We start from the raw sequence: 72,089 nt of genomic DNA, 5'->3' as shown, positions 1-72,089 counted from the left end.
AGGAAATGTCATGGTAGAGAGGGCTGGTAGAGCTTGCTCTGAAATACAGTGTATGGTGAAATTCAGCTGAAATATAACTTCAGTTTAGCTGAAGCTCCAAGAAAACGGGTTCGCTGTTAGTGAACCTATCGGTCTGTAAACACCAGGGAAGAGAAAACATTATTCCAGCTACAAAGCAATCTGGAGAGGGAGGAGTAGGAAAAAGAAAGAGCAAGTGGCTACAAATTAGTCATACATATATTTGCAATGCAAAGTAGGAGAAGGTCTTCAAACAACAGAGAACTGAGGCTGTGGTGCATCCTCACTGCAGGAATGAAGGAGTCAGGAAACCTAACTTATCTCAAGATGTAACTACCTAAGTTTTCAAAAGTGATTAAGTGAAGTGCAGCAGCAGGCAGGGGGACCTAAAGATCAGAAGTTCCCCTCCAGCCTTATTTCTATGTCCCTAACCAGCCAGTTTCCCTTACTCCTGTTAAATACATCGCTCAGCTATTAGCAGTCAAACAATAACAAACTCCTGCTCATTGGCATAAATCACATCACAGCCAGAAGCATACAAAAAAAAAAAAAAAAAAAAAGAAAATGTCAATAAATTGAAGCACCAAAAAGTTAAAGTTGCTGGTTAATAAGCAGTACTATGTTTGCAGCAGCTCCTATCTTCCCAGCAGCTCGGTGCTCATCTACTGAGGCAGCTAACGAAACAGGAATTGGAGCATTGCTCTTATGAGTCACTCTGTTTGGAAACCTTTACATATTTAAAAAAAAAAAAAAAAACAACCAAACCAACCATGTGTTAAAAGTATCTTAGCCAAACATGTTATTTCTCTTAAATATACAACAAAACACAACTGTCCTCAAGGTAAATATCCTCTGTTTTATTACTTTCGATCACTTTTCAGCTGCAATCATGTCATTAGGATTGCAATTCCTGGCTCCAAAAGAAGCAACTATTTAACTATAAACTTCTGGTTTCCCAGTCTATTTTGTCTGTGTCACTTTGAGGGGGACAACCAGAGTTCAGTAGGTCTGAGCCTACCACTGAAACCGATGGCAGAAGGCTTAAGTCTCCTCGTCCATGGCACGTTCAAAGGAGACTAATTTCCTTCTCAGCACTGCAGTTTCTAACGGATTCAGGCAGCTCAGATCTTTCTTATGAACTGAATTGGAGAGCTGTGTCAGGAAAAAAGTGTGGACAGTCTGTGTTACCCACTGATGTACCAGCAGCATTTGAGCTGGTACCCCCAGGGGCTTCTGTGTTTCTGGTATTTTCTTTCGTATCCTAAAAAACATTGTAGGGAGGGGGACAGGAGAATTTTGGCCTATAGGTGGAAAGGAATTTGAATAATAAATCACTAAAATCATTCTTCTACAGGTCTTCATAAGGCCACCACAGTGACTCCCAGGATCAGACTACTTCTTAGATTTTACTCTAAGATTTTGTACCTTACTGTGCAATATCCTTGAGGATAAGAGCTCAAAAAATTTGGTTTCAGCCCATTATAGCTAGTGCAGGGTTACGGTATGGGAATTCCAGTTGTTTTGTTTTCATAACTTTTTGCAATACGTTATGTTTTATTTTCAATACCTCTGGAGCCAGGAAAGTTGCATCTGTCATGAGTAACTTCTGCAAAAAATATGATAGTGGAGACCAAAGAATAACAAAAATGCTTTCACACTGAGAGGCCTCTCCCTATAATAACAGCATTCATCAATAATGGTAAGAGCAAGTGGCAGCAAGACTTAAGTGTCCTTAAACTACCTCTGTGCCCCTCTACACAGTTATATCGTCCCATCCTGCAGACAAGGTTAGGATCTCCCTCATGGTAAGGCAGCTCTGGGCCAACTATGTGCAAGCACTAGGAAGATAACGTCCCAGGTGGACCAGATGTGTGCAAAAGCCACATCAACAACTGGTAAGTAATGTGTCCATAGACGAAATGAGTGTAACATAGCCCAAAAAGATGCTCAAAGCTACTTTTCAACATGGGCACCGTGTTTCACACTGGGCTGGCCAGCCCTGACCTACCATGGATGTACAGACTAGAACTCCCACGGCCCCTAAATAATATTTATTTATTTATTTATTTTTAGGAATAAGATTGCAGCTATAAGATGATCCTTCAGAACCCTTTCTAGGTTATTTTTTAGGTCTCCATTGCATCTCTATATTTGTCGTGTTTCCTGAGGTCAAACCAGTGGCAGCTTTAATTGCACTTACAAGGAATGTTGCTAAAATGGGCACAGAGTCCTAAACTCAACATTTTCTTCATTATTTTGCAACTTTGGGAGCCTGCCAACATCGTTGCGAGATTTGGCATGCATTTACCTGGAAAGAATGAGAGACTTAATATTTCATTTCAGCTTTGCAAGGTTTCCTCCTCCCTACCTCCCCCAAAAAAAGAGCAAGCAGAGGAATTAGAAACATAGTCAAAGGGCAAAGCCGGTCTCTCTGACATTGGTAGAGATCAACAGAGCTCAACAGGCTTCTGGGGAGCTCTCCTTGAAAGCAAGAGCAGCTCCATCACAAGTGACTGCACCTTTGTGTGTAGCAGTCTCTCCGCTCTCTGTGAATTTGGGTGCACGGGGGATATTTTTACCTGCCTTTCCACCTAAGGTCAGTTTGCTACATGAGAGGTTCATCATGCTTGGACTTGGAAGTGTGAACTGTAAAGGCCAAGCTGATAACCTTATGGCAGCCTAGTGCCTTAAAGCCAGATCTAATGAAGGTCTGTGTTTAACTCCTGTTTTAGACCTTTAACACAGAAAATAATCCTCGTACAGCTGTTACTTAGTGCTTGGAGTCCATAGATGACTTTGTGTTGACACGCAAGCTTTCCAGGCAACTAACAGAATTTTGTTAGATATATATGTTAACTATTTTAATGTAAAATATTTTAACAGACTCAAAAAGGGACAGAAATAGAGGTTACCACCACCCACATCCCACCAGAGCCACTGCCTCGCTGATACCTTGGCAAGTCATGCTTCTCTTGGAGCTGCTTTTGCTCTGTGGCTGGGGCTGCTTCAACAAGGACTCGACTACACCACATAAAGTGAAAGTTTCTCTTTCGCTGGGTTAAAACAAGGGCTCTGTAGGGTTGTGTCCCCTTCAGAAAATCACGACACTGAAGCCAGGTTTCTTACTGACCGGTATGGTACTTACACAGTGAAGATGCTGCGTGAAGCAGGGCGGCTCCTGCCTGCCGTAAGGCGCGAGACCTGAGCATCCTGCCTGGGGGTGAACGGCAAGGAAAGGGATACCCACCACGGTGCCAAGTAGCAGATGCATCCTCCATCGGGATGCTTTAGCTGTTGAATAAAAGTGCTTTCCTGGCCAGATTCCTGGAGCTGTGCTTCCTGCCTCTGTAATGTCTAACTTTCTCCATAGACCCTGCAAAGACTCTCTAACTCCTATCTCAAGCTACGGTAATCTACCAGGCCTACAATTTAAGTGTAGCTATGTCAAAGCCCTTTTGCGGATCCGGTCTTCCCTCTGCAGCCGCCCCACTGAAAGGATTAAGCTATTTGGGAAATGAAGTACTGTTCGCTGTGAATAAGGATGTCAGATACCGGTCCCAAAGAAGCGATGTCTCAGTATATTTCGGTTTAATATTCTTATGTCAATGACACTGGTAGGAAATGGAAAAAGGTAAAAACTCTGTGAGGCATGTAAAACGAGCGTGGACAAGGCAATAGGAATGTGACAGTAGGAACTGGCTGTGTGTCAGCACAGGGGCCGGCACGGCTGTCACTGGGGCTGGCAGAAAACGCTCCCTACGGACCTGAAGCGCTTCCAGCACTCCTGACCCGAAGAGTTAAATTTTGCTCTTCGCCTCAGCAGTATAAATCCGTAGCATTTTGACTGAATCCCATAAAAGAAAATCAGTGTAAGTAAGCGAGGCCAGACTGTGGCCTAGCAATCCTGCAGACCAACGCTGAGAAAAAGAGGCGGCGATACCAGTTAGCAGCAGCTCCCACCACGCTGGTAGCAGAATAGCGCAGAGTCAGCCAGGGAGCAGCTGGGAGGGAGCCAGATGGGCAATGAAAGGGGCACAGCGAGCTCCTCAAAAAATAGTTTTTTGATTGTAGGAAATTTTGCAAGACATCCCTGACATAAAGTTGAATTATTTTCGGTTTTGCTCAAACAGCAAAAATGTAAATGCTGCCGTTTGCACAGAGAGGGTTTTTTTTAAGTTCTTGTTGCAAAGCTGCACTTAAAAGGGGGCTGGTATTAATCATCTCTACGTAAGGCAAGTTTAAAGTGGCATATCAACCAAGTATTTGGAGCAGCTGATGGGCAGTGGTCTATTTCGCTGGCTGGTGTTTTTTCGGAGCAGGTATCAAACGGGTCCACGTGGCATGAACAGAACATAGCTCCAGATGGGAGAGCAGTTCCCATCTTTTGCAGAGTAAATCTGCTGTTTGAGACTATATTATATGACTGAAATTTTATACATATGACTTTGTTGGAGCTGGGATCTCTTCCTTTGAAAATGTGCTACAATAATAATTGCATTTACCAGTTGCCAGTCCTTCTCGCAAAACATTTTTTTGTTCGGATTGTGAAATTAATTGTCTCTAGCTAATATAATTAAAAACAAACACTTCTGATTTCAGCAGAGGGAAAGGGGAAGGGAAAAAAAAAAAAAGCGAAGTGCAGCCCTGATTTTCTATTGACAACAAGAAAGCTCTGCCATCCCTGAACTGTTTAATTATTGAAATGAACTGTAACAGTACACTGGATTGTTGCCGAGGTCACCGAGTAGTACTGGATGTCAAGAGGAAAGCAGCAGCTCCGAGAGCCCTCCAACGCCCCAGGCTCCGTCTGAAAACCCACACACTTTTTCTCAAGCATTCAGCCTCTGATAGGTAGCCTGATAGCACGGCCGATTTGCTAGTATTACAGAGGTCCAACGGTGCTTGCTTGTTTTAAGACGAGCCAAACTATGCTCTGGTGACCACCGTGACGCTGTGATTCCCATGCCCTATCGCATTCCTCTTTCTCAGATCCCAGGCATTTTTTTTTTCCCCTACGTGCAGTCCAGGATGTAGACAAATGAATTCCAAGTGACCTATGTGGGGGTGGACTCTTTGGAAACAAACAACAAAAATAAGATATCTCCTGTCCTCACTTTTTCATTTGCTTGTTCCCTGGATACAGTTTATTCGTGGCAATGAAATACACATTGTGTCTCTGGAGCTAGATCCAGCAGCAACATCTTTACCACCCCTTAACCTTGGCTGTTGTTTTTTTTTTCCCCTTCTTTCCTTTCTTTTCTTTTCTTTTCTTTTCCCGATTTCCTATTTCAGCCTTTACAAAAGAGAACTTGTTTAAAATTATCTGCTCCTTTGGAAGTCAGGCTGCCCTTTAAAGGCTATCATATCTAAGGCTTGCTACTGATTTAAATGACGGGGTTTTTTTTTCTAGAAAAAGTTTAGGAAACTGGAAGTTTTGAAAAAAATGCTTGTACATATCTGCACTGGCAGCAGGATCTGCTGTGCAAATAATCACTGTGTATGCAGGGAAAGGGAAAAACTTCTTTTGAAACTTTCAACGTGAAAAAAATACTGTAGACACAAAAAGTGGTAAAAAAAATAAAAATGCAGTTGGGGAACAGACAATAAACATTTCAGATTGCTTTATGGCACACTATTACAGGCAACTATCTTGCTTAAGTAGGCATAACATTTTTCACAGTATATATTTAAGGTTTTATTACGGTTTGGATTAACAGCAGGAAACCATTGCTCTTGAAGGGAGGGGAGAAATAATTTCTGCCAGTCCAGTGGCCTGATAGGTAGCAAAAAATCATTTTAAAATGGCCTGAGAAATGCACTGCACGGTCAGGCACGAGCAGCCTCCAGCCTACCCTGATGCTCACGTTGTGGACTGCATACACAGCCCACGAAAAGGAAAAGCGAGAAGTGACCCTTGGGACCAGTTCTGGCCCTGCAGGCACTGGTGTGGCTGCACTGGTTTCCCAGACTTTTGCTGGGGCACCTATGGAGGATGCAGGCCTGAGATCTGGCGAGAGCAGCGCCTCGTGCAGACGGCGCTGGGAAGATGTTGTTTCTGCTGTCAGACATCTGCGCCTCTCCCACCACCGGCGCGCTCGAAGCGTCAACGAGCCAACTGGCAGCAGCCCCTTGTACTTGCTATCAGTATAAGTCTGCCTTCCTCACTGAAGTTACTGCATGATTTTAGGTCAGACATCAGACTGTTTGGGGCCACCGCAGCCTCTCCATGGACCTCAGCCGTCCTCCGGAGCGGCTCTCGAGGACAGCAAGCTATGTGGTGACATCTCTTCCCAGGCTGCCAACTCCTGCAAGCTTGAAACAATGGAACAAAGAATAACGGGAAGAGAACAGTCCACAATAATGCATCCAGCATTGTCCTGGATTCCCTTTGGCTTCGTTAAAATTACTGACGTCCTTCGGTCCTGGGTGCACCAGACCTCTCCCACTTCTGCACAAAGCAGAGCCCAGCGCCGCAGAGCCCTGCCCGGCAAACAGCTCTCGGCACTTCTCGTCCGCCCCTCGCTGACCCGATCAACTCGGCGACTCCGGCATGAGCCCCAGCCCAGCGTGGGGAAACCCCGCTGCAGCTGCCCCGTCCCTCGCCCTCTTCCCACTCCTTCTGTTGGGAGCAGGGACCCACGCCTGCAAACTTGCCACTCGCGGGACGTAATGACCTGTGGACATTTAGCTGTTCGAAGGAAATTAGAGCAACCTGATTTTTATTATTCCCCATAGTGTAACAACTTGCCCTGTTCCCCAGTTTACTTTTTCCTCCTCAGAAACATACACCATTTACCCCAGATGCTCCCACCAGCAGCCGGGCCCTCGTGGGCACGGGGGGAACAAAACCTTCCCTGGAATATGCAAAGTTTCCGCAGAGAAACAAGGAGCTAATCTCTTTGTAAATTATGTGAATTGAAGTAAGTAATTTAACAGCTTATTCCCCCAGGTAGCCAGTGACCACTGTATGTCCCTGTTATTTAATTTGACAGTTAACCTTTCGGAGGCTGGTAGTCATTTTAGATTAACCTTTGTATCTTAAAAATTAGTAAGCAATTTCCTTCTGGTTAATTTTTTTAATTGTTAGTTTTTCCACATATTTCCAGTGGTCATCTCATCTACTAAATTTGTTCATCCTTTTTAATGCATCACTTTATGAGTCAGAATTTGGGGGGGGGGGAAGGAGGAAGGGTTGCTAAGAAATTGGAAAACATTATTTAAGTAGGTAAGATTAAGTATTTGTGCCAGAGCTTACAATTATAATAAAATAAATCTAGAAACTATTTCATGTATGAGAGCATGTACATTAGAAAAAATATTTCTATAACAGATAACCATCTTCTGATCACTAGATTGTTAGTAATTTGTCAGTTTTTCTTTTAATTAAAACTGTGAATATAGTTCATGCTCTGTTTGATTCAGTGTCAACATTTTGGATGGGGGCTAAAACTGATTTCCTCATAGATCTGTTGCATTTCTCAGGACAACTGATGAAGTGTGCCTTAACATTAAGCTCTTGAACCCATGAGGTTTGCTTGTTTCAAGATCAGTAAATCACCAGATATTAGAGTAATAGCCCTGGTAAGACTCAGGACTTCTAACACTTCTGTAAATGCTCTTTTTACCAAAACTGCATCCATTTTTCCTCTCAGACAACCTGTTTTAATTCATTGCATCATTACCAAGTTGGTCCACTGTAAAATGAATTAAAATTATGCTAGTTAGAAGTTTTGTCCTAAATATTTTTCCTCAGTGCAACCTATGAAACATTTAAAGTGTTTAACCTTTTTTTTTTTTTTTTTAACAACAAAAAAATCCATCTGGTCTTTCTCTGAATCTTTTTTTTTAATCATTGCTATTTTCAATTTTCCTCTGGGAGAATACGTAAACTTGCATGAGTTAAGGGTATGTCTCCCAAAGTAAGAGTAGGTATTAACTAGGGAAGGGCTCCAGTGACACCTTTGCCAGGGCAAGTACAACTGGTTTTGGCCCTCCCTCAATAATGTCAGTCCCTCAAAATATAATCACTGTAAGAAAAGTGCTAATTTAAAGAATTTATATATAATTTAAAGTCAGCGTCCACCAAAAAGCATCTGCTGGGCTATGGTTCATGCACCGCAGGACGCTGAGGCAGTCTGTTCTCACCCCTTCCCACCAGTTTACTCTGCAGTGGGCAGGCACATGATAACCATGCATGTTACAGAGCTGGCCTCAAAATCTGCCTTTCCCACACAAAATACAAGTGGATTTACACTGGAAGTTTTTTTTTTTTCCCCCAGAAGTTTAGATAGAAGATGGTTTGTTAGGGGAGTGGTTATCATTGATTCCTAAGAGTCTCTCCAACTCAGCTTTTCTGCCAGGTAATTTTCAGCAGAAAACACTGTGGAAGTTTGTTAAGGAAGATCTGGGTGAGTCAGGAGCCCCAGCCCTCGTGCCTAACTCCAGAAACACGGTCCACCCCGGTAACATATGAAAAAGGAGCTCAAACTGGGGCTTGGTCCAGGGAGGACTGAGAAAAGATTATTTCAGCAGTCGCCAGTCCTGAGTACATTTGCTGCAATGGCTGAGGAGGAAGAGGATGCGCCGTGAAGGCAGCTGCAGTGCTAGGACCAGCTTGGGTGATCTCAGTGTAGGTGCTGAAGCAAAGGCCAATGGGTTCCTTGTGCATAAACGTGAATGCAGGAATAAATTTTTTGCTGTAAAGAGGATGACAGAATATGATATGTATTCGGTATTACAGACTGCATCCCCATGCTTTCGTGTCAGGCTCATCTCCTGCTCCCTCCCGCTCCCACTGCGAAGCTGCATTAAGCCATGCAGAGAGTGGAAATAACCATTATGTTTCTTAAAAACACTCATAACTTACCATATTTAGCTCCAAGCTTTAGTTCCTTCTACCTTGCCTATTTTAATAAATACTCATGGCACTCAGTAAAATTAAAACATCAATGGACAAAACACATCCATATGAAATTTTCCCTAGGGATTAGGAACGGAGAGGAAGCACATCTGGTACAGGAGAGTCATGTTGCTAAGTATGCTCAGCTTCTCCACTGATAGGTGAGTACAGTGATAATCTAATTTATCTGTAACGTACCTGAATGCTTCTTGGATGAAAGCCTGGGGGATGCAAAGGAAAAGACTGAAAAGTGAGAAAGTCCAGTCAAAAAAGATGGTAACTTTCAAATGTATATTTTAATCACCATGGCAGTGAGAAAGAGCTCTTACTCGATTCCCCGGGAATTACCTCAAGACAAACATCGTGAGAATTACTTTGACGAGTATGTGAGGGAAAGCACACCATGAGAAAGGAGCAGATGCATCTTTAGAGTTCAGTATTCCTCATGTCTCTAACTTCACATGCCCTTTACACAGTCTTCTACTAATTTTTCTACACTGATAATCTATAGAACCTAATTACACAAAGTTTTAAAAGAATCCTGCTATAAAATGCATAATGCCTGATATCTGAGTCACAAGCACAGTTAATGTAATCTAACACATATTGCGGGAACCTACTGCACACAGATATTACCAATTAGCACATGATTTTAACAATCAACATCCATGCAATTAATAGAACACTTCATATTCCTTCTAATTTTGAGCTCTGCATGAGCATATGTTATCATGACGGAATGTGGGATCATTTATTTATACTGGAAGCGAGGCTCCACATAGAAAGCCGAGATGCTGAAAGTTAGCCTGAAAGTGAAAAAGCCTCAGTTTTGCGTTAAGAAAAGAATACTTTTAGTCTGATTTCTAAAAGCTGAGCTGCATCCTTACCTTCTTGTTGATCCTTGCTGTTAGTGAACTTCTGGAGACGAAACTGTGGCCTGGTTACAGCTGGGGAATACAACCACCAATTAATCAACAAGCAGGTAAACGCTTCTCTCTAGAATTGAAAACTACTGCATAATCAAGACTCATAAAAAAAGAAATAACCACAGTGTCTTGCTTAGATTTTTTTACATTCAGAGGTAACAGTAGCTGCGCACCTTGTTTTCCTTAACATGTTTGTTATTATACTTTATTGTGAGTAGGGAAGAATTATTATACTTATAGGACAGATGAAGAGCTAAGGTATAGCCAAGATCCCCACAGTATTTAGCCACCCATTTACATCAAATTCCATAGGATTTAGGCATTTAATACCTTTAGGGTCCGGTCCTGTCTATTTTCCTTGCAGCAGAGGAAGCAGGGAGCTGAACGCCCGTGTCCCAGAGCCCCGGTAGTTGCCAGCCTACCTTACTTGCCTCTCTTCTTGCTCTTCGGTGCTAACATAAGTAAAAAGCAATAAAAACTTATTTTAATTACTGAAGTCATAGATGCGTTACTAGCTCATTAAGGAGATGAGATGCTTACTAAGAAGGTGGTTTTTTACACGTTAGGCTGCAAAGAATCACACTGCACTGCTGCGGTAGCTGGAGCTGCTATATTCCCCATCTATCGCCGAGAAGAATAACGCCAAAACACAGGGGCTGTGCAAGCCTTCGCTCCAGAACATCCTCACATCTTGTTACAGAGGTGTCCCACACGTGTTTTCTATGGCTGAAGACATTCCAGGAAGCCTTCACAGCCAAGCACACCCTTCAGCAGCTCCTCCTGCGAGCTTGAGTACAAAGGTGTGCCGTGCCAGCGCCCTACCATGTTGACCTTCCCTTTGGTTTAGGAAGCCACCTAGTCTAATCCTGCTCTCGATAGATTTTGGAGAACGTGACAAGAGTCGCAAGTCAGGGAGTCCTCTTCCACTTGCAAAGTGGCAGTAGAGGTGATGCAGGATGGGGCATGTGATGGCAGGAGCAACCGCTTTCCTTCGAGGTGCACTGTGGCCTTCCCACCTTCCCAATGGGTTAGCAACAGCATTAGGTTCTCTTGGGCTTTTGCTTCAGGAACTGCTCTAAGCCCCTGCGTCAAGAGGCTGTTGATGCAGGGAATTCTCCTCCAGCAGCAGGGACCGAAGCAGCTGCAAGAGCTGCAGATGTAGACTCTAAATCATCGTGTCTTTTCCTCTTTCAGGACAAGCTCCTGAGAGAATTTGGTTTACCACACATCTGACGTGTATTTATGTGTTGCAGAACAGGAGTAAAGTAGCGATTCTCTGGGTATAACTATATTTCTAAAAAACGTCAGAGGAGTATTTATGTCCCCCGTCACTGCCTCCCCCCTCGAGGGAGCCTTCACAGAAGCGTCACCTTTTGGGCTGCTGCTGTTTCAAACAAGAATAGATTATAGTACTCTATAGGTGGCTAAAGAAAAGAGAGATTTCACCTGTGACTGCACCTCTTCATACTTATCTCAAGGGCTCTTCAACCAAATCCTCTTAAACAGGGTGGTAAATGCTCTCTGAAAGTCAGTGTCTGTGTAATTTCTACACTTTGAAACAAGTATGCAGTTAAGTCAGGGCAGATTTCCATGATGATCAGGGGTGATGCACAACTAGAGACAAATAAGAGGAAAAAAGAAAGGTCTCAAACTCAGTTTGCCTGAGGTGACTTCTGCCAAGGTAATAGAGCGGCACTAGTGTCACTGACAGGGAGGTAAACTAAGTGTAATGTTTTTTTACACTGACTAAATACATTAGTAATGGCCTGCCTGCCAAAGAAAAAAAATCAAGAGATACTTTCCTCTGCCAATATCAATAGTAAATACATATTTTTCTTAAGCATTATTTTTACTGAAGGCTTTACTGCACAAAGAATCCAGGGGGAACAAAAAATCATATAATTGTGCAGGTTGGGGAATTCTCTAAAAATACGTAACCATGGCACCCTTGTCATTACCAATCAAGTAATCTTGATAAAAAGTAAAGTAATTAGCCTTTGAGAAGAGCATAAAGCTAATTAAAAATGACAACTTAGTCATCTCAACAAACAACAGCACAGAACCAGTCAGTAGTTCTAACTATAGCACAATGCGATAACCTGACCTGCCAAAATGGCTTGCCTTCAGGCCCTTTAAAAGAAACCACAGTTCATGAGAGTGAAACTTTGATAACCTTTTCCTTTGTTTTAAAATTTAGATTTGCTTCATCTGCATTCCAATATTCCTGCTTGCTCTCTGTGTTTCATCATCTTTTACGAAGATTTTGCCCACCTATTGGTAATTTTTATAAACGAAATGACGGGAAGTCCTGTAGTCTCCTAAAAGGAGACTATAAAATGCAAAGTATGAACATATGCATTGTCGAAAAAATTTACAAGTTGCAAATAATAAGTTTAGTCTCGTAACAAAGTTGCTTGTTCAGAGTTTATAAATAATAACCAGAAACAAAAAGAAACCACTGGTCTCTCATTTACATAGCAGTTTGGGGTTCTGTCCTCCCATAGATGTTAATGGCAAGGCTTTAGTTAATTTCTATGGGAACAAGAGTGAATACTTCTTCTTTTCTTGCCGTCAAAAAATCCTTCAAGGGGACACATTTTCAGAAAATTATCATAATTACCAACACTTTCCTTAGCAGATGTATTTACTCAGGTTGCAGGTACTGAAGAAAACAAATTACTATTGTTTCAAACCACAAACTTCAACTAAATACTTCCTAACATAAATATACATATGTATTATATATATAATTACATATATGAGTTACAGCCAGTAGTCCATGGTACTATATTCCTTAAAGCTGAGAGCTCATTTGCTTTAAGAATTAAAGTATCCTGATCTAAGGTGTGTGCACACAACTTAGTCTCCGTGATGCTTCGATGTAACTCCTGAGCTCATACTCACAGGCTCAGATTTAAAAAGGACGAATCAGTACTGTCATGGGCCAAGCCCAAACGTTGGTATCTTCAACAGATCCAGCTGAGTGCTGCTGACATTTAATCACGCTAATATACCTTCTTCAAGCACACAGAGGAAATACGGGTTTGTTCCGCAGAATAGGGATTGACTGGAATAGGAAAAGAGGTAGAAAAGATTATGATTAGGTTTTGCCTAGCCCATGCTAATCTTTGACTATAGTTTTGGTTCCTTCTTGCTAGAAAAGAACAGAATAATGATTTAGAGAAGCCCTTAGGCTGCTGAAACACAATGCATAGGAAGCAACCTGAAAAACAGAATGATTATAACTCAGTGCAAGAAGTGAAAACTTAAGCCCCTTTGACTTACAGTATATATGAATACATGAGTTGGTAAAATAGTTACAGATGTGTATCTAGACCAAATAAAAAGACCTTGTAGCCATGCAGAAAATATGTATCTGCTTGTGCTGCACTATTTCCACTCTTAGGAAAGCTTGAAGCAGAAATAAAATGTTTGCTTATATTTTGAACAAATGTTGGATGAAACAAAATTCTGAGCAACCGTGAACTAGATAAAGACCTTGATCCTGCTCTGTAATGCATCGTAAGACACAGTTCACGAAGGCCAGCTCTGGCTTAGGAAAGCGAGTCTCCCTAAGCTTTCTCCGCAGTCGGTGGAGAGAGGGATCATCCATCCCCAGCTATTGTAAATAGGCATCGTTCCATTCGAATCTATGGAAGCAGACCAACATATACAGGCAGAATATCTTAGGCTGTGATCCTAAATCTACAGAGCTGCACCTCTTAATAATTCTCCATACGCCAAACCTAATGACATTGGACAACCTTTCCGAGCTTTGATTTGCAAGCTTTTCATTGAAAGCATTTTCAGTGTCAAATAGTCCTCCAGCTGAATTCCGTATCACAAAGTTGGAGCAATTTTGGGTGATCCCAGGGCGCTTTTTCAATTCTTTAAAGTGTTTGCTCAAATTTAGTGTAAAGTTTTGGTTTTGTTTTAAAAGAAGCTTTCTCTAAAAAAGTTTTTAAAGGTCTTCAAGGAAACACAGTCTCTTTTCATAAGGCTACTGGACAAGCAGGTGGCTTGGTCTCAGGCTCTTACTCTTTGTTGTTATAGGACATCAGGGAAGATAAGAGAAGTCCTGCTTTTCTGTTCCTTTTTTGCTTTCCCCAAGCAAAAATTAAATTTTTACAGGGATGAGGTAGTAATCTACAACACCTGCAAAGAGAAAGTATCTACTTGATCTTTTGACATGCCATTTCCTTATGTAGGGAAGGCAGAGATGAAAATGAGATATTTGTCTAGTAAGGAAAGGAGAAAAGAGTAAAATCACCGCTTGCTCTTGTACCTCTCATCAGACCTACAGACTCTTAAACTTAATTCCAAGTTTAACCTGGACAAAGAAATGGAAAAAATACACTGTAGGGAACAAGACTGCATTGGCAGTGGAGTGGATTCAATGACCTAATAGTTCTTTTTCCATCTCTGATTTCTTTGATACTATTTATAAAAAGGAAACAAAAATGATGGGCCACTCCAAACAAATTGTTACCATAAACCAATAGCAAACATCGAAATTGGCAAATGCTCCTTTAAGGCTTGCACGGCTCATGGAGCCAGGGAGAAGACTAATAATGTACCTCTCTGAAGGTCCTGGGCTATGTTTATTTCCTATATTTATTTAAAAGAAAATCAAAATACTTTTAAGCAAGTCGGCTGGTTCCAAATTTAGGAACAATTGAACAAAGAGGAATCTGCTAATTCCAGATGGAGTGCATATAGTCCCTTGGCACTTATTACTTACCAAATGTTTCGGAAAGCAAACGCATGACCTAAAAAAATTTGTGAGTGTGGGGTCTTCAAAAAGCTCTTACCAAGTCGTGTATTTCTAACCATATTTACTTTACCCACACACAAAAACACACTTTGTTTTCCTTTCTTTTTTTTAAAGCAGACAATGCTCTCTTTAAAGACTATTTATGTACGACTCGGTTATCCCATAAGGTTGGGGGCTCTAAAGGTGTCTCCTTTGAAAGGCTTCAGCTGTAGAGCATCTGCTCCCTGTGCGAGGGCCACCTTCCCCGGGGCACCACGGCTGGCGCGGGTGTTTTGCTAACGTGGGGTCCTCCCACCCAGTGACGCAGGAAATGGGCACCCACAGGTGGTTTCTCATCTCAGAGATGCAACATCATTTTTTGTTGGGGTTTTTTGGGGGGGTTGTGGTTATTTTTTTAAGTCTGGTCCTTTGCACATACCCAAGTTGTCCACCAACATCCTGCACACGGGTGCCAAGCCACCCTCAAAACACACCTGTAGGCAAATTAATAAAGCATTCCGTGCATGAATTTCATATTCGTTACTGAGATGTTTTATATTAATTTCATAAGAAAACGAATCTGATGAATGCAACTAGGAATTTTTTAGTAAGTATGATATTCCATTATTATAATAGTTTCCTCCCCAAATTAAATACTTGGGGGGAAGGGTAAAGTAGAAAATCTTCATTTTGAGGCAGTTTGATCAAAGTCAGTCATTTTCCAGTAGCTCTCCAACCCCAAGAGCACAGCACCTTGCAGAAGTGGCAGTGACCTCAGCTCCTGTGCCTTTCCCAAGCTGCCGTAGCTGGTGCACAGCAGCACATGTAGGACCATGTAGGCAACGAGCCTGACCTGTATGGGAGTGAGTGCTGCTTTGGGAGATCTTCACTAAACCCCTTCAGTCTGAGGAGGTGGAAAGGTTTCATTTCTATTCCACTGCACAAACAGAAATATCTTGGTGACAATTTTCATAACAGAGAATCTTGAAGCAAAAACTTCAAGATTTGGTTCTCTTCTGCTGGTGGGACAAGCCCAGTCCTGCCAAAGGGGCAGAATCAAAGAGAGCAGGCTATGGAAAAATGTTTAATAAACATCAGGCTTAATTATCAATTGGGATTTTTTTTTTTCTATCATTACTTTCAACATCCTAATAACATGTTTTTTTCTTAAAAAGCAACCCCCTTCCACTCTTCTCAAAGGGAAAAAAAAAACCCAAAAAACGTTAAAGACAGTGAGTTGTGACAAAAAGGAGGCCTAAAAGAGAAAGAACTTTTCATGACAGTATAAACAGCTAAGTATAATTTAGTCTTGAGTTTTACATGAGTGATATCTCTTCCCTTTAAGCTTTTTAATCTTCTTTTTCCCTCTAACTCCGTCCCTTATTTTAAGAACCTCACCTTCAGTTATGCTGTAATCCTTTCATTTGGACTTGAATGGATGTCATTTTTTCATAGCCACAGACTCAGACCAGAAAGAAACTGAGGGCAAATGTTATTATTTCAATTCAGGTATCTACAAAGTGAAATTTATCTGCTGACAAAGACGTACACCCACTCTCCTTGTTCAGTAACTCTTCTCTAACTGTGTGCAGCGTGGTAGTCCCTAAAGTTTTACTACTGACGGCATTTCTCTGCAAATCCTTAAGCTGCACCAGCTAACTCAACTGAACACGTTATTTTACATTTTTAACTGAAATGCCTTTTGTTTTTATTTTAATGAATCCCCTAACTCCAAGTTTAATTAAACTCATGTTTTTTAATTAATTACCAACAAATGCAAATAAGGCAAACTACACAAACATGTATTCTCCGTTCACTGATAGATACATGGGGGGGTGTTAATCCTGAAGTGTCAGGATTTTAAAATCTTAAAGTCTTGAGGGTTACAACCCAAAAATTATTTTCACTTGGGACTTTATGAGAATATTTTACTAGTGTATGACAGAGAGCTCAGTCGTTTAAAGGAACAGAAACCAAACTGCACGTTCTTCAGCTTTACCCAAGTCATTCTTGCTAAACAACAGTAAAACTCAGCAGAATTAGGCCTTTGCATACACTATTATAAGAGAAAAGTAGAATACTAGAATTTCTCCATCATAGTTATGTTTAACTGCCCTAAATGTTGACAAATACAGATACGGACTCATTAAGTGCTCTCTCTGGTTATTTAAGTTCAGCTACAATAGAAATCCTAAAAGGAAGAAATAAGAGTTCGAGCAACAAACTCCAAAGCTCTGAAACCCAGGAAACCTGATTTTAAGAAATGTAATACACTCATGCTTAAAACTTAGAAACTGTCTCCTGGTACTTGCATGTGGTAACCATTGTCAGCGCCTGAGGACAATACACAGTTGAATTACCTTCTTTACTATATAAGTATGATTCTTTTCAGGAGAAAATATTTCAAAATCTCATGAAATATTACTCTAAAGAGTTGCTCAGAAATGTCTTAGCTTCTCTGGTGACTTTTTCAACTTAAAACACTGTAAAAGCAGCCTGTGCTTTTTCCAGAGCTAATACGTGGGATTATTTAAATCATTAAAGCAAGGAGCCAGGAATATTTGTTTCTGTTCTCTTCCTAGAGCTGACATGGATGGATTTGGCTATGTCCACACGTCTAGTTCAGCTCACTCTCAAAGTCCCAGAATGACTCGAATCCACACACAGAGGTCTCGAGCTTGCTTAAAGCCTAAGCCTGGTGCTTGAGCTCTGGCCCTCCTGGATCACTGCCCGGAGCTCAGCCCAGCGTCCTGGCCCTCTGCACCGCGGACACGAAGCAAAGCCAGCACTGGAGTGCTCAGCAAGACAGTCCCCTGGACGCTGTATTTTCCCCTAAAGTCAGCAGGTGAGAGCTGTTTTTCCTACATGGCAAAGGAATTTCTTATGTGCAGCAGAAGTACACACCTATGGAAAACATATTCTGCAAGTGTTGCAAGCCTTCATGTTTCCATTTCTTTTTATAGTTATTTTTAAATTATGTTTGGACCTATATATATATATATACAGACACCTCTATCTGCATACGTATATCACCGCTTCTACTTCTCTCTCCCCCAAAATATCAAGCAGATTTCTCCAACATTTACCATGGGTGGAAGGAGCAGGTCAAAGGGCTGACACTAGACTATCTTTTCCTCCATAAAGGGGTTTACTGCCCCATAAGATGCAAGATGTGAATGCACAATTTTGTGGTGCTTCTTTCCCCACCAAGAGGAGAAATAAATAACTTAGAGGGGAAATTAATAGCCTAGAGACCTGCTTATGGGCTAGTGGGAATTTTTCCAGTTGTCTGTCCCTCCATATCCCTAGATGAAAAATCGGAATAAGTTACCCTTAATGATCTTATGCAAAAATTTAATTATGTTTATATTATCTATTGATGTATTTTGAGGAAGTTAGATAAAAGATGTCATATGTGCAAAGTTATTTGTTGTGTTTAAAGATATTTGTGCTCCCATCCTTGGGAAAATTCTTCACGTTCCCTGTTCTGCTGCACTTAGAAATGATCCTATCTTGATTGCGTTCCAGTTACCGCGTGTCAAAAATAATCAGGAATAGCAAAGATAAAGCGCGAGAGTGTTCTGTGGAAGGCTGCAATTCCAGTGAATCCTCCTTCCCCTACTTGTCCAGCCTAAACATATGCAATCCTTTGGAAAAAAAAAATAAAATAAAAAATAGCAAAGCAGTGTCCACCCGTCTCCTGAGCAGTTCCTGCAGTACGATAGTCCGTAGGCAGCCGCGTAAGATTTATAATCAGAATGTCATAGCTTGAGAAAGTCCTTAAAATATCCCACGTCCCCCAGCCAATTCTTTAAAAAACGAGGAAACAAAGATATTCCCTCCTTCGCTTTTTCACAGTTTCCTTTCAGCCCAATCGTCGGCGAGAGGCGCGGAGGACGCCCGCACGCCGCGCTCCCTCGCGCGGGGCGCCCAGAGGTGCACGGGAACGCAGGCTCCCACCCAGACGGCCCCCGTCAAAACGCGCTTCGGCAAGAAGGGGTTTTCCTTCCTTAAGAAATATTGCAAACAGAAGATTCCCATGTTTGAAAGGTCAGAGGAAAAAATATAATGCACTCATGAAGAGACAACCTCATTAATCCTGTTGTTCTTGGCCCAGTCAATAGAAGAAACATAAATGCTGTCAACACCGCGCTGCTAGATAAAGGATAAAAAGTGGGAATGAAATGTTTTACTGCAAGGACTGTTCTTATGGTTTGAGAACATTTCTGGAAATAACCTGAGCTGAGAAAATGTTCCCTAGGAGGAATACATGCTGTGGGAAACTGTGTGGAAGATAAAGTTTGGTCAGTGACCTTCTCACTATCCTCTAATTACGCAGCACACACTGCTCTAAAGAGAAGAAAGAAAAAGGGATACTGTGCAGCCAGAGACACTTTACCTTCCCTACATTACATGAACTGAAGTGGAAAACACAAGAGTATCATAAATCTCTATTTCATGTTTTCAGATACTGTAGTGAAATAATAATCTACTGTAACTCGCAGGGAAAAAAATGTGACTTTTGGTTTAGGGCACTTTCATAGCACAAAATGCAATACACCTTCAGTGAGCATAAAAACAAATGACTGGAAGTTGCTAAAAGGGGAGCATGCCTTTTCGTCTGCGCAACATTAGAAACGGAGAAAGATCATCACATTTCTCATCCAAAAGCAGGAATGACAGAGAGGAGGAAGACGCAAGGCTACCTCTCCAGTGCCGGCGCTTCCCGGGGATGATACATCGCAGAAAAAGTCAGTTTCAATACTTGCACGCTAATGCATCAGCAGCATTCAGATATTGTATCCGTACAGAGCGAGTAAATATTAGCATATGTGGTTACTCCTGGGAAGATTAGGGAGTCATCAAATATGGATGTCCCTAGCACGCCGCATGCAGTGAGGGTACTGGAAAACTCCCACCTTTAGATATTTGTAGGGCATATCACTTTTTTCCTTTTCCTTTAAAACCAGAATTACTGTAATTACTGTCTCTAAAAGGTTGTTATTTGAGGACTGGTGTTACACGCACAGAAATGCCAAAGCTTTTTCGGTTTCTGTAGCACGAATCTCAGAAATACAGTGTGATCTTCCTGAAATGGCATCACTGGGGCAATGCCACAGCACAGAAGTTGGGTAAATATTTTCCTTGTACTCATCAGTTACTGGCTGTTGACAAATACACTACCTAGAGTGGTAAAGCAGGGTAATGATGTCATTACTGGGGGATAAACAATGCAGCTGCAGTGCATGGCTATAGTCCTTGAAAATAGAGGGCTGGGGGTGAATTAGTTTGCGCATCCCAGATCTTTCAAATAGTTCACCAATCCTCATAGAAATAATTGCAAAAGTGACTGGTGAGCTAATTCAGACAAAATACAGGCTAACTGAACTGCTCAAATTAGAGATAACCCTTTTTTTGAAGAGTCCTTAAAAATAAAGGGAAGGGACTGGACAGAACAAGATTTCTTTCTGTCTTCTTCACTTGCCGGTTTCAAATCGGACATGAAACAGAAAGGGTGTAATAAGCTATACTCCTATTTTTCTTCCATCCATCTGGAAACAAGAACTACCAGAAGTCTGACAAGAAAGCCTGATCTCCAGCCAGATTTCTAGAAATGTTAATAAGAGTTCCTTATTCAAAAAGCACCTTCGAAACTTCTTAACTATCAGGAAGAGAACCTCAGATGTCTCATCGTCTACCACAATTATTCCTGGAAAAAGACCAAGAAGTGCCCTACAGAATTCTCCTGCTACCGTATGTAACAATACCTACCTACATAAAAATACAGAGATATGTCATACATATACATGATAATGCTGGTGACTACAGATGAGATTAGGAATAAAACCTTTTAGAAAACCTTCAAGAGATGGACAGTGGGGAACAGCAACATAAGAAATTTTCTCTTGTGGGCTTTGCTCAAAATAAATTTATGGGGGGAGAGTATTCCTTTTGCTTAGGTGTCAGCTCAGAGCTTTCTGCAAACCGGAGACATCTCAGAGACTCCCTGATGATGGAGGAGCATCTCCAGCGCTTCAGTCGGGTACACTTCAGCTGCAAAATGAGCTCAGGACCGCGCAGGACCTGCTGAGGGGTGGCACATTGCAATAGCGGAGAGTCACCAGCAGAATTTCCCTGCTCCATTTTGTGCAGTGCAACTTAATGGCACGATCGACATCTTCTGTGATATACATCCTGTGATCAGTGCAATTACTGCATGTCATCACCACTGTAAATTTACCCAGCCTGAAACCATTTTAAACTTAAACTGCATACTTAAGAACTACTATCCACCTCCTCTTTGTAAATTAGCTATATGATTTATCTGTGGGAACCATTTCAAAAAGTATACATTCAGAAATACATATACCACATGATGTCTTTTCCATATGGCATCTCATAATTATTTTGCTGTGTGTGAACATGATGAAAACAGTTTCATAATTCTCTAAGGGTTAGGGTAAATTATTTCAATTAGACATATTTCAGAGCAAACATTACCTTAGGGTTTATTAATAATAGTACCTGAGAAGGAACAGCTGCCTTTTAAGCAGCGAGAGCTGTCAGATTCTCACTGCCCCCCCTGTAGCACCCCTTTTGTGACTCTAAAAAAATGGCAGATTTTCTCATGCTTTACCTAAACAGAGAACTTGGCAGCAGAGACCTGGTTGTAATCCTCAGCAAGGGAGCTGGTGGGTGGATTTTTTCTCTATAAACTCTTGTATAAACCACACCAGTCTCCTGGTATTTATTTTGTGTAATGTTGGAAATCATACACAGATCCAACAGGCCACGTAAAGGAGTTTTGTAACTTCCTGAAACCCTTTCAGGCAAAATCTTTTCTCCAACAGCGGTCCCAGGTCGTCAGGATATTATCACCATTTTTTAAGGGCAAAGTTCCTCGACCATTTGTAACAGTATAGCTTTGAAAAGATGAAATGAAAATCTAAATTAGATCAGCTAATTATTAGGAATTATCAGAATTATTAAAAAGAAAATTAGCTCCACTGTCCAAGTATACGGCCCGTTTTGTAAGCACAGGGCTTACAAACACCTTGCCTTGCAGTTTTGTGTGCTGTATTCCTCATCTAGCTGTTTTTACATATTAATACTGTCGTATGACATGCACGGATTCTGAACTACCGATTCTGTGACGATACCCCTCTGCACAATGCAGCCCATCTGCTTTGATGCACCACATCACTCCACAAGTTCATCTGCCTCTCTGCAAGGAATACTCGTATTTTTACACACGAATGCCTAAGGAGCACCTAGGTTCGTACGAGTCCCTAAAATCCTGAAGTGGAAGTGTGCTGAGAGCCAGTCGGTGAACAGGCATGGAAAATCCCTGCCGCTCCTCGCCCTACACAACTTGCAGAGAGGTGAGTGAATTGACCCTGAATACACAGGCACTAAAGCTGGGTTGAAAAAAGGGACAGACTTACATGCGTTGGCTAATAAATAATGCAGGTACAATCACAAGGAGGGCTGCTGTGACCGACTACTTGTTACAACCTGTAGGCTGGAAGAAAATTGTTGTGGAGCTGTAGCTCTCAGTCTGAGAGTGGGAGGTGATGGGGCGTGAGCCCTCCCATCAATCCTGCTCATGCATGGAGGAGGGCTGAAGGCACCCAGTATGGAAAACATAAAAAATTAAACTGAAATACATCTAATAGTATCTATTAAAGAGTTTTAAAATTAGTATGCTGAGAAATCAGCTCTCACCTGGACTGTCAGTCTTTGAATCCAGCAGTCCCTGTGTGCCTATGAAGAACGGGCTTCTAATTCATTTAGCATACCACTGCAATCATGAATATATATATACACACATACACAAATAGCACAAAAAACACGAAAGAGGATGTACTTACATGCATAACTGTTGGTATAACACACATGTACAAACCCATGTTTGCTTGAAAGCCAATACCAGGATTTCTAAAACGCTTAGTTATCATCTGGCCAAACATGACTGTTCCACTACATCGTTATCATACTTTAATCTTTTCATCTAAGCTACAAGAGGAAAAAAGCGTTTCCAAAGAGAAAAATTGATTGGTAAAAGGCATTCAAGATATAAAATATTTCCTTTTGGTTCAGGTCCTAGTATTTTTGCCTGGCTCAAGTTCAGGAAGCTCTGTAACTTTGCTGAATGATTTGCAAAGGCCTCTTGCCTGTATCTTTGTGCAAGAACACTCACATTTAGCCTTGAAATTGCCACTTAAAAGACAAGAGAAACCATTTGCTTCTCTATCATCTACAGCGTAATGAAGCGTGTGGATTTCTACAGAGCTGTTTGCCTGTGACTTCTCCAGGAGGAGCTTAGCCTGGTCCCAGCCCCACAAAGACCTTCAGCACTGGGTGCCGCAGACCCAAAGGTCCCGGGGCAGACTTTCGTTCCCGCTTGCATGTCCTGCTCCAGTGTGTAAAAACCCATAGGAAGTGAACGAATGAGAACCCCAAGCCTCAGATCTCTTTAATAAATTGAATAAACAAGCTTTTGTCTAATGCTTGGACTTTGAAACTACTATCTCATTTTGGGAAGACTATATTCTTAATCATGGAAACTTCTAACCTCTTTCTCCATGTCATCCAAGGAGGGGACTGACCTCTGACTTTTGCTTTCCTCTCTACTTAATCCCATTATTTATTCTCTTTCTCTCCATAACTGGACAATCTTTGTTACAGTTCATATGCTTTTATACTTTTCAAAATCCCACACTTTTCTGAGTTCGATTTTTTGGACAACTCTCCTGAAGAAATAAAGCTTACATGTTGGCCCTGTCTGCCAGACCTTTTCTTCCTTAACCATTTGCAAATTCATTGGCTTATTTCAATCCACTTCAATAGAGAGGTAGAAACCCTGAAGATAATTAAATTCCTGTAAGTTCTGCAAACATTGGCATCTGGAGACAGGTAGGGGATTGAAAGGAGTGCCTCTGCTGTAGGAAAACCTGCAACATGAGGCTCTGCAGTACCATTTCTGCTGTCTTGGCCTTGGCCAAGAGACACGTGCGTGGGTCTGTAGAGCTCCCAGTCTCTTGTGCAAGCAACAGCTCAGGGGAAACTGAGGCACGGTCTTGTAGGCTGTATGGAGAGTGACTGGAGGCAGTGGAAGAAGGTGAAGACATTAGTAGCTGGAGGGGGGAGTAACTAAATAAAGGACTCAAATCCATAGGAAATGAAGCTTCAGTAATTCTGCATCTCACAGTACAATGTTTATATTGCTGTCCTCATTTCCACAAGTGCTGATTCTCAAATCCTTGTTTCACCCAATTTCTACAGAGGAATATAAGAACTAGCAAACTGACATGACTGCCTCATACCCAGAGAGGAGAATTTTGTACCAAATTCTACACCCATGCATAAAATCTTGCTATCTGCCTGTAGCTTTTGAACCTGAAAGCTAATAACAGCAATGCAGCAAATGCTTCTATCGGTATTTGCCTTTACAGCAATTTCTGGCATACAGCAGGGCTCACGGTACTCTCATACCTGTCCACAATAACGTCGCATGAGTGACTTGGGTATATACTTGTGCTCAACAATTACGCAATATTCTATGTTGGCAATGGGACTAGGCTGGGAGTCGAGAGACAGACTTCCATCTGTTAGTAAAACATTGTGGGACTATAGAAAGTTTTCTTTTTTTTTTTCCCCCTCTGTCCTTCTTTTTTCCTCTCCCACACTTTGCCTTTTTTATTAGTTTGAGCTAAAAGTCCTTGGGCGGAAAGGCCTTTTTTTCACCAGATGTTTGCATGAGCCTAACACATTGGGAGCCCTTTCTCAGTTGAAGTCCAGATGGCCTACTGCAAAGCAGATAATAACAAGACTCTAGCAAATACTGATGTTCTTATATCTATATGGCAACATCACCTTTGAAATGGGAATACTTGTCTGCATATAAGAATACATTGTTACTTGTGTATTTAACTGTAATAGCCCCACTAAAATACAAACATAAGATCTTAAAAGTATCTCCATCAAAATTAATGGACAGTTTGACAGAGATCAAATCTGTTTTCTGCAAAGGGATTAATAATCTTAAGGCATCTGAGATTTTGCCATGCCTGTCTTGTTTCTGTTCTACTGTGTTATGCTGCGCTGCAGGCTGTACCCAGTCTGTTAAAACGTTATCTCTTCCCTTGCTCAAAGAGAAAAGCTGGACCTCTTGTGAATGTTGCCTACCGCCCATGAGTCTGGCTCAAGACCCATCTATAAATTTCATTTGCCTTTTGAAGAGAAGAAATTTTCCTTGACGAAGGTGATTATCAGGTATTAAAGGCTAATCTTATAATAAATTTGTGAATTAGTAAGCTTATTTCTTAACTAGTCAAAAGCAAATCCCTCTTGCTCATACCTTGTTATGCTAGCATTGCATGCTATCGTATCACTGGCATTTAATCGTTTGTCAGGGAAAAAAAAATTCTCAGGCAGAGATATTCACTCACTAAAATGAACCGGGGTGGCTAGGTTACTCACCATAATGTGTTTTTCAGACTTTTTTTTATTTAATCCCAAAGGGCTTTTATTTTGTGTCAATTTGTACAATAAAGTTCTCTTTTATGAGACTGACTTTGCTCATATGTTGCTAGTGCACTTAATTAAACTCAGAAATTCTTAATTCTTCCTAGGGCCCTAATTCTATTCTGAAATACAAACAGTGTTATGTGCCCTCAACGAGAGAAAGTCAGTGTAATTTGACACAAATTTCAAAGACCTCCCCGAAGTGTTTCTTTCTGTGTTGTGCAAAAGAGGAAGGAGGGAAATGGTTGAATATTGGCTTTTGAATTGTCCCCATTTTGAAGGTCAGGACAATCTGAAACACTTGGACGCGTTTCTAATACCCCTGTAGTCTGGATGCACGGCTTGATTCAGGTCCATCTGTATCAAAAAGCGGGAATAAATTATGCATGTGAGGGGCTGCAGCAGCCTTCGCATTAAATATTGATCTGCTGGTCCTCTGCCACTCTGCAGGACCGTGCATCTCCAGATCCACCTGTCTGCACCACGGTGACGGCAGCTCCCCGAGGAGGGACTTTAACGTTGCACACAAAGCCTATCGTCCAAAATAGGTGGATCTAGAACAAATTTCTTGAGCGTAATTTATTCCACACCCTTGCTAGCATAACAAGTGTTCCTGAGCCTCTGTGGATATGTATTCAAGAGGAAGCTGTCTGTCTACATTTGATTTTACATTTCCTTCAGCTAGTTCAGAGATCCATAAGCAAAATCAGGCACCTGGGGACATGTGAGAGGACTGTGAATTCATAAACAATAAATGGTTTACAATCACCCATACCTTAACATTTTAATCTCTGGCAGATAGGGTTTGGATAACCGCTTTTGGCCAGCAGGCAGACTCTGCGTAATACAGGTTTATTCACCTATACTGCATATTTTACTTGACCGTTTCTGAGCAGAAGTATTACATGAGAGTGAGGAAACAAAAACCTCTCTAAAGGGTGTCCATGTGCTGAATGCAGGGAGAGATCTCCACCTACACTCTCCCATTGCTGGTCTGGCAGGCAGAGCTACCTTTCAGCGAGATGGAGCACATGCGGTACCCTTTTCAAAGGAGCCACTCAGGCACGCGATCCAACGAGACTAATGAAAAACTCTTTCTAATCCTACTGCAGCACTTCTCGACCTCAGCCTCCTGCACCAGGGACCATACTTTGCAAACGCGCTGTGGCTTAAGAGAGATCACGCCAGAGCAAACCCTCCTTCCCACACCTTTCCCCCAAACCCTAACAACATAAAACGGCCAGGTTTTGATCCAGAGGAAATTCTGGAGCCACACAACACTTCTGATGTCTACTGGATTGTACCCATATTGCAAAGACAGCAGAACTGCTGCCCCAAGAGGTGGGCAAACCCCCACGAGTTCGAGGCTTGACTGTCCCATTTGCTCTCCAATACAACCCAAGTTGTGGGCACCAAAGAAATATCCTTTCTGAGATCCCCCTCCCACTCTGTAGCAGTTCTACCTCCAGACATAGGTCCTCGGGGTACATCAGAAGACTGGAAACAGATGCCTTCTCCAGCCCACTTGCTTGTCTAATCCACTTGTCAGTGCATTTGTGGGTAAAGGTGCTGACATTTGTTTGAGGCGTCAAAAGCTGTAAGGCTGAATCAGACCTGTGAAGTATACAAATAACTATGAGTGTTAAGTAATTTCTCTTACAAGAAATAACTGTAAGCAATTTTCCCAGTATTCCTTTGTTACGTCCAGATTTCTAAGTTGCAGTGAGCCATTAAAAACATTCCAAATTATTTTCTTATTAGACACTCCAGACATATTCGAACAAGCACCTCGAATACTGTGTTCAGTTTTGGGCCCCTCACTACAAGAAGGACGTTGAGGTGCTGGAGCGTGTCCAGAGAAGGGCAACGAGGCTGGTGAGGGGTCTGGAGAACAAGTCTTATGAGGAGCGGCTGAGGGAACTGGGGTTGTTTAGCCTGGAGAAAAGGAGGCTGAGGGGAGACCTCATCGCTCTCTACAACTCCCTGAAAGGAGGTTGTAGCGAGGTGGGGGTCGGTCTCTTCTCCCAAGTAACAAGCGATAGGACGAGAGGAAATGGCCTCAAGTTGCGGCAGGGGAGGTTTAGATTGGATGTAAGGAAAAATTTCTTTACTGAAAGAGTGGTGAAACATTGGAAGAGGCTGCCCAGGGAAGTGGTTGAGTCACCATCCCTGGAGGTATTTAAAAGACGTGTAGATGAGGCACTTAGGGACATGGTTTAGTGGGCATGGTGGTGTTGGGTTGACGGTTGGACTCGATGATCTTGGAGGTCTTTTCCAACCTCAATGATTCTATGATTCTATGATTCTAAGTATCTGAGTAGCCTGGCCGTGTAAGAAAGACTGGAAGGGTGGTATGGTCAGGACTGAGATCTAATAGCCCACTTTAGCTAAACCTTTCCAGGCTGTCACATATTGAAGTTTTTCCACACCTAAAACCATAGAATATTCCTGGAAATTACTTAGTAAGGGTTTAAGTGTGGTGTGCCTGTTGACTTGGTATTCCAACCGGATTGAAAACTCTTACAAGCTCAGCCTTTACTATTATATTTTCTTTTTTTTCTAATTACAACAAAGCCAAGAAAGCACAAGGTTGGAGAAGACAATGCAATAAAACTGTAGGAGAATCATCCCCTTTTCTTATTTTCACAAAGAAAGATTTGATTTTAGCTTTTGGGAGGAGATTCAGCTCAGCTGACATTTCAGCATAACCAGTACATCCTTTCCTATCTCCTGCACCGAGCCTAGTTCAAAATAGCTGAATAGAAATAACTAGCGGGCCAGTTGTGGATCTGACATTCAGAATTAAGCAGATGGCAAGCACAAAAATACAGTCTGGGTTAAATACTGACCACATTTGCCAGAAGCACAGACATAGAAACCCTAGCCACATCCAGATCATAGGCAGAGCACATACAGATCTACCAAAACAGTAAGAGCAGAATTCAGTATAAATTATTCTGTGTTAAGAGTACATGGACATCTGACAGTATTTTTCTTTTTGCACTTTTTTTTCTTCAAAAGGATGTAATTTCACTCTGTACTGGACACTTTGGCCAAGAGCTTTTTCCCAAATGGATGCAATCCCCTTTCTGATCTGAGTGCCTAACACCAGTCTCCGACCATTTCATCCAGACACGCTGCCCCCGCTGCGCTGACGGGTAGGAGGTGATATTTAAAGCAATGCCAATTGAACACAACAGGGGATAGGCATAGCAGAAGCAACAGAAGGAGGATTTTGCAAGAGCTCGCTAGGTCACGTTAAACTCCTTCTCCAGCCACAACCAGTGTCCAGCCCGTATGTCTGAAGATCTTGCTGTAAGCCTTTGTTATTTATTTGGAAATTTACTGTGGCTGTGGTTTAACTCTGTATTGCGGGGCCATTCTTTAACTGATATAGTGCACTTCATCCTTCATAAACAATAATCAGAGATGCCGGTGCCTTGGAGGACAGGAAGGTAGATGATCAATACTAGTGGATGACCTGGTCTCTAAAGGAATGTTACTTATACATCAAAATTTGTACAGAAGAAGAGAAAGCAAGTGTGTAAGAGCTGTATTTATTAGGTTAAGAGACTCATACCTTTGGCTAAGCATCAGTAAAAGCCTCATAGACAAACTTCTTTGTTTCTGGCAGAAATAAATATTTATTATTGCACTGGGAAAAAATACCCTCACAAAGCCTAACTATTTTAATAAAAAATTTAATATGTTTTTTTCTTCCGGACAGGAGATAAAAAGCTGTCAGAAAAATAATGGTTTAAATTACAGTGAGATGTTTTCTTTACTTAATCTTTCTTTTTCTTCTTTCCCAAAAATCTATGTGGTATGCTCAGAATTTTTATTTTTAGTAAGAAATGTCAAGGAAACACTTTATGGTAAGTGGCTGCTCACTATTAATTCTTTTGTTATTAAACATTGGAACATTAATTACCATTAATCGTTTTGGCTCTAATATAGATTTCCCACAATAAAATCTTTACACACATATACAGACCCTATAATCTAATCAAGCAATTTTCTCCTACCTACTTGGAAGGGAGAGAAGGAGCAAGATTGTTATTGTTATTTCTATTTTTTTTAATTTGGAGGAGGAGGAGAAGGAGAAACTGGTAATGGGACCTATATATAAAGAACAGAGAAAAATAATAACTATTCCTACCGCCAGTGTATGTGCTACTCAATCAGTAACCATACTTGATAAAAGATAAAGTACCTTTATAAACGGTAAAGAAATTCAGTAAGATAGATGTATGTAGCTCTCAGTCACCAAGCAAACGCATTGCTCTGCAAAAGCAGTGATAATAATAATACTTTATTTTTCCTCAAGAAAAAAAGTAACATCTAAAATAATTTAGAAGCGATTAGCGCAGTGCTTCCTAGTGTAGCTCTGATACAGCCCAAATTTCCAGTGCAGTCAATGAAAGTTCACAGTTAGTGACATAGTGACGTATGTCACACATAGTGACACAAACATAATACAAGTTTATCGAGATAAATCGAGTTACAAGTGCTGGTTGTTGTGGACAAGGTAGTCATGGGAGCGTGTGCTGCAAACTCCGTTGTTTTACATAGGATAAAACTGGGCTGCTGAACTCTTTTTAAACATGCCATCATCAGATTTACTGATTTTCATATTGGCAGGTACATTCTTTAAACCGCTGCAGACAATTTCGCAGAATAAGGTTGTCATTACTTCTCAGGTGGCCTAATTTGAATAAACATGATGAATGAATATGCTGTATTTCTTAGAACAAACAAGCTGCAAGCTCCATCTTAAGCACAGAAGCTACAGTGTGACTGATTAAGTATGTATGCTGCTTGCCAAATCTCTGCAGATCAACACAGGACTTAAATCTCACTTTCACTTTTAGACTTATAATTATTCTCAGAATGAAGTTTCCATAATGAACAGTTAAAACCATTTATTTCAAATAATGATTTACAACTGGAGGCCTTACATTCATACGTGTCTTAGTCACTTTGGGCCTTTGCTGCTCATCAAGGTCTGTGCAGGCAGAGGAGAAAAACTACACGATGATACCCTTCACTGGTGCATGGTCCACAGATTGCACTTTGAAGTCCAAAGTCATTCATCCAAAATCCAGCAGCAAAAACAATACAGCCAAATTCCAGCAGCTCCTTAAGTCTTTTCCTCTCACTTCCTGTTAGATTTAATCTCTTTAGTCCATCCTTGCAAAACTTGAACAAATTAGGTTTTAATCTCTCCACTCATGCCTTTTCCCATGCCTTCCCAGTCCAGATAGCTGCCACCATTCCTGTCTCTGAGCTTCAGCTCCTCTGCAGCCTCCGAGCTCCTCCACAAATGTCCTTTTCCTCCCGAGGACTCTGGTGTCTTTTCACTCTTCTTTCAAATCATTCCAGAAACACATTTGTTTAATATAAAATTCAGTCTTCTAAGAAAAAATAGTTAAACACTACTTTTTTTCTTCCCCCCCCCCCCCCCCAAAATCACTGAACTGAACGATACTTCACAGCTTGGTCAATTCCTATACCATATCCTATTTCCCACCCTAAATCTAACTGTTGCCTTTACAGATTGCCAACCACTTCTTTCAGCAGGCAGCTCAAAACTATTTTAAAGTAACCTGCAGCACAGGCAGCTGCTGAGATGCTGCAGAGGTTCTAGACCATCTACGTGCAATGGTGCACGGATGGACTCCGTTCACACACTTTCCTTAATGAAATCCTTTAAGGGGCAGAAATAACGAGACACGAGGTCATCGCAGGTCATACCAATTCCTTGCTGATGGAAATATTTCAAGAAGAATAGTTATTCCAGTATTTAAGCAGTTCTCATAGATGCACAGGAACTCTGTGGAGAACATCAGCTTAGATGCAGCGTACAATCATTTTGATCTGCCAAAAGCATTGCTGGAAGAACCTCTTTTCCCATCTGCTCGGTAGATAAACCACACCAAGTTCCCTCCAATAACGTGCTAGAGCATGGATCTAAAAAGGCAGCAGTATGAAAACATCCCTTTTCATTCCCCTCCATCCACCAGCAGAACTGAGGGTAACCTACTTTCTCTCCAGGACTCCCTATGTTTCAAATGAGCATAATCATACCAGCAGCTCTCCAGCACAATGACACAGAATACACAGTGCTAACTCACATACATTATTCGATAACGTTTTAGCACCAAACTGCTTTTTCCACCCAGCAGCCCACGGTTTTTCCTCCCCCCAGGATGTCACGGAGTTATTGACATTGACAGAACCAGGTTAACAGAGACTAAAGGAACACTACAAATTCCTGCCCCTAGCATGAGTGATTGAATAATTGCTTTTTCCTTTCTTCCTTTCTTTTTTTTTTTTTTTTTGGTCCCCTGATGTAAAAGTTTGCAAGCTCTGGACAACAACAGGTTGCAATACGGGATATTGCAAACCACGCTGCAACTGTGCGTACCTTTTTGCACCCTGACTGAGGCCGCTCTGGACCCCTCTGGAAATGACTTTGCAGAGGGGCAAAGTCTGCTAAGTGATTTTCTTCAGCTACATAAAAATCGTGCTGTTAGAAAAGGTAAGCCGAGATTACATGTAATACAAAAAAAAAAAATTCCAAATTTTGAAAACAATGCAGTTTTCTCAATTTTTATGCCAGAACTAGTGAGAGCTACCCTTATCTCAATATTAGTCAAACACATCCTGAAAAAAAACAAGAAACTGTCATAATTTCCAATACTGCATTTTAGTATTTTGGAGCAATTCAAATGTGGTTCCGTAGCTTATGGTAACCTTCTGGCAAAAAAATTAAAAAAAAAAATAAATCTGAACGTTTTCAACTTCTACTACAGAAGAGACAAAACGCCTATGACTTAGAGAACATGTCACAAGTTATAAGCACAAATACCACAATTTTATGTCTTCGGGAATAACTTCAAATGCGCAGAACAGCCCCTGGTTTTAATCTTTTTTTTTCCCTTAATTATTGACCTACATAAGCAACCAAATCCTTGGTACATTTTAGTGGCATAATTTAAATTTCTCTTACGTGTACTGTAGAGTTGTCACTGAAGTCCCTAACCAATCATTACAGAAGACTGAGGACTGGAGCGATGCTTTAGTTGCTGCAGTATTTAGGAAAAAAAAAAAAAAAGACAGAAGGAAAAAAAAAAACCCTCAAGAAATGAACAACCTGGTGGAGATTTCAATCCATTAGCAGCATTGAGCTTGCCAGTTCTTTACTGCAGCATTTGACAAGGCTCTGAGCCAGAGATTAAGGCACGTCTCCTGAGGAAGGAAAAGAACAGGAGCTTCCACACTTCATTAAGGATATGTTTTATTTGCAAACTGCCAACCCACAGAGTGGCACTGACTTTTGGGTCATGGAAAAGGTTGCAGTTGTGCACTTGAACTGTGCCAAGCTGAGTTAGATAATACCCTTAAAAAAGCAAATCAAAGGAAAATGATAAGAAAAATAGGGAAATCCATGATTGCAAACCATCTAAAATAGGACTTGAAATGTAGCTTGTGCTCCAGTCAGGTTTTTCCTCCTCAAAAATCGTACTAAAGCAGGACAAGTGCCCAAAACAACAGGGAGCAGTTAGCTACAAAATGCATATTCATGCTGTATTTTTTCATAATTTAAACATACATTCTCAGATTTATTTCACATTGATTGCTTTAAAAATGTTAATATCCCTATAGAGTTGAGCCTTATCATTACTTGATCCTTCGCCAAAGACTGTACTAGCATTCCACGACTGTATACATTTTTTACTAAGCTATTGTTGCCTTTTCCTGGCTTGTTTTTCAAAATCCAAATAGAAATACATAGCTTATATAGTTTAAAGTATAAGTCATAAATCACTCATGAGAAAGGGCCAATTCTTGGAGTCTTTATTTGGTATTTGCACTGGCAATTTCCCAATCATTTTCAAATAGAGTTGTATTTGAGTAAAGACATGGATGCCAGTAAAGGTAAATTTTCTCCGTTCCAGGAAAAAGAGCTTTAACAATAATGTTCTGTGTTAGGTCCCAGATCCTCTTTACGCTAACATCAACAGGATAGTTCGCAGTGAAGGGTATTCAATGGATAAAGGTAAGGGAAAAAAGTGCCCATGCGACCGTTACTGAGAAACTTGCCTAAGAATAGGTAAGTTGTACTGTTGCAATATTCATGACCTATTTTTCTTGGTTTTGAACATACATATATGGGCTAATAGTGATCATCAATAGAGCTTTGAGTTGCTGAGCCTGTGCACCCAGTTGGTATGGTTGCAACCACCATTACAGCTATTGCCCCCCACCCCGTGTCATCTCTTGCAAGAGTTTTCCACATGCTCAGAAGCTATAGGAAGAAAGAATAAAAAATTACAATGTCTTTTTATTGCTTTGGCACATCCCTTCCTTTCGTAAGGATGCTGATGCTGGCAGGAGTTAGATCTGAAAGAGTCTGGATTTGAACAGCTCACAAATACTAATATCCAGTACCTACCCCTTGCCCCAGTGGCTTCGATGGCAGAGCTGGAGGTCTACAGTGGACGCTGATCTTAATCTACAACTCTCCCAGCACCATTCGCCCCACCTGGCAGACCCCCCGTGCACCCCGCTGCAGGGATGGGGGTCTCTGGGCACGGCCTTTCCTTCCAGCAGAGCCTCTCTGCAGCCCCTTCGTGTGGGCCAAGAGCAGCAAGCGATGCTGGCAGACGTAAAGGTGTAGAGTCGCTGAGATCTAAGCTTATGGCTATATATCATCTTCAATACCTAAAGAAAAGAAAAGCAATTACAATTCATTTTTTAATCTGTAGCTGAACTAAAACCATTTATGGATAGAACAGGCTCCTGCTGTGTCCTCTGCTTTTCTTCATTACCTACAAAAATATGAACTTGATAAACTACTGATACACAAAGAAGCAAGAATTTTTAAAGTACCGCAAGCTTAATCACTTCAGTAGAATTTCTCTCTTTCTTTTTTTTTTTTTTTAAATGCATACAGATCTCATAATATTCAGTTTTATTTCATATGTCCATGCATGGGTCTATCGACCATGGCTGAGTGGTAGTTCTTCCCCTTCCTGATCTTCTCCATTTCACAACCCCTAATGAGAATTTCAAATAGGACAGGTACTTTCAGTATAACCCAAAATGGCAAGATATCATGACAACTGTAATTGGCAGCAAAAGTAGCACCCCATCTCAGACTAGGCAAAGGCTTTGGTAAGCATCTTTAATGAGAACAATGGAAGATTTGCTTTGCTCTGTTCCCAGAACCGCTCTGCCTCTCCTCTGTTACAGTCATGCAGAGAAGAGAAAGTCAACAGCTGGAAAGATATTGGTCTTTTTTGTCTTCTCCATTCAGGATAACCAAATTTCTGACCTTTGGAGGAACAGTCAAACTATTTGTAAAGCTGAGATGAAGGCTTAGTTATGATTCAAGCTTCATGTATAAAATTACCAGCCAAAATATAGCGTTCATCTAGAAGAGAAGTACAACATCTCCTCTTAGTCTTATGAGTTGAGAGAGAATCAGCAATTGGGAAAAATATCAAAAACTTACAAGAGAACACTTTTGAACTGTTAGCCAACTTTGCTTTGCTCCTATAAATTTTCTTCACTTGCCATGTTCTTTTTGCAAGAAAAAGAAACCTACAAGAAAAAAACCCAGACCTATAACCATTAGTTAGCTTTGTGGTGAGGTGTTTGTCTGCCAACCTGAGGTTAGAAGCAGAGCTGGGATCCCAAGAGCTAGGCTTTGTATTATAGTATTGTATTTTTGATGCGGTAGTTAAGAGTCAATTACTGTTTCCATTATAAACCCTGTTTTCCAAGGGTTTATACCTCAACCATTTTCATTTCCATCATGCTGAACTTGGCATACAAGCCGTATGGATACACAATTTTTAAATAGACTAAATGAGGTTGGCCCATTTTTAGATACAGAGTAGTCAGAAACTGTTTGTCAGTTGGTTTTGATTTTTATTCTTTGAATTTCACAAACTAAACTATAGTTTCACTTAGAAACTAGATTACTTCAGAGAATTAGTCCCTGTGGTTGGGTCTGATACCTCTTATCACTTTTAAGGAAAAATTAATTACATTTTTTTAAAAATATGAAAGCCTGTTGACAAAATTCTCCCTTTAAGAACTGATTTTCTAAGTGTAATTTCAGATGCTGAGGCTCCCAAGCCATATATCCCAACAGAGACTGGTGCATATCAAACCACTTATGGTTCAAAAGTGGATTTTATCCAAGTAACTTACCTCATTTTGGGAAACTGGGGGCAATGCATCAATTCAGAGGTCAACGTCTTCAGTAATAATCCTTCCAATGCCTCCAGAAAGCTTTAGACCTGACAGACTCAGAGCAATTGTCTCACTGTTTTCCCCACCAATGACTCAAGGTTGACTGTGCAGCGTGGGGCCGAGGGAAGGCTGTCTCACAAGCCAGGTGAAACCCAGAACAGCGCGTACCCTTGATAAAGACCAAAATCCGGATGGCCACTGGCTGTTGGAGCCCTCCATCTGGGGCTGCGTGTCACTCGGTAATTGCACACAGCAGACGCTAATTTCTTAAAAGCTACTTCAGCTTAGAAAACTCACTTTGCCAAGGCCACAATGAATATTTTTCTTTTACTTCAATTTCCATGCATTCCTTCCACCTGAATTTCCTGCATTTTTTTTCTATTAATTGAAGATAGCTGGCATCACAGAGCAATGACACAAAAGTTTCACAATTTGGCTTTACCACTGTTGGACTGACTCACATTCAGTTCATCCCTGTGAACGCCTGCTTCTAGAGAAAAGGTTTGTTTCCTCTGAAGTACAAAGAACTCAAAGTTAATTTTTACTAGAAAGGTTTTTGATATTTTTCCCCAACAGAACTGCTCTATAGTCCAAAAGAAAGCAGAACCCTACATTTTAGGGTGACCAATAACACCCTGAACTTCTAAAAACACTGTCCCACTGGCATCTCAAACTTTTTTTACAAATCATTCTTAGAGTACTCCAGTAAGATATGCAGGTTTGATTGTACTAGTTTTACTCTTCAGGAAATGAATCACAACAAAGCTGTGACTCACCCAAAATCGCACAGAGGATCAGGGTCAGAGATAGGAAGAGAACATCCCAATTCCCACTGCCATGTTTCAGGCTTTCAGCAGGTTGCTTTCCAACGCAGAAACTGAGCAGAAAACTATTAGGTTCTAATCCAAACTTTGCTGATGGTGATAGATTTCGATAAGCTTGAGGTCAAAACCGTATTTCTCATTTATTCTGGAGTGAGAGAGACGTGAATCTAGTCCAATGTATGTAACATCACCCAACATTGCCACCTCTCTGCACATCCCGCATGGCAGCAAGGTGAGATACCAAACTGGTAGGCGTAACACCAGCCTTCATTGCCACTAGTGTTTGCATCGTACTGTTAGGTCGATGCAGTTTTTCTCATGCATAATAGGTAGGGCACATTACAGGGGTGAAATGCCCAGTATTAGGTTACCGTCTTCCCTTTCACTGTCTACGTACGATCACCATAGGCTGTATGCTCTGAGAGTGCACGCTCAGATCATGTTTTTGTGAACTCTGACAAGAACAACTTTCTTGAAAGCTATCAAAGCCATCCTCATTATCCTTTATGGGCTGTGTAGAAAATGTCTCTACTATTAGACATTTAACTGGAGTGCAGCAGAATGGTTTTGCTGGCCCCCTCCAGTTCTTCGGGTAAAAGCTCTGTTCATAATCAGTTTCTGCTTTTTTTAATGACCCTCAAGAGGTCCCTTCTGGTACACTTCAGTTCCCTTTCTAGTGTCCCATTGATTTTACAGACTTTAGGAACTTGCTCTTAACCTTCTGCTTTTTTCCTGGATCACTGCTGAATGATTAGGCACTATACAGCCTTTTGTTACCCAGTACACTGAGAGTGATATCTGAAGAATTAAAACACCAGTTACAATAACATTTGCTAGAGAAAGAGACAGCTCTTCTCTCAGGGCTATTCACCCTATTTATGTGCATGATTTTCTCAGAGAACAAGAATGACTTCAGACTCATAGGAGAAAAATACAGGACTATGCTTGAGTACGAGATTGAAATTCACTCAAAAGCCTACGTCTGTACCATGAATTTTAGCAACAGAAGTGGAAGCATTTAGTGTTGGGAAGGGTGGGTCAGAGCCTGGAAGGTGGTGGGCAGCATGTAAGAATAAAAAATAGAGGATAAAAAAAAAAAAAAAGATTTAAAAGGATTTTTCAACTAAAGTGTTTCCAGTTATCCAATTTGATTCCCATGGAGCCACACCAGTGCCAAAAATGCTTGTTTGTTGGGGTTTTTTTCGAAGTTAGAGAAGTTTGAGAAATACCTCTTAATACATGCCAGGTAAATTCAGACAGAAGGATGCTTGGTGCAAGGACATCCTCCTAACCACAGCGTAGCAGTGGCACAGACTGTGATGAAATGTGCCGTTCCTCCCAACGGCTCTGATCTTTCTCAGATGCTCTCATTTCACCAGGATCCTGCTGCAGGAAGGAACGATCTTCCCTCTGCGATTTTGGGACCGTTTCCTTCGCTATGTCCTCCCCAACTAATTTATCAAAACTTTTTAAAGGTAGATTAGTTCCTTGAAAAAGATAAAGGACAGAGCTCCGGCACCATCCTGCAACACCCCTCCCCAATTTTCCCAGAAGTTCAGGCAACTCCGTTTGCATCAACAGGTTTGAAGCAGCGTGTGGAGGCGGTTGCAGCCCAATTACCGCCCGCCGCCCACTCTCTGCTCCTGCTGCCTAGCTGAAAGATGCTGGCAGGGGGAAAAAAAAACCAAAAACAACCAACACCTTAAAACCAGAAAAAGAAATTGCGTCGTCGTTGTTGTTGAGACGCCAGCTGAAAAGGAAACATTATAAAGAGGTTGATAATTTCAGGGGGGAGACAGAGGACTCACCCGAATGATCCCAGTTAAGGGCCTTAACAGAGAGACGGCTTAGCGTCTCTTTGAAACGCGTGAGTCTCCCTGCTTGGCTGAGTTTGAATTGTGTGTTACTGCAGTAACATTTCACAAGTAGGGATACCCCTCCTTTTAAAAACTGTTCGCTCCCAAAATAGCAACACAATTCAGCAATATTTTGTATCAAGACAATTACATTGTAGCATTATTGTAGTCTTAGTACCTCATTAAAACAAAAAAATGTTAAATCCTTGTTTTGTTGAACACAAGAGATGAATAGTAAATATTGATTTAGAATGAATGCAAACATTTCCCTAGGAGTGGATAATTACAGCCTTTCTATGCAAAACACTTATATTTGAAGAAGCACTTCACTTACTTTGCCATGTGGTATACATTCTTTAGTACATTTTAAATTATACGTTGTCCTGGACAGTGTCTGCTCTATAATTTCTTGTGTCTCTACACCAGAGTTAGTATGTAATTTTAAACTGCAAACTTTCTGCCAACTAGAAGGGGAGAACAGGCTTAACTCTTTCCCTTAGCTGGGCTCAGAAATCAATTCAGACTGCACACATAGTCATAAGACCAGTGAGCTCAGTGCTCGAGCAGCGAGGAACGAGTTTGGTCTAGCTGGAATTTAACAAAGATGCTGCTCCCAGCAGTCCTCGTTTTCACACGGCATTTTCTGATTACGTACGAGGCTTGATGTGCTCTAATTTCTAGCCAGATCACAAGGAGTCCAAAAGTTTGAACAAAAACCTTACTTCCAGAGAACTCACAAATGAACTGAACATTTGAAAGAGAGTGTCTAGGTTGAGAGCATTCGAACGCATATTTGAAGCAAATAATTTATTCTACTTATTTTGGCATTAAGATGTGTAGTTTATTCACAGACTGACATGGGACGTGCTCGGCTCTTTCCAAGGAGGGTCAAGCATGCGTATGGTGCTTCATGAAAGGAGGGGACGGAATTTATGCTCCAAACCCTATAGCCCTTGTCATTTTAAACTGTGTAGGTTTATTAGGTTGCAAGACTGGGACATAAATTCATACACAACTTAGTCAGGCTACATGAATGCGAAGACAATAAGCCCCTGTAGTAACTTGAGAGATTAATCCAAATGACTTGTGAATTTTGTTATCTTATACAACCACAAGCACCCCTATTGCACATATTTCATCGGCTGAGTTTTCCAAACCTGGGACCTTGCACCTGACTTACTTTATTTTCATAAATATTCACATTCTCGTCTCTCCATCCCCAAAACAGAGAAAAGCCTAAATGGATATTTAAACTCATCCTAGTTTAAGCAGCATTTAAAGATGCACTTATGGCCCCTTGACACATCATACAAGGAGAGGCTTATATGTTTTGCTGGATACAGGAACTTTAGGCCCCACGGAAGATGACTGACTACGGTTAATTCGTTGCAGTAATGAGCATCGCAATGGTACTCAAAGGAAGAGCAAACAGGAGCTGAATATGATTCCAGATATGGACCACAAATTGCATCGACTGACCCAGCACCAGCACACTGAATAAAAGCGCAGTGCTGGTAGGAAGCTGTTTCACGTGCCATATACTCTGATGATCTTCAATGTTTTTTCTGTAAAACTTACAAAGCAGTCTGTAGCTACAGGTCTTACACCCACACGCAGGCACCGGCACACTCGTGTTTGCTCACAAAGCAGACCCCAGTGTTATTCCTGCTGGATTTTTAGCCTGGGAATCCACTGAGTATCTACTGCTGTACACTAGAGTTAAGCATAGTTTTAAGGAACCTATTAGGGCAGAGGTGGAGGGGGGAAAGAAACTACATACATTTGAAAGAAAATGGAATTTACAGTTTCAAGATAATTTCCTGGCCAAGGAAAAAAGGGAGAGGAAAAAAGAAGAAACGTACCAAAATATAGCAAGTGCTAACCAAACCAGCAAAAGATTGCTGGGAGAAACGATGAAGTGCTGATGCCCCATATTTTCTCCAAGATATTTCTCACGAGCCCCACCCTTCACCCACCGCCAAACCCTTTCCACGCCGAGGTTTTATTCGGCGGCTGATTGTATGGAGATACATTTCCCTAACGTGTGTTTCCTAAGACACAGCTTTGTACTACCAGAGAAGCTTAGCAGAACATTAAGGCAAGAGACTTCAATCCTGTGGGCAAAGTTATGTGTCTACAAGGAAAATATTCAACCTTCCCACTTGGCACCTACCCCTGTGCTATTTGGAGGTAGCCACATCTCTACAGCAGCACCCAGGATAGTCCTGCTCAGAGCGACTGAAGAAACCTTCCACTGGAATTTACTTGCTTTAAAATTAGCTCTTCCCCTTGCCCCCTATTCTGAGGATTTGCATAACCATAGGGGAAAAGACGACATGAGATAAAAATAAATTTGGCCGCTGCAGATCCAAAATCAAGGGGAAAGTGTCAGGGCAGTGTTTTGCTTTGGTTTTTAGTGGAGACAACATAATTGAGACTACTAGGAAAGATAACGTATGACTAAGAAAATTCCCTGAGCAATCAGAGGATGTGTTTTCAGCTTTTTTACATTTTAGTTTTATTTTCTCACAGCAATGAACTAGGATGAGATTGGAGTCCCATGACCAAGCTGGCGCAATCTGCGCACCCTACCTGGATAATCACGGATTGTAAATCATCATTTTATAAGAATTTAACTTTTCCGCTTCCAACATAATCAAACGTGGTGGTGAGGGGGCCACTAATCATGACAAAAAATATACTTCAGATACTTTCTTGAAGTGCCAACTCCAATAAGTTTTCTGAGTGAAATTAAATGCACGCTCTTATTCCAAACCACAGTTTCCCCCTGGGATGGACGAATCTCAAGTGGGGGCTGAAAGTTGTACCACAGCCCAGGGTTACACCCATTTTTGCAGGTTTTTTAAACTACTGCATGTAGTATAAATTGTATTCCAGCCCACTCAGTGACTGTGCTTTCCAGCGTTGGTAATAAAAAAAGATGTCTTCATAGTTTCCACATTCCAGCACTAACGAGTGGGCCAGTCCATATCTTCCCTCTGTTTCTCACAGTTTCATGTTTGTTTGCTTTAAAGGCTTCTCCGCGAAGCTAAGGGCAGAAAAGAAAGAAAGATCTGGTGTGTGGCGTAAGTGACGGTTGGCACCGAGTCTGAGAACAGTAACAAAGAGTCATTTTAGAGTAGAAATTAAAGTGGAAAAGACCTATTAGTCCGCACACTTCATCTCCCTGCCAACATGAGGTTGCTCCACGGAGGGATGCTTTTTCGCAGGCTCAGCGCTGAGCTTTCTGCTCCTGCCACCAAGAACACTCCCACCCCAAAATCATGCCATTTGAGTGCAAAACACAGCCCTCAACATCCCAGCACCGCAAATCCTCGAGGAGAGTGCTTCACCTCCTGAAGCCACCCGGGGACCAGGGACCGAGCATCTCCAGTCCACGTGCTGCCGGGTGCCGGGAGGACCCTGCCCCGACCCGTCCTCTGGTGAAGGAGCCGGCTGCAGTACCGGCATGCCAGCCGCTGCCCCGCTGCCGCACCGGCCAAAGCAAACATCACACCATGCAAATTTATAACAAAAAGCGGAACAGAGGCCAAACACAATGCCCTCCTGGTGGGAGCAAGTGTGGAGACAAGACTTTTTTCTTTTTGTTTTCTTTTTTTTTTTTCCTTTTTTTAAACCTTCCTCCCCCTTCTTCTTGGAAGGGAAGACAAAGGTTTCATGGCTCCTCACCGTGAAATATAGCACTGGCAAGGGAGAGGGAGAAAAATCTAAGCACTGGCTTCAGGAGATATCGATCTCTGTGCACACTGAAGTGGATAGTGACCTTTGGCAACCTCGCCCCCAGCCAGAGAACGGGATCAGGGAGGACTGTCTGAGATGGAAAGAGCCATTTTAGTCACTTCTTAGCCTTGCCGTCCCTCACAGTGTATGAAATCCTGGAGAAATGTACACGTTCTGGCAACACAGGAGAGCGAGTGAAAGGTGAGCAAGTGCTGCAGCAGGGTGGGCAAACTGGAAGGAAGGGGTGGAGTGGGGTCAGGTTTTCCCATCCTGGTTCTCAGATCATCTCCAGAAAGCTGATGGCATAGAAGGGAGCTAGAAAGGGTGAAGTTCTTTGCCTGTGGCATGAGTCAGATGTAGAGGCAGAAGAAAACAGTGGAAGCGCAAATGGGCTCACACTATTTGAGGGGCAGGGGGGGGGAAGACTAATTTCGTGCTTTAACAATACTGGCACTCAGGAAAGATGCCTTTTTTGAAAGCTGTCGTGTGTTTAGGACTCCAGTATTCCCCTCCAGACACATCCATCCTCCATTCACAGGACTGATGGCCAACGCATTCACGGCTAACCCGGTGCATTCCTGATCTCTGGGACCCGCTCTGCATGTGCAGAAGGACATTTCACAATGCAGGCAGTTGATCTGCACACACTGCGGGCTTTGTCCAGGACTTCTCGATGTCAGGCATCCAAACTGGAGCTGCTGAAGTCCGGAAACAGCCCAGACAAATAGCCAAAACACTATTTCTCTGTATGCAGAATATTTTCAAGCAGAATAAGTGCACTTGGGTTATCCCGGCTGCGTAGGGGAGCAACCTTACAAATCCACGATGAGAGTGTAGGGACCCAGCAGACAGGCCAGCTAGGAAACAAGTCTCTGTATCAAATGATAATCATGGGTAGGAGAAACAAATCTGAATTTCCCAAGCGCAGAGAACGCTCGCGGGGCTGGTGGAGACCGTACTTCCCATACGAAAGTGTTAACAAGCAGTGAAAGAACTGAAGCGCATCTAATTAAAAATGCATACCAATGCATAAAGACAGAGTATAAGAGTAAACAAATGGCAGAGACCAGATTTGTTTGCAATAAATGAAGAGGAAAACACCACACAATGCAAACTCATCCAGCACGGAGGATACAGAGGGAAGCGAGCAGGCAAAGGCACCGTGCTGCAAAACCTCCCAAAACAAAGTACAAGGCAAGCGAAAAGCATGCGGCGTGCCCGAGCACAGACGAGCAGGACAAAGGAGTGGAAGCGGTGCAGAGACATGGTCCTTGGTAGGAACATTTGCCGTTTCAAAACAGGTACCGCATTGCAATATGGTTAGACCAAAAGAGGCTGCCAAGCAGAGCTCCAGCTCAGCATATGAACAGGCCATCACGGGACACAAAACAAAACAAAGCCTTCTGGAAAAAAGTACATTTCAATATTTCTGCTGTAAAATATCTAGGGAGAGGCAGAAAGATACTGAGGTGGGCTGGGAGGTTTGGGTTGTCCCCCCTGGGCACCTTAAAGAGCCGCCTCTGTTTTACCAGCTGGATGCGTGGAGCCCATGACTATTGCCATGAGTGACACCGCCTTATTTGCATTGGGTTTTCAGAAATAAAAAGAAGGTGTACCATTAGAAGAGCTCTCGCAGCCAGGAAATACTGACACGCACCACCGCTAGTGTGTTAATCATTCCTGATTCTGAACAACGCCGGAAAATAAAGTCCAGCTGCTCTGCTAAGACTTGTGCGTGTCACACCTTTACCGCAAGAAAACCGTGGGCTCTCTGGAGCCGGCAGGGACGCAGGACCATTGGCAGCAGCTTGTCCCGTCTTCCCTCGCCCCAGTCACGAGGCCACCTTCCTTTCTTCAATAATTATCTTTTTTTTTTTTTTAGGTCCTGCAGCACTGAACAATAGTGATCACACTATTTCTCGGAAGCAGCGTTTGCTTGATTACTGCAGAGTACTGTCATCTGTTTGTTTTTTCAACACACGATAGGCCACTGTGTTCATCCCCTTGGGACTCCCAGCCAAGCGCAGTTCCCATCCAAATGCGGATAAAAGTTCAATTTTATTTCACGGTTTTGTCTTCCTTACAACAAATCTTTTCTGACAGTGTTTTCTGACTGCTAAACTGATCCGTTTTGAGCGATTGATCTAAAACATCTGTCTGTGAGATTAAAAGCAACGTTGAAGGGATACTACGACTCTAATCCGAAGGTGTGGAAGATTTCGAACACAAAACTAGTAAGCAACAGGAGGAAACTTTTAGGCAAATGCGTGCACGGCACCGCATGGATTTTGAGGCGTGCATCTTTCCCCTGAAAGTTTTGCCAACTGCCACATAATACAGGAAGTCATGCTTCAAAATATTTAAGGTTGCATTTCTCACCATTTCCTTCTTATCTTTCATAAGACTTACATTTTAAAATGTCAACTTACATATGGGACTGTTTAATCTCAAGGATGCTGATCCATCAGGAAACTTTTAAAATCTTCTCCAAAAGTTGTTGGATTTTTTTCCTCCCCTCCCCTTCCCTCTTCTCTTAATGGATTGCTTCTGTTTAGGTTGTACCTGCTTTTTCAGCTGACACCACCCCCCAGCCTCGAGCTGTTCTCCCCTTAAAGCAGAGGGAGCGGTGAAAGGACTTACATACACCTTTTGTAATGTGACTGGGGGGGAATATATCCCAACATTTTCATTTTCCAAGAAATACGATAAGATGATAAAAGAGCAAATTTCATTCAGAACAGATTTAAACCATGAAAGTTTGTGTGCAATGGGTGCACAGAGTGTTAGTTCTGTAATAAGTCTGAATACCATTCCCAATGCTTGGCATTACATTTTTGTTTAAATTCCATTGCTTACTCTTTTGCCACGTTACTATATTTATTTTTAGTATATGTGTTCCTTACTGCCAATGTAAATTCATTTAATGTTAGGCATACAACAGTTTTTCAATACCTTTCTGCTATTTGGCTGTGTAATTAGCTTCCTAAAATATGATTTATTTCAGCTGAGTTTAGTTTTGGCAAGGAAGCAGGGGGCATGAGGGGTTCTTCAGTGCACTCACAAAGTTACTACTGGCAGCACTGCTATGAATGGCATGGAGACCAGCATCAGAAATCCATCTTTTTCACAGAAAGGCCAAATCTACTCGGGATTAAGTGTAGCCCCTCTCCACCCTCCCCCTTCCCCATCCCCCTTGGCTGCCCTCCAACACTTACCAGCTCAGGGATGGGACTGGGACTTATTGCTTAGTTCAGAAAAAGGGGCTGTTACGGAGTAACACCAGTTCCGAGTGCGCTGGATTGTATCCAGGCAAAATTTGTTCGTTTCTTAATAATAACGTCACATCTTCCTAGGTCATTAATAAATAAAGGGTTTGGAGGGGTGTAAAAGGGTTTTTCTTTTTTCTCTACTAAATGAAACTATTACTATAAAGGCCCTACATAATGTGCAGTAACCTGCGGTATCATAATAAACTGTGTTCTTTGGCCCCCAGCTCATAGAGTGCTTAAGAATATCCTTAATTTTGAGAGTGAATGTGACTCTCATTTCAATAGGAAAATGTTTCCCTGCCTTTCGAGAGGAACATATGTGCCAATGTCCGTAGATATTTAGACACCTGTGCCCCTTGACTCCTGGAAATAACCACAGTGAGGTCAGTGGCAATGAAACACATCGGATTCTGCATACTGTAGAAGTTATTTTATGCACAGTTATGTTATGCAAAGCTATTTTTCTTCTTCAGAAACCTGCTAATCACATCAGGAATAAACTAGGTACGTCTTCCCCCATAATGCCAGCAGACCAAAAGCAGCAGACAGAGTAGCCATCTTTAACAAGTCAAGTGTTTTAGATTCCCACCTTCAAGCTAAAGGACCCGTCTGTGTGGGTGTGGGCAGTCCTGGACACCAAACAAAAAGCCAACCTCACAAAAAATCCATCAGCAACTCCAAAAGCTATAATGAAATATATGTTATTTGCTTAATGAAACTAAAAGATGATATAATGGTAGATACCTAGTCTGGGCATAGATAGGCACCTATTCCAAATATCAGTGCTTTATCGAGGCTTGTTTCTACTACAGATCTAAGAGAGCCTATTAGAGTAGATTTTTTTCTGTGAATATTTTTCCATTTTTTCTGATTGTATTTACATCATACTGTGTGATGTACTAAAATGCTTTAACAGCCTCTTTGGGACAGCAAACAACAGAAAGAATACGTATCTAAACCCCACACGACTCCACTGCCACCCCTTTTCCACTCTTCGCCTTAACATCAACATTAAATAGGGAAAATATACACAATCTTGAAACTGTGGTGTCTGGGCAGCCTGAGGATATGGCAGACACGATGTGGATCTCGGGGTGCATGCCTTTCCCTCTGTTTCCTCCTGTGATGAAGCACTAACGAACGTAACCCCGTATCTTTTGGATTATTAATCTACATGCCAGAACGCAGTCCTGCGGTCCTGGCACCCCCAAAACAAGTCAGCACTCTCATTTTAAGATTCAATATGACCCTACTGAAGCCTTCCCTGCATTCAGCTCATCAGACCCTTCAGAAACAGATGAGGTTTCACGGTGCCAGGGTGGCCCAGGACTGGGGTCGGTTGCATCCTCTCCCAGGCTCACCTTTCCCACGTGAAAAACAGGGTGTCACTCAGTGATGGCAGGGGAAACCCCGTCTCATGCCTTTCCCCCAGTCAGGCTGAGAAATGGGGACACTGCACATCCTCTTACACCGCTCAGCTATGAAACTGGTGCGGGGCTTTGAATAATTAACAGGAACGACTAGCCTCGCCTGCTTACAGGAGCCATCAAAAGAGATTAGCTAGAAGCAAGTACTGATGCTCTTAAACTTCTTTTGTCTACAGCTGGCCTTGTTCCCCCCCCCCCATTTCATTTAGCACCAAATCCTCCAGGTGCTTACAGGGCAGAGCTGACATGAGCCGTAACGGGGGCTCACCCCCGCTGCCACCGGGGAGCCAGGTCGTGCTCGGGTGCTGCCCCACTGCAGAACTGCTCCCCAAGTTGACAGTAACCCCCACCTTGATGGTATCGAGCTCAAGTTCCCTCAGCTTTGCTTGTCGTGTCATAAAAAGGGCATGTGAGCTGCAGTCCATCATGTTAAATCATTTTAGCACCTCCGTTACCCTACATGGACTTACAGCGCTGAGAGCACATTTGTATTTTTCTCCTGCTACTTTGGATTTATACAAAAAATGCCCCAATTTCCATTTATTTGCGACAGAATATTGCCTGTCTTCATGTTTTATCATTTCAGCTTAAGAAAAATAACATAGGACATGATCGCCACTAACGAGATGGCACATTCTATATAACATTTCCAACTGTGTTGGTTTATTTACCAGCTTTCAAATCCCTAACCTTTGTCTCTCCAACCTCCTTTTAAATGAAAGGATCCTCTTGTCTCTGTGAAGTTCCTATCATCTACGCTGGTTTGCATGTTAAAGTTTCAGCATCCATTTAGGCAGTGACGGTTATTCTGCTTAATGACTCCTATACCCCTGTTAATACTGTTTTATCTGGCTCTAATATTTTAAGATCTTGTCTAATATTAATGCTAAATGCTAATATTAAAGATTTGTTACTAATATTTTAAGCTCTAGCTGCTAGTGTACCAATGTTTGGGGAGGTGCTTGGGAGTTCATTGTATTGGAAGGACTGCCGGGTAAGTTTTAATGTCCTTTATGACTATTGCATAGAAATCTAGACAAAATAAACAGAATATGGGGGCAGATTTTAGCAATTTATTTATGGACTATCCCGCCATTAATGAGCTCAGAATCAGGTTGAATATGCATACGTGTGTGGACATGTGAGTGTATGTCTTTCTGCATCTCTCCAATAAACCAGAGAGAAAAAATAGCCACGGCGTGAGGCAGAGGTGGGGGACACGTGCAGCCTCTCCCCCATCGGGTTAGAGCGAGTGCTGCCACTCTGGGTGATGCTACAGGGACAGGGAAAGGAGGCAGCTGCCATCCCCCAGGAATCCCGGCCCTGAGTTACAATTCCTCCAGTATTGCTATTTGACCATTTAGAGTATACACCTACAAACAGCCACATTTATCTCATGGCAATATAACAGCCGAAAAATTTACAGGGGAGTAGAAAATTAAAAAAAAAAAACAAAACAAAAAAATCCAAAAAAACCCCAAAAAACCCAAACCCCTATTTTAATATCAGTTTATTAACACAAACTTCTGCCACATGCAAAGGGAGAATAGAACCACTCCTCCACTGAAGAACAACCTCTCCACTAAAAATAAAATACAGTGCAGCATTTATTTCACCACGGTTTAAGAGTTAATGAAAGATTTGCACCTGTACAGCTGTTGCAGACTGAAACTAGCTTGTGGAGCGAATGTGTTTTCTGGTTGAGACAGTTGTAAATGCCTTGAGTAAAAACACTGAGGACTGCTAATGGATAGGTTTATTTTAAAGCATGCCATCTGCTATCAATCATAGAGAAGTATAGGAAGCAAGTTTGGCTGTGCTCCCTCCTTGTGAGCCTGATAAAGATAGGGCTGTGGTACTCTGGAACATTTAGTACTCAAGAGAATAAAACATCAAACCTACTCAGCAGCTCCACTAACAATAATAAAAATGCCTCTGCCTAAAGGTGACATTCTGAATTTACGATTATTTGTGTCTATAAAGTGTATTCTTTGGCTCCTGACTCATTCTGACTGTCTCACTACAAGAACAATACATTAAGCCTGCCTGAAGTAAATGGAAATCCTATCCTTTTATTAAACCAGCAGCCAGTACCTGAGATGTTCTAATGCCCTGTAGGACCCAAAGAAGGTTTTCTGCTCTAAGTGTTAATTCTTTTGGTAAGATTAAAGTCAACTGCAGAGAAAATGCTTATTTTGTGCACTCGGAACTAAGCCCTTCTTCAGGTAAATGTTGTTTTAAGAGAAGAAGAATAAAACCAAGAAAACCCAAGGCAGATTCTGAATATGCAAATGATCCCAAAACGAAGGCTACAAAAATTGTAATTCACCCCGATAGCTCATATTTTATGCTACTTAGCATTTGATACTAGAAAAGCTTACTTTGTAGGAACCTGCCCAGGAAAACCACGCACAAAATGCCCAGAAGGTGTGTGCCAATCTTCCTTCTTAGCGGTGAGCTTCACATGTGCTGAGATTCTCCAGAAGTGAATCCAGGGATTTTTTTTTTTCTCTCCCCCCCCCCCCCCCCCCCCCCTTTTTTTCCTACACTGCGTTTTCCTCAGAAAAGGCAGTTGGAAGATGCAGAGCTACTTCCCCGAGATGCACAAGCATTTGGTTACCTTCAGAGGTATGAATCATTCCCCTGGCTAACGCCACGTCCCTCTTCTCTCATTTGTCCTCTGGTACCCCGCCGGTCAGGGGCTCTTGAGCCTGCCTGCTTAAAAATAATTAAATATACAATGCTTCCTGGCAAATTCACCAGATATAAAAAACACTTAGCAATGAAGCACTCTGTATCCGATAACATTAGGCTCCTAACTCCTATCTGCGGCTTAACAAAATTCCCTTGCAAGTCTGCTGCTGATGGAAAGCATTGCTGTGGAAGGTTGGGGAAAACCCACCTGGTGATCAAGCTCATGAGCCTAATTAAAGTTAATAGAGAAATTAATAGCGGGCAAAAACTGGAATGGCAGCGTGGAGAAAAAAAAAAAAAGGCAAGCACTAGGAATAGAGGAAAGATAAAGCGCAATGTGAAAAGTGAGCTTTCCTTTGAAGTCTGCTCTGGAAAGTGACGGTGATTTCTTTCAATGCCCCCCACACCCTAAATGCTTTACACAGTGAGCCATAGGTCCAAACAGAAAAACAGAAAGCGGAGGATTAGGCTTATTAGGTTCACAATATTAAACCAAGGCTGCTTCTGTTCTGTATTCACCGTTTTGGTCCTCCTGAGCTTCACTGTCTCTAAAGTCCCTGGTCAAATGACCACTGATTTCAAAGTATAAGTTCAGTCCCCTTGTCTGGGGACAAAAAGAATTGAGAAATAAGTCCCTGAGTAAGGATCAAAAATAGTGGATGCTTGAAATGAGTAAGAAAAAAGATTACAAAAAAGTTAGGAGACTATAGAGACAAAGGTAGAGAAGGTTGTTCCATGGGGAGATGGATCAGCTCTCAGCAAGATGGGAGCAGACTGCATGGTCACTTGGCTGCAGAAACACCGAAATACTGGAAACAATGCAGGAATATATGAAGAGAAAATTTAAGTAAAAAGAAAACCTGAACAAAAGCAGTTATCAAGACTTCCATGCTCAGAAACACTGGCGGAATAGCTCCCTGGAGGTACTCCTCACCTCTAGGTGGGGATTTCCAAATAACGCCCTTTTGCTCAAGAGCAACGCCCCATCTCATAAGGAAAGAAACATCAATGACCGTCTCTCGTTACTGAGCCCTGTACCAAAACCGCTCAGTTACGTGCTTCAAGAAGAGGAACGGTAAGTCACATAAGGGCACATCGTAACACGGAGGTCTCAGACCAGTCATGAGCATTAGAACCCCCAGCAAAAAAAAAAAAGTTCAACAAAACTCTATTTATCAAAAAAATTATAATAGCATTGAATCTTTCACAAAGAGGTATCTGTTTCTCCAGAAGTGTCATTGGCAGGGCTTATTTTTTTAAGTCTGGGATGAGGCTTTTGGATAGCAGGAGGGAAGAGAGAGGAAGTCGATCCAGACTCACCCATAGCCTGATAGTCACACCTGGGACTGGCGGGAGGTCCAGGTTCAAATCCCAGCTCTGAACTGCCCACAGTGAAGACAGCATCCATCAGGGAAGATGCTCTCCAGAGCCTTTCTCCATAACATTTTGTATGCAAAAAATAATTCCCGAGGTTTTATCTTCTCTCTCCTGAGAAACAGAAACAAATCAAAAGGCTTGAAAATTTTTCATGACACAGACTTCTTGTCCATGGCCAGCCCTAACCACCACGCTGCCCAGAGGTTCAAGGGCACGCTGTTCCTACCAGAGCTGAGATTGTGAACTCTCTAACTTTTGCATGAACTTAACGTGTTCTTTTTAGGCTTGTTCTTTAATAACACAGTACATTTTCATATGAAAGCTTGCAAGCTCAGAGCAGCTTGCTCACCAGAGTTCAAGTCCCTGGCACACAGTTCATTGCAGCTCTAATGAAAAAGCACAATGATTGGGCCTGCGTCGCTAAGATTAGACATTAGTGGCTGTATCAAGAAGAGAAATACCTGCAGATTAGCACAGCAATTTGCTGCTCTAAATCTGAACCTTCTAATCTCTTTTTTTTTAAAGTAAGTAGCAGCCCATGAATATGGGGAAAGAATTAAAACTACATTTACTAAGTGATTTCTAAAATACTTCAGCATGTGTTTTAGAAAACTGACAAGTCATTAAAATATAGTTAATAAACATTATTCAGAACTCATTGCCTTAGATTAACACTACTTTAAAATCACAGACATTCATTGCTTCAGTCAATGCACTGCTGCAAGAGTAACTCCGACTGCTGTTCATGCCCTGTTTAATAAAGTACATGATGGGCAACTCAGAATTTACCTTGTATTTGTATTTTCTAACTGCAAAAATATTTCAGCAATATTTGCACGAGGCTTGAAAACTTTGCATCCTGGCAAGTGAGACCATGCCGAGAAATTGCTGCGCAGTGGCATATGGGAGGAGGGAGAGCCATGCTTCCACCAGCAGATTACTGAGAAGCATCTCCTCCCGTATGGGGCAGCTTGCTAAAACCAGACACAGCACAGCCTACAGAAGTGACAGCTGTATTCAGATGTATTGAGCGTGCATTGCAGTTTGGTTGGGCCTTAATATGCTCTCAGCAGCAAAGGCACCGGATCCAGCTGAACGTCCAATTTTTCCTAGCGCTTACCCCCAAGTCTAACAAATGTGCATCCTGTACTGACTGATGCTACCCCGCCAAGGGCATCCTAAACCTGAGTTAAAATAAGAGTTTGCAATATCAACCTTGCTGGTAGAATAAACTATATCTTTGAGATGTGTTGGCATGTGCCAAGTAAAACTGATTGACATGTTATGAAAGGCTGAAGTTAGAAAATAACGAGAGTAAATGCTGGGGACCGCAGTCAGAGTGCTTGGCTCGAGTGATTACGGAACACCCCAGAGCAGCGGGGCTCCTACTGAGCCACCCCCCCGCCCCAGTGGGAGACTGGAAACGTAGATGCAAAACACGGAAAGATGTAAGCGAAAGCAAGGGGTAGCGGCAAAAAAAAAAAAAAAAAGGAAAAAAGGTAGCGCTATTTATCAGTGACTGATTCCAAAGCACCTGAAATCACGAGTCGCTTTTAATCAAACCAAGGAGAGAACCATCGTGCATGACTTTCCCTGATGAGAACTTTTTAAAATGTATTATGCTATCAAGAAATTTCCCCTTTTAGAAGCTCTGCCCTGAGCCAACTGGAGCTGACTGCTTTTCCTAAACATACTTTATGCAACCACGATCAGCTCAGATACTGCGGGTGAAGCAAACTCGTGCAAAGCTCCTGACTCTGAACGACTGCCGCTGCCCAGCAGCCATCAGGTGAGCCCGTCCTCCCTGCTGCAGAGGGCGGCAAGCTGTTCTTGCTGCTGTTTCGATGTTGGGGAAGGATTCGGTTGAGAGTATTGCTGTTTTGAGAAGGTGCTGATCAGACTCTCCTTTGTATTAGAACGCTTCAACCTTCTGGGTTTTTTCTATCCTAGTATGTACGCTGCAGTTCAAAATATGCCAGGAGAGGCCTGAAACTGAGAAGGGAATCAACCTATTTTAAAAATGAAAGCATTACTATTCGTAGCTGACTTAGTAATGTAGTTAAAAGAAAAAAAATCATGGCCTAATCGAAATTGCGTCCATCTAACTTAAGCTACGATAAACATTTGCAAATGCTCTTAATGACCATTTTTAACCACTTGCAGGATTTAATGGGCAGCTTTCTTCTGTTTTTGTTTTATTTTTTTATTTTCTTAATTATAAACTATTTGATATTCAGAGATGTCTGTAACCTGATGGATGGCTTTGATTTACGACATCTCTCAGACATCAGAATTCTGGATTTTAAAGCTGCACCATGAGGGAGATCCAGATCCTCCAACTGGTTTTATTTTTCAGTCTTTTAAAGTGATTTGGAGTTGAAAGTCTTTCACCCATTCTCCTTTTACACCGCTACTTATATAGGAGCAAGAATAACACTTTGCACTGAACTAAGATCATTTGAATGATACCAGCAAATTTATGCTGGAAGGTTCTTATGAGACAGGTACGATTAAACCCATTTTTACCTACGCTGAGCCAAGATGCCACATTTTGGTGCCGCAGGTGTGCCAAGCTCCGAGAAACACCAGAAACCTGCCCATCTTTTCCTTGCGGGACAGCAGTCACCACCACCACGCCTTGGGCATGTTTGCTCCACAGGGCTGAGCGGAGCGGAGCGGAGCAAAGCAAAGCGTGCTGCCTGCTCCTGTGCAATGCACCCTGTTAAAAGTAGCAATTGGACAACGCTGACACGAGGTGAAACTGTAGATGAGCATATGCAACGAGAAAGTGCAACGAGCAGGTTCCCCCGTTCCCGGGGCAAGCGCTGCCAACGTCAGCGGAGCAGCCCCGGGAAGGGGAGCGGAGCAGGGAACGGACCCGCAAGTGGGGAGCGGCCTCCGCACCTCCCTGGCAGCCACTCAAGTCAGAGATGCTTTAGCAGAAGGAGAGTCTGAGATACGTGATACGCACATGAGGATACTGGGGTTGGTCAGGGCCTCCCTGGAGCGAGGCAGCCTGGTGAGGGGCAAGTCCTCCGGTGGCACATCTTGAAGCAGCAGGGACATTTCAAGGCTGCGAGCAACTGAAGGCTGCAAGGAAAATAACCTGTTTAAAAAGACAAAAAAAAAGAAAAAAAAAAATCTTTAAGAAACTCGGTAGTGTGGATCAAGGTCTTGTTTTCCCTAGCCCAGTGGTGAAAGAAAACTGTTGTCAGAAACACGAGTATTTAAACAGTCTATGACGGCAAGGAGGCAAATGACTACTTTTGCCGGTGACCGAGGAGAGCTCAGCTGCTCGCTGCAAGCCAGAGGGATTTGCATCCAGCCCAGAGCTGGAAACACTCTCTGGAGCAGAAATCCCTCTCCTCAGCCTCCCCAGCGCCTGTGACATCAGGCATGGACCAAACCTCAAAGCTCCTGATCAGAGGAGTCTGTTCCCATCTGGATCTCTGCCGCCCGGTCCCACGCGGCGGGTGGCAGGAGGAGGACCCGCTCGGCATGGGGCTGAGCCACCATCTTCTGCGCCACCGCTTCCAGCAGATGAAAACAAGCCATCGGTGCATAAATATGTGAAAATATTTATCGCCCACTCCTAGCCATGTTGAAAAGAAACCTGTTGTGGTTAAATGACTCGGTCAGTTCTTTAGGGATTTTCCGAAGTTTCCTATAAAAAGAACTCTGTGGGAAATGAATGATTGCATAATCACTAACACATGCCAATTCATATAAGCCTATTATCTTTTATGGCATTTTGTACTCTATTGTCCTTACTCTGGTGAATTGCTATCTTACAATTCTTTTCCCTATTAAATTATTTACACATTTTGCTCTCTCCAACCCTTTTGCATCACTAAGATACTTAGCATCCACATTAGGAAAGAAGGCAAAGACAAAGGGTCCCTTCTCCTTTCCCCACGTCATGTTTTTCCCACCTTCACAGCAATATCCAAACAACAGTCTCCTTGAGAATGGGAAGGACCTTTTCAAGTGAGAAGAGGCAATAATATTAGCTGTGTCTTGAAGCCACAGAAGATATTTTTTTTCTTAAGGAATATGAATTCTTACAGAGGCTTGCTAAGGTCCCTGATAGAAATGGCCAGCATTCATAGTTTTAAAATTACGTAGTCCCTTGAAAATGCTGCAAGTTGCCTACAGGTCATCTAAGTGATTCTTAGAAATAAACCCCAAGTGTCTCAGAAGTCTTAATTACACTGTATTTCAATTGGATTTAGGTCGCTAAAACACAGATTTTAATAAGAATTTCAGACCTTTAAAAACCTTTCGGTTTTGGCTTTTAGGAGCCTGACATTGCCTGAAAGCCAACCACGATTTCGCCTTTAGAGTTAACATTTAATTATGTTTTCAGTGGGTTTTTTCAGTTTTACACTCTTCCCAGGAACAATTCATTAACAAATGTATGAATCATGGCCAAATAGCCACCTTTCCAAAAGGTGGGGCCTCCGGCATCGCTGCATTTTCAAATGAGTAAGGGAAAAGTAGAGAAGACTTGTGTGACTGAGGAGCTACCACTCTTTTTTTCTAAAACGACCTAGATACTGAGAGCAGTTATCATTAACTGCTACTAATCACAGAGCTTTAGGACCAGAGCAGAGCCCAAATTAGCTGCAACAATCTTTAGATTAAACTAAGAGGTAACACCCTGTAAACTTAATATGTGAGAGAGGACATTGCACAGCAAAAATGAGTCCTAGGGATTTGCACGCAGAGAATAAATGAGCTATAGGTTCACCGAGCAAAGCTGCTAGTCCTCATTATGTGGTAGGATAGCCATCCTTTGGCTATACCACTCTTACTTCTGCGTTGCAGATGAGTCCAGTTCTTCAGAGCAGATTTATGTGACTTCTCCCCAGAAATGCTGCAGGAAAGCAGAAGGGCTGGGGAGAAACCTTGTGTCTCCCGAACATCGCAATACTCTTTCTCCCACGTACTGCCCATACCGAGGGGTTCAGACCCTTCAGCAGTGCAGGGCAATTCCATCTCTGGAAAAGTAGCAGATTTGAAAGGGTAGCCTAGAGGTAAGTTTGGAGGTCAACGGGGATCAGACCTGGTGATGCTGAAAGACAAGGAAGCAGGCAAGCAGTGATCAATTACTGAATGACAGTGTGGACAGGAGAAGTTTCTGTTGTTACACAACATCCTCCCAAACATGCAAACCCTCGGTATTCATGCAGCGACTCAAACAATTGCAACAAAAATGGACTGCAGCTTTGTCCTCTCTTTTGCCATTCTTGAGATATTAATGTCTTAGACTCCATTTCCCCCTGAAAAGGGAAGCGATGGCCAGCAGCTCCCCATTTTATCTGACATATTTAAGAAGGCCTGCCAACCCCACCAAGTCAACACGAACTTTTCTTCATTTACCTCTGATTCCCAGCAAGCGAGAGCAGAAAAGCTCTGTATCAAGAGCAAAAACATGCCAGGCCAGCAAACAAGTCCCTGTAAACCACGTCATCTTTTCCAGAAAAACATTCTTTCCATTGCCTACATGAGCTGGCTTTTACAAAGATACCCACTTCAGTCCTCCTTTTAGGAATTTTTCCTAATTCCATTTATTTTAGGTGTTTTCTTTAACAGACACATTTCTGAACGGAGATTGCATTTTCTTTTAATTAGAAATAAATTGTAAAACTATTTGCCAGCATTCACACCCTGAAAACATTTGGTTGCTGTCAAGGGCTCCTGAGGACCTCCAGCACCTGTTATCCTCTGCCAACATCAACCTTTTCATATGGGCAGGGATCCAGAAAAGATTATGGACAGTTGTAAAATACACCCATCTTAAATCATTATTTCTTTGATATGCGTCAGGGGTTCAGAGAGGAGGGTCCATTCACTTTCGTTCCTCCTCCAACCCCTGTATCTTCCTTTCTTGATTCTCCCTTCAAAAATAGATTTATTCGTATTTCTATAGGTCTTGTAAGATCTACTTTGGTTCTACCTCTCCCCATTAGCTAGAATACCAAACTATTCAGTCCACTGGTAACATTTTAAAGCATTTTATCAGCCGATATAATTTTGTAATTGTTTTGTTATTTTCACTAAAAAAAAAAAATGTAACTGGTCAGACACCTAATGCTACTTAAGTGCACATAGATTTTTTTGTGGTTGAATAATAACATCTGTTTTGATTTTCCAGCCACAAAAGTGCGTTTAATCTGGCCTTCCTTTATTTGAACTTTTCACATCTGCTCAGGCCTGCTTCCCATAAACTAAATACCAGATCCTTTCACAATGTAGGAAATTTACCTGCACCAGTTGTTGTCCCAGCTCCAAAGGCTTCTTTATAGGAGCCAGATAAAAATGTCAAAAGACTAATAAATATAGTCTTAGTGCACTGTATATTTATTAAACATCACTATTTATTTTCTCAGTCCCAAATGGTTGGTATTCACCGGCCTAATCCCACAAAACTTATTTTCATGAATGAACTCATTTACTTTTATTGAATAAAGTATGTTTACTTTACCATCCTATGATGGTGCCTCATATTCCACACAAAATTTAGGGATAAACTTGTACACAATACACTACAACATCAGCTACAAATTCAATCAATCAGAAATCATAGGGATGGTCAGATGCACTGTGCTTTCAGCAAGGAAAAGAAGTCATAAGGGGGATTTCATACGCCACTTTCAGGGTTATGTCCAAAGACTTGGTAGTGGATTATGAAGTTTGACTTACTCTGATCTCTTCAGAGGTGAGCAAAATCGTGAAGGAAAACAACCTTAATCAGAAACATTTTGCCTTTTTTTTTTTTTTTAAATTAGGCATTTAGTTTCTAATTGTAGCTTAGGTCCCAAAACTTAGATACGTTTAGTTTTAAAAAAAAAAAAAAAAAAGAAAGAAAGAAAATTAAAGTGAGGGGTATTAAACTTCAGCTGAAGTGAAACGGGCTGAGGGGTTTTGCCACTGATATCACCAGGATGGGAAATGCATCCCAGGTATCAGGCAAATGTTCAGGATCATTCTTTAAACTCAGAGCTAAACTACAGAAGAATTTTGCTCTGCTGATGTGACCAGGAAGATATGCAAAAAACCCACCCTCTCATCAGCCTCTTCATAATATCTTCATTTATTCAGCATTTCTTTCCACTATTAGAAAGATATATCTGGAGAACTCCTACATCCCTGGGCCCCATGCAGCTGAGGCTGTGTCTGCAGCAAAACTGCAATATTAGGCCACTTTTCTCAGACAGATAACTCGGCAGATAGCTCTTCAAAGCGAAGGAGAGAGCACTGTTTGCAAAGTAGCTGAGAATCCAAGGTTTTCCTTGTCTCAGGATACCAGGAGCACCTCTTCTCTTCAAAGTCTCCTACCTCTGTTGTAGTGAGGTAAACAAGGTTTCATTCTTTTACGTTGTTTTGAATCTTTAACAAAACTTAGGCTCTATGATTTGGCAATCTCGTTAAATATAACTTTATCAAGCCAAAACACCCACCAGCACCCGTGTCTTAAATAGACATGAGATCGGAAAGTACAACGAGGACCACAGTGGCTTTGGGAACAGTTGGAGAGGAAAGGCAATATCTTTGCGCTGCCCTTGATTTACACCTTGATTTTTTCCTTCTGCACAAAGGATTGAAACTGCGTCATGATGGAACAGTTGTGAGAATCACAAAGAACTTAACAAGTCAGAAATGGATTAAAAAGCACTTTATGGCTTGTTAAAGAAATCCCCCTGTTCCTCAGAAGCATTTTTAGCATCTTATTAGTGGTATTTGATCTGACTAACATATTGACTAGTCATTTGAATAGGAGATGAATCCTTTTTGATGGACCACAAAGGGAGTATAAATTCAAATGAGGCACTTCTCCAAATTTTTATTTTAGTGTAACCCCAAAGAGCCAATAACATCTGTAAAGGTTTTTTCTGTGCCCCACAAAAGACTATCCTAATGATCTTTTAAATCAGGCATCTTTTTCTTCCTTAAAAGTAATCGTTGCATTTGTATTTAACTCAAATAATAGTGAGTTGGAAGTTCTCTTTTACCTGCTTTCTGAAATGCCCGGTACATATTTGACCCAAGAAAATACTCTAAGCCAATACCTTCTTCAACATTTTTTCTTCAACCGTCTGTCATGGAACCAGTAATTTACCACCAGTTGAATTCACCATCAATGTCTCTGTTGTAAGAAGTACTTCAGAATTTGACAAATGAAAAATGAGGGAGGCATATCAGAGAAATATGCAAAAAGCCTCAGTTCTTTCAATCGATCTCTGATCCAAACTGCTTTCGATCTATTCAATCTGTAATGTTTAGGACTAGTTTCAGTGTCACCAATACGGACACTGCTATGGAGTTAGTGGGCAGATCCACAATCGTCTTCCATTCGGCAAAAGCCAGAAAACTTGCTTCTCGTCATTTTTGAACAGTTTTATGTTATCTAAGATTTTGCACTTAGGAATAAGTTGGAGACCTCCAGCTCATTTTGAAAACAGTAATTTATAGCTACACAGACATTATGATTTTACAGTGTTTTGATAGTTACGCCTTCACTATCCACATGGAACATTTAAAAACGGATTAGAAGCCATTAATCTCGGAAATATGAGGGATTCGCAGCCTAAAGAGGAACTCGGAGCATTTGCAATCGAAGTCTCTTTCTGCATCTAGGTGTACAGTTTTATTAATGTATTATATCCTATTCTAGGAACAGGTCAAGAATTATACTTAGACAACCATATTGTGGTAAAAGTACTGGATTATAAATCAGGGATCTGAGTTCTTTGTCATACGTACACTTACTGACCTTGGACAAGTATTTAGGTTGGAAACTGTTTTAGGCAGTTCCTGTCTCTTGTTATAATCTCCCACAGCACTTAGGGCATTGGATCCCCATACGCAATTTCATCCTTCAGGCACAATAATAATCACAGCCTCCCACTTCATTAAAAGTCTTTCGTTTTAAAATTTAAATACCTTAAAGTTAGAGACCAGGTCAAATCAAATCCTTATATTTTCCACACCTATGCCCTGAAATATGGGGGAGATTGACTCAATCCAGACCTTTGCAGTAGGCTGTTAATTCCACCAGAGCCTGACCTCAGACGCTAGGTTCAAATATACCTACGCTCTGATGAATGTCAGGTCCAAACGCAAATCTGGATCCCAAACTTGTGGTATGGGCCCATCTGTACTTGAAAGCAACGTTTTAAAGAAAGAGGAAAGCTAAGATCATGAAAAATCTCTATTTGAATACTGCATACAACTGATTTATGAAACTAAGCAACTACATTTTTTCCTGTGTAAAATCAAAACTACCACAGGATTTCCAGTCCATATATACCATATGCTTTTTCCAACTTTGTTTAAAATTCCTAGTGTCCCAATATTCTGAAACTTCCGAGCATCTACTGGTTTTCTGCAAGCTTTATCTACTCTGCAAACTAGGCTATAGTCAAAATTAATTTTTGTATAGGAAAAGTGATTCTATCTATTTACTTTTGCAATATGGTTATGACTGGTGAAAGCATCGTACACAATGAAACCCTTGGGTAACAGCCTGAAATATGATTAATTCTCTTAAATGACAAGCATGTTTATTTCAGTGTATTTGACTGTATACATTGGGTCAAGACGCATGCAAAACCAAGTCTTGCAAACTGCCAGCGCACGCCTTGCAGGATCTTCTGAGTGCAATCTTCATTTAGAGAACAGTCAGAAGCATGTCAAGTAAAACACCACCACCACTAAAGGAAACTTATATATGTTTGCAAATTCATTTTATGGATTAATGACCCTACATATAAGAATTGACATTTCCAGGACAAATCAATCCTTTATCCTACAAATATTTCAGCAGTTTTTGCTTACACCAGAGGCAAATTTTTCCTTCTTCAGATCAAACGAGACCTAAAATCTGGGAAGATTTAACAGTAAAATAAAAACAATGGGGAATGTAAATGTTAACCATCTGCAATTGTCATTACTGCTATTTCTTATTATGTGATATCTCTATCAATGGCATATTTTTACTTTTGTTATCTCTCGCAACTTTTCAATCTATTATGGTTAATCATTGATAAACAAACACTTTAACTGACTTAAAAAGTGGCAATCATCTCATCTAAATTTAACTGTGTAAAAGTCAAACACCTACTCTAAGCTACTCGTGAAGACTCCTTCTATAGATAGTGGTGACAGATTGGCATTTTCGGAGAGAGACTTATCCTACCTGTCTTACACACTTGTTTTAAGATGGGATTAATCATCCTCTGGACGTACTTTCTTCTTTTTCTTTCCTTGGGCTGACTTCAGTAAAAAGCAACACACCTGTTTTGTCAAAAAAAAAGAAAAGAAAAAAAACCCAAGAGATTATTTCAGCCCTTGATCTTGAATCCACAAAGGTATTTACCCCCAAAAGTACAGTTCCTTTAGGATGCTGAAAGTCTCTTCCTAAAGGCAGATGGGAAGAAGGAAGGTGGAGGGAGACAGGAGCACAGTCAGTCTTCATAATTACGCTTGTCACCTGCCCCAGCTCTCCGCCTTTAGGGCTGGTGAGAAGCAATGCTAAGGAGAACCAACAAGGCACAAGGGATTATCAGACTTTTTTACCCTGTGTTGCTTTATCCACAGAAACCATGGGGATTGTCATAGTTTCACTCTCAGTGGAATTCCAGTGACAGAACTCTTTTCCAGGCTTTGGCAGGAGAAGGGGACTGGCCAATAGCTATTCTCCTTCAGCAGGAGCAAAGCAAAACCAGCGTCTCCCTTTTTCATATGAGATCAGCTCCAGCTCAACACAGAGAAGGACCACACACCAACCATTGCTTCAGGACATGAGCCTTAGGAGGCAATTCAACGGAAACTTCTAATACCCTTAAAATCATTCAAATGAAAAGATGCTGATGAGGGAAGAAACATTCTTCTTGGCGTCTCTCCATTTTAAATTCTGCTATAGTGACAGTATCTGGATTAGACTCCAGGACAGTATTTCTGAAACAGCAGGAACCCTGCTTACTGCATCAGTTTTAAATTATAAGCCTTCCAAAGATGTCAACACCACTTTCCTGGAGACTTTCTTGACATTAAAACACTGAGCTTTTCCCCTGAGCCTTTACAGAGTCATATGGATCCATCGCCCAGTGCCACCATTCGTATTATGATTCGCCTATGTTGGGTCACTGCTACTTCTTCGTTTCTGCTCTATAGTCAGCCTCGCTCTTTGATGTTACTCAGTCACTATTTCCTTTCCCTTTACTTTTATCTCTGTCCTGGCATTCTTCCTTTAAGCATCCTCTCTACCAGATGGTCTCCATCTCTCCTTCAGAAGTGCCCAAAATATTCCTACTGCCTCCTCTTGATCTTCCCCCAGCAGCAAACCTCTTCATCCTACAGAGCTCAAATACCAATGGATTTCTCCTCATTGCTGCTCTGCGTCTTTCTCACACTTTGAAAAGGAATTCACTAGAAGCAGCTAACCTCCAATCCTCATTATGCACGATGCACTCATTTATAAGTGTTTACCCAGGAGAAAAATTCAGACGGGATATACGCTGGTACAATTGCGTTTTTTCAAGTGGAAGCGCATCTGATGTCTGCATGACGAACCGGAGCTCTAGTTTTTAAACAGGAGCTGTAACTTTTTCATTTGGAAATCCATATGGATCCTTTAATCTGAAGGTCAAAACAGCTTTCATGAAAGATACTGAAAACAATGATACTTTATATTCACCAGCATAATTATATAAAGATGATTCAATATTGTAGTATCATCAGAGGATTCAACAAAGTCTCTGTATTATGTATTTTTAAGATGGGGTTTAAAGACTGTAGGATGAGGCTTCAGAAGTTTACAGAGGGAAAAAAAATCTTGTCACAATTTATATCTTCCTAATAGGTCACTGAAACTCTAAGGATAACAATTGCTTTTACTTGCAGTTGGCAGTGCACTATAATCAAGAATAAAGCTCTAGATATTTTTGTGGAAGTACAAGCACTTACTACATGCAGCAGCATAATAATGTATTATATATTATACAAATACAGCAAGGTGGGATTTGTGTTTGTCTCTCTGCAAGAGAAGAAAGAACTCTGAAATGACCTTCTGTTCATAACTTTCTTTGAAAAAGGCTTGGCCTGAAACCACTTCACTACTATTGATATAGTCTGGTTTTGTACATAAATCTTAAATGTAAGCATTGCTTCAAAAATAACTAAGCAATCACAAAGCTTGACTTTTCAGATTCAATTGCCTTCAAATCCTTTACTGAAGTCCCCTTGGCACTGTCACTTCAAAATCAGGATAGTGCCGTATAGTGTTTCTCAGCTTCAGTAAAACAAAAGCCTTATTGAATAAATATGTGTGAAAACGCTGCAAACAAAACCATCTCGGCAGTCACCACCTGACCGGCTCGTGGTGACCCTCGCCGGTGACCCGCGTGGGCTCGGCGCTCAACTTCTTGGCATATCACAGCACTGTTCAGTTCCACGGTCTTTGTCCTTAAAACTGTAGCAAAACACACGTTTTCCTTGCAGAAACTTAATAGCAGGCTTTAGACATCAAGGAACAGCAAGGTGACCTAGGATTTCCATATGCAGGAAGCTGCTGATCAAATAGTATATCCTTTTATAGTCTGCCTCTTGTATCGTGAATATACAGAAAACCTTATGGTTCTGATAATCCCTTAACTCTGGGTTTTGCAAGGAGAGCTCACAATGCCACCCCGTCACGGAAACGTGAAGGCAGAATAAAAAAAATCTAGTATTTACCATCTCGTGCCTCGTGCTGCTCTGAAAAAGGATGACTCGGGAATGTTTTTCTTTTTTCCACGCGTCATCTTCCAGCATATCCTACACTTCCCCGTAGTTAAAATGTTAGCTCAGCCCCATAGATCCCATTACTGCAGTAAGACAGCAGCACGTGCCAACATCCCAGTGGTCAGGTTTCCTTCACCTCTCAGGGTCGTGGTCTCTGGTGTCCAAGTCGCTGAAACTGGAGTCACGCTGCAATTAGTTGCTGACTTTCAGGCACTCGCTCTTGGCAAGAGGTACATGGCTAGTGCTGGTTCACAGCTGACTGCACCAAAAAACTACCAAGCAGGACAAGGTCCACTGAAGTAGATTTGATTTTGCTTTCAGAAAGGTTATGAATTTGCTGCAACCTTGTATTTCACTTTGCTATCAAAGAGCCTCAATAATCTTCAGAAGCACAAAGAATGTCATAAGAAAATGTATTTTTGTATAAGAAAATGTATTTTTGTAAGCAGGTGAGGTAACAGGGATTTTCAGTTGTGAAAGGTTCATTTCAATATGTTTGCAGTAAAAGGCAGGACTCGTCAATTCTATTTCTGACTCAATAAGTCCATTTAAAAAAAATGTACCAAGTAATTACTAAAAAACAACTTCATAAGCTACAGAATAAGGAAAACAAATGGGCTGTTTATAACAAATATGAAGGACTGTGAACCTGTAGTTCAAGTACCAAAAATGAGAGGGACACCAAGTACCCAGAAAAGACACTGTTTTCCTCTGAAGACTAGAAATTCCCCGCAGGGATGACAGTACAAACGGATAGTCAGGCTGAGGTAATGCAATTTTAGCTCACCTGAACACGAGGTGGTCCCAGCTCTGCCCGACACCTTGGCATCCCTGTATCTATGAAGCCAATGCTGGTTTTTTCCCCTCAGTCGTGCATTTCTAAGCCCTTCATTTCCATAAACCCAGCCAGCAATGGCTAGTGCCCAAATCGGGTGCACAGAGCCGGGGGAGGTGGCCTTGACACGGGCAGGGCGAGGAGGGCAGCCTTCACTTAATGGTGGGACAGCTACGAGCGCCTGATGCTCCACACTTTACATCATGATGTGCAGCAGATGTCCAACTCCTCACTGTTAGAAAGGGCAGATAAAAAAAAGTGAATAAGTGCTACAAATTGAGGTAGGGTCAGCTCTGCAATATAGGAGATCAGACTAGACAGAGGCAGAAATAGTTTGCTCGCAGATTAGAAGCAGATAAATAAGTGAGAGGGAGAAGGAAGGAAAACACGCAAAACAGAAAGGAAGATAAGAAAGAAGCTGTTCGTCTTATGTATGGGAACCAACTGCTGCGTATGTATTTCCTATACAGTTTTAGTAACTATCCCCAAGTTGTTAATCTGAAACACTTTGCAGGAAGTGGACCATCTATTTAATTTAAAATATTGTTTGGAACAGCACAGGATTTTCAGATAATTCAGTTAACACACTGGACACTCAATCTGCACAGCAGAAGGGTTACGGCCAGGATTTCCACACGTTGATGTAGATGTCTCACTTAGGAAAAAAAAAACATCTAAGCATTCAAGTTCAATCATTTGTATTTGCACGTCTACACATTCTTGTAAGATAACTGTTTACTGGCAATATCAAACATAAAATTTCATCCCAGTTACATATGTGTTACTGTCGACATACAGTAATCCACCACAGTTAGCGAAGGTGAGCACATACTAAGCCCAAAAATAAAGGCTATTTCCAATGTATTTAATATAAAAACAAATAACCTGTAAACTAAGGTGACTGCTTGTTCATAAATTAGCACAGAATAGCCTGGTGGGAATGCAACGTGCACAGTTTTCACACATGGCAAAAGTTTGCAAGTGGTTGTGTCCATTACAAGGTGAAGGCTATGTTACCAACAAGCACGTTTTCATCTGGCCTTAGACTTAGAAATAACAGTAAAAATCAAACACAAACAGTTATTTTCTTTCTTTTGGGATGTGGCATATGTGCTATAACAGACATAGATGGAAACTTCTAAAATAAATTAAGGAATGTACTTGTCAGTTTATTAATCAAAGTTTACCTGCTTCACATTACACAGAGACAAATTAAACAAGCTACCATGGTACTCGGAAAACATCTGCTAACAAAGTCAGAAGTAATGATAAACAAACTTGAGTTCCCTTTGTGGTTGATTTCCATCCAGCTGCATTTAATTATAAAAGAGCTATCAAAGAAAGCTCCCCATTAGCAGCTAATTCAGAATGACTTCAGAAGAAAATCCCAGAGCCTCCAGTGATATCTCTCCAACAACTTTCTCATCTCTGCAAGTGATTGAGAAGAGTTGAATTAGGCCAGTTTAGTGATCAGTCCTCCTGCTAACCGCCAGAGTACAACAAAGATGATATATCTTTTCAGTACCTGTGACTGCCTGTTTTCAAAGCACTCTTATTGGTAGGACCTATAAGATCTAGCAGACTCTCTCTTGCAAGTAATCTCTGCCAAAAGCATCAGTGCCAATGAGCAATACAAAGATAACTCTGACAATTTCTGTATGCGTTTTCTAAAGCAGAGCATCTGCTGATATTACTGAGAAAGTGAGACAATTTGTTGCTACAAGTTTTTTAACAAAGACTCTTTGACTTTGGTATTTTTCACAATGAAATTGAAGATATAGTCATTTATAAATCTAATTCTGGTTTACATCAATCAGGAATTTTTGCGTTGATGTAGCAAGAGATGTGTATAGCCCCAGCCTGATGCTCTGAACCAGCATGACCACACCTGAACATTATTAAAATATAGCAGCCACTCTTAAAAAAAAAAAAAAGAAAAAGAAAAAAAACCCAAATACATCAGGGTTCCCCTGGAACTCCCTAAATTGAGAAATGTTGGTAATTCTATGGATAGGCAACCTATCCGTCAAACCAAAAAAGTGAAAGTTTTTCAATGCACCCAGAACCCCTAGCAATTTTTATAAAAATCCATAAAGTCAGCAATAATCATGAACCCCCAAAAGGGCTCTGCGTACACAGCTCAGTAAAGCACAAGCAACTTGCACGTATATTCCCATTGGAATCTTTGGATAATGACAAGGAGGCAAGTATGATAAAACACTGAATGATTTTTTTTTTTTCCTTCTCTCTTATTCTTTTTCTTTAAGACAGTGATGGGTGATTCTTCCCTGAAACCTAGCTGCTATCTGGCCAGCAAGCAAATATGAAATCAAAAACCCAGTGTGCCAGATATGCACAGCTGTATTTGTGCTTCTGCGGCTCCCAGAGGAAAGCACACCACATGTCGGTTACTTGACTTAGGGTGGGTTGGTGAGGTGTAAGTTAAAAGGGCAGCTGTACACGCTGGGAAATTTTCCAGATTCATTTTCTACCAATTGCTTTAACAATGCCACAAGCAGCGGTGAAGAGGTAGGGATGCTGGGTAACACAGGTAGAAAATAGGAAAACTTTTCCTACAGCTTATTTCTTATTTGGTCCCCAGGCTCCCTTGAAAAATCTGTAGGCACTTTATAGAGGATTTTTTCCCTGCAAGAATAAAGGGGTTGGCTCTGACTGCTGCTATTCTAAGAGGTTAAGGGAAGAAAAGACATTATTATATATCCACATGGTAATCAACCAGGGTCTCATGTAACTGTTGCTGTTGATGTGGTTCTTCCTGGCTCTTCTAGAAAACTGTTTATTGGTGTACCTGGCCTAGAAGTTTGAGAGCCGAGGGAAGAAAATGATAACATGGTTTAACAGACCCTTTGTTTACGTAAACATCCATCCACAATCTGTGTCTGATGGGGTGAACATACGGCTTTAATTTTACCCTTGGCACATGGATCAAACAATGTTGCCAATATCTATTGTTCTCCTCATAACAATATGCCTGGTGGTTTCAACATATCCTCTCCATTAGCTGGCTTCAGATCAAGCATTACTGTGTATGTGCTTGTGTCTTCATAAAACTGGAATATGGATTTTTTAGTTTTTTTTTTTTCTTTGTACCAAATGTGTAAGAAGGAACACAGTTGAGAATGGTGGTCAACCGTCCCTGTGAGTCATGAGAACAGCTCGCTTCGGATCGCGTGGCGGAGCCAACACACGGGTGGGAAGAAGGGGTTGGATTGGATTTGCAAAGCCCCGGCCATATAGCTTAGGTTTTTCAAAAAACAGAGGAAGTGGTGAGTCAGATCCTTATCCCATTTTTTTCTGGGCTTTAGCAAACCTTTCTGGATTTGGTCCATCTTTGATCTACACCAGCCCTGCTCTGGAGCATGGATGCAATAGGTAGCTGTGAGAAGGGAGTTTTGGGTTGCTTTTTGTTGTTTTTTTTTTTTACTCCCCATATTTTTTCAGTTTCACTTCCTTTCTGTTTGCTGCAGAAGACCATGATAACGCTCCTTTTTTTTTTTATAAATATATGGCTTCTGTAGAGGCAGCATAAGGGAGGAGACTGGGGTCTGGGGAACAGCTCAAGGAGAAACCTCAAATGGGCTCCCCGAGCTAGAGTAGCTTGTCATCTCCATGCTAATCTTCTCAGCTCCTGCCCTGGCCTCTGGATCAGCAGCACTGCTTTCTTATGTTTCCAGCAGCACTCAAACTTGACATTTCTCCTCTACATTGTACTGCATTTCAGCCTGTACTTCCAAATGTTTGATCCAGAATTCGCTTAAGTCAATGGAAGAAATCTCATTGCCTTGAATGCACTTTGGATCTGGTAACCTGATCACTAATGCCTGATTTATATTTGCTAAATTAGTGGGAAAATACACTTCTGATTTCTCTGGTACCATTTTCAGAATAATGGAGAAACTCTCACTGAAAAAACCACACTAGTAAAGACAACAACTATATTTGGGCCATTACAGGGAACTTACTCTACATTTGGAGGTTTCTTTTATCCATGATGTTTGCTTTTGAAGGCTGAAAGACGATGTTCAAGAGGAACTGGCTTGGAAAAATTGATGATGCCCCAGCCATTTGTCCTACCCAGAGCAGAAAGCTGCTGCCGGGGGAGGCAGCGGTCCGACACTGTTGGGTGCTCCAGGGCCCTCCCATGTAGCACAAAAGCATGAGTGAAAGCTTGTGGGAGCATCGGGGAAGGAGGCAGCTCTGGGAGATAACACAGTAGTGATTAGCATCACCAAAAATAGGGACCTGCAGGCCTTTTTTTCCCATGCTCTCATGACACTCCTCCTCACTGAAAGTAGTAATCTTGAAAAGATTCGGTTTCTATTCAGTATTTCTGTTTTCTTCCTACTGCACCATTTCTCACGTCTCTCTGTTTCTCTCCAATGTTTTACCTTCTGAATGTGCTGAATCTAAGCCCAGTGCTTTGAATGATTTCACTGACCCTGTAATGCTGCATACCAGCACAGATATATATCTTTTAGGTTTACTTTTATCTATGCTAATTTTGCTTCCCCCTCACATTTGCAAGTAGAGAGCAACTGCAAGGCTTCCCATGCATGGCAGGCTACAATTTAAGGAGTGTAAGAAGAATTAGTCTAGATGCTGCTTGTGCACTCATGTATATGCAGCACAGCTTTCAGTCTCCTCACTACCCGTGTGCTTCAGCCTGTTCTCGACTGTCAGAGAGCTAACATTTCTATATACACTGATTTATTAAAACTATCAGAATGTAATTATCTCTGCTGTATAGAACGAATGGAGGTTTTCCCCCAGTAATGGCATGGCAAGAGAAAGAGAAAAAGAGGTAGAAGAGCCCTTCTTTTATTTTCAGAATTACTATTTTACTTAAAAAGCTATAATAGCAGTTCTAGCATCGCTCTGAACACACTGGAAAGCCTAACAGTAACAGCCTAAGTATCTGAACCCTTCTAGAAGCAGAGTCATTCAATGAATGAATCGGGTAGTTTCTGTATTTTTCTAAGTTTTTTTAGGTCAAACTAAAGCTAAGGAATTGTTCCCCACAAAAACACCTGCAGGAGGTGAGGAGACTGGGAGTCGGCAGGAAAATAGTCATGTATGATTTAAGTCTTACAGGAAAAAAACAATGCGTTAGCTTTGAAATTGTCTAATACCACAGATATGAATTTATTATAGAATTTACCTTACTTGAAGTGGCACTCATTAACACATGATATTTTGTCTAATCCTCTACTGTATATAAAAATGCAATATACTGCAACATAAATTGTAGTTGTTATTACTTTAAGCAGCAATTTAATCAAAGGGTTTTGACAAATTTAACTATAGACTGATTACTTTTTGCCAGTATCGTACGTTAGGAGTTTGTCAATTTTACTATCGCTTTGGTTTCGTACTGAAATAACAAATTATCATCATAAAAATCCTTTTGTCCCGAATCCATGCAGTTAGTTGCAAAAATGCTTAATCCTTCCTGGCCATTGTCACATTAGGCATAGAACATAAGTTGAGATTAAATGCAGTGAAAATCAAACGCCCAGCTGTCGCCACAGACACGTGGGTCAAGCAGCAGAGTTACTACAGGGTTGCATTTCACTTGCCTCTCCTATCTGTGTCCAACTTACCCTCAGCAGTTGCTGGAGCTCTGCTTGGGGTGGATTTGAAAGTACCCATGGAAGGAGGTTTCTAACCAAACATCCCTGGTGAACTCCACGAAAGACCTGCTAGCGAGGAAAATAAAGCAGTATTAAGCCAAACTGAAGCAAAGGCTGGCATGTAATGAACATAGCATTGTCAAAGATATCACATAGTTTAATTTTAGTGGGGAAAATATGGTATCTCAGATACCACGATATGGGTGTTTGTTCACAGCCACTGTACCTGTCAACTATTATTATATTGATGCGGCCGTGTTCCCTGAACTGTTTTGATTTCTTAACAAGAAGAGAATTTTCGCTGATGTGCCATCTGTAAGGTACAGTCTACCAAAGGAAAACTTTATCTCAAATTTTTAATAATTTTCCATCAATTCCAATAAAATCTGATATATTTTTACAATACTTACAAAATAATAGCAAATGTGACTCACCACATGTGCCACTATTTCATTTGATATTCCTCTTCTCCCACTGACTTTTCTTTCCAGCACAACATGCAATTTAAATGTCAACTTGAACTAAAAAAGTTACATTCCTGCGGAGATTGCTGGTATCTCATACAATCTCAAATAATTCAACTGCTTTCCACTCCTTTACCTATTTTCTTTGATTTTAGTATCTTGTTTTGCCCGTTCTAAAAATAAAAAATGGTGGAAGGGATGAAGTAATGCAGTTTGTTTACATGTAAGTGACAGGACAAAATGTCCTTTCATGACTAAAAAGGGATGGTCCCAATCCATCACAGGATCCAAAGTTCATTTATTGACTATACCAGTGCACGCCGAAGGATTATGATGTCTTTAGCAAGGTCACTGCTAGCTACATAAAATGAGGAATATAAACCAAGGGGAAAAATGATAGGAATAGAAAAAATAGGAAGGAAATTTATCTTATATTTAGCATCCACTTGCCAATCAAGTGCATAGGCAGCACAGATGATGTCCATGGCGCAGGAGGTGCAGGTCTGCTTTGTTCTGTCAGGTGACCTTTTGCTTGGGAAATTCATTAAAGATTATGAGGATATTTAGAGTCTTATATTTTGGATTTAGGCCTCGCTGAGACTTTCAGGTTCCTCTAGGAAAGCTGTCATCTATATGCAGAGATGCTTGCACTCTCCACAAACTTGTTTTTCACAGGGGCAGAACCACCAGTGATGGGCACGGGCCCCACCAACACCACGGTGCTCAGCTTGTGCTTTTCCTTCTGGGACATGGCACAGGAAACATTTCCAGCTCAAGCTCACTCTGATGTAGTCAGGAAACAATGATGGCAACCAACAGCCCTGCCTTAACGCTAGAGTCCAAATCCCTTCTTTCACTCCTAAATCACTGTTTTCACTTCCATAAAAATGCCTTATTCCTAAGGCCAGAAAGTTTTCATGATCTTTCTTGCCTAAGGACCATTTTTTCTCTTTGTTTCCTGGAAAGATTGCTGAAAGTCATTCTTCACTCCCTGCGATATTGCACAACAGGCATGGGAAACCTGGGGAAAGCAGCTTTGTCTGCTGACATCAGTTAGACGTCAAAAAGTTTAGTATTGTGAAAACTAAGCCCTGAGATCTAGCCCTAATCTCTGTGTCTCAGTTCCCTAAGTACGACACTACTAGCGCTCACCACTTTGTGAGGATCTACAATAGAGACCGAGACAAGCAGTTCATCCATTATTGGCGTCATAGAAATAACTTGGACTGTTCCGCTTAAGGAGAAATAAGGCAAAAAGGACTATGGTATTACAGGACACTGAGGATTCACTCCCGCCTGACTTAGAAAGGATGGAGTTAGCTTAGACTAAATGCAAATTAGAGGTGCGATATTTCAGACACCAAAAGCACCGCAAAATGTAGGAAGCAGCCTTGGGTTCAAAAGGAACTCAAAACTCACCTGGAATTGCCATGGGAAACAGCAACTGCAAAAGCCATCTGGAAAAATGCCTTCAACAGAAGAGTTTTCAGCCAACCTGCCTGGGCTCTTCGTCCCTTCTAAATAGAGAATTTTGTTATAGACACAAAAAATCCAGCTGTGCCACAGAAGATTTCCAGGATCTTGATGGTATCTGCAGGGATGGACAAGACCTGCCATCAAGAGATGTGCCACGGGAGATTTTTAGAATTATTTTCTAGTGAAACTATTGAAAATATGGGCTAGAGTCAAGTTCTATATACTCACATTAGCTTCAGGGGCCATTTGCACAAGTGAAAACTCACTCTTCTTTTCTTTCTCTGGAAACGTCTGCATCAT

Source organism: Aptenodytes patagonicus, chromosome 6, assembly GCF_965638725.1.
Source record: "Aptenodytes patagonicus chromosome 6, bAptPat1.pri.cur, whole genome shotgun sequence".
NCBI classification, from domain to species: Eukaryota; Metazoa; Chordata; class Aves; order Sphenisciformes; family Spheniscidae; genus Aptenodytes; species Aptenodytes patagonicus.
This window is presented reverse-complemented; position numbering follows the sequence as displayed.